We start from the raw sequence: 72,089 nt of genomic DNA on the forward strand, positions 1-72,089 counted from the left end.
GAGGGTACCAAGAACAGAGGAGGTCCCGTATAGGTCATTTAGTATTTCCCTATAGCTCCCCGGGTGCATAGGCTGTTTGCATCTGCAAAGTCAGCCAAGCTGTTGCATTGGCATGGCGAAGAGCGTAAGAAAGATACAATGATGAGGCACCCCACCGATGGGCATGACTGGAGGACTATCGATACTATGTTCTATAAGGACATCGGTGGAGATGTAAGGCACCTTTGGTTTGCTTTGAGCACAGATGAGATGAATCCTTTCGACTAGGTTAGAGGCAATCATAACACTTGGCCAGTGACGCTCTATATATACAACCTTCTAACTTGGGTCTGAATGAAGCAGTCGTACATCCAGATGCCAGTACTAATCCAAGGGCCAAGACAACCTGAGAATGACATCGATGTGTTTCTCGAACCAGTGATCGATGAACTAGTGGAGATGTTTGAAAAGGGTGTGCCGAATGTTTGGGACGAGTATAAAAGGAACATGTCACGATCAAGGGAGTACTTATCGCTACAATCACCGACCTGCCAGGTCGAGGTTCGTTATCTGGAGAGAAGATAAAAGGCTATACTAGATGTGTCGAGTGCTTGGACGACACCGATATGGTAAATCTGCCAAATAACTCAAAGATAGTTTATATGGGACACCGTAGGTTCGTACCTAAGGATCACCGTTACTACAGGAATAGAAAAGATTTCAATGGTACTATTGAGAAATGCTTAGCTCCAAAATATTGAGACGGGCCTACGATACTTCGAGAACTCAACAAACTGGAGGTTGTCCTTGGGAAGGGGGACAATGCAGTAGCAACGCCTGATGGGAGCGTTTGGAAGAAAAAATTGGTTTTCTGGAAACTACCTTACTGGCCATTTCTGAGTGTACGCCACTGTCTTGATCCCATGCACATCACTAAAAACGTGTGCGCTAACACTCTTAACACCTACAGGATGAAAATGGTATGGATATTTTCTGACCGTATTCAAAACTGAATCCGTTTAGAGGGGTTGAGATCTGTCCGTATCCGAGTCCGGATATCCAACATCCGATACCATATCCGTATCCAAATACTCAAATCGCATATTTATGATGTCGATATCCAATCGTATCCTATCCGACATAGTTGACCCTATCCATATTCAAATCTGAATCCGGACAAAAATATGAAAACAAATGTAATATCGGTGATATTCGTCCGTATCCGATCCGTTTCCATCCCTACCTTGAAGGACACCGGGGGGGACATTGAAGGATTCACTAGCCACACACCTGGACATGCAACACTTGGGAATCAGGAAGGAGCTGCATCCCGTGGAGTTAGAGAATGGACAGTTCGAACTTTCGGTTGTGTCATGGACATTGAAGAAGGAAGAAAAGCGTGTGCTTATTTTTTCTTCAATGAACTCAAAGTCCTGATGGGCTACTGTGCGAATCCGAAGAGGCTAGTGAACATGAGAGAACTCAAGTTCAACTATAGCCCTATGAAGGCCCAAGACTGTCATGTCATTATGACTCAGCTTCTCCCTGTTGCCCAGCGTGGTATCCTCCCCCCAAAGGTCCACGCCCCAATCATAAAGCTTTACTCGTTCTTCAATGCGATCTCAAAAAAGGTCATTGATGTGTCCATGCTAGAGCAGCTGCAGCGGGACATAGCCAAAACTCTCGTTAGGCTTGAGATGCATTTTCCGCCAACTTACTTTGATATCTCATTGCATCTGCTCATTCATCTTGTTGACCAAATTAGAGCCCTTAGCCCAATGTACCGGCATCAGATTTTCCCTTTTGAAAGATTGATGAAAGTTTTTAGGAGGTATGTTAGGAACAGATTCAAGCTAGAAGGGGGCATGGTTGAAGGATGGTCAATGGAGGAGGCCATTGAGTTCTGCACATATTATCTGGACATCAAAAGGGTCGAAGTTCTAGAATCTCATCACGGGGGAAGACTACCTGGCAAAGGAACGATCGGGGAGAAATCTGTTACAGTAGTCGACCCTGTTTCTTTCAGACATGCACAGTTCGCTATTCTCCAGCAAGCCGAGGGTATGATGCCATACATTGACGAGCATAGGCAATCGCTGCAAACTTTGTATCCGAGTAGGTCACAGGCTTGGTTGGATAAAAACATAAGGAGGAATTTGTCAGCTAGTTGCGATGTCGCTTGCTTGGAATAAAGTTGAATAATCAACTGGATGCCTTAGCCAAGGGACCTTCGAGTACATATCTTAAGTACCTAGGGTATGAGATCAATGGATTCTGATGTTCAAGGTCCCGCAAGTTCGACTCAGCAAGGTCCTGCTCGCGCTGGGCCCTCTGAATACTCTTCTCCGCAAGACTTAACGCCTCCCGAAGTATCTTATTTTCCTCGGCGAGGGGCTCCATCCTCTTTATCAGTTGATGCCGTTGATCGGCTGTCCGAGCTATCCCCTGAGGATTAACAACGAAAGAGATAAAGCTTGGTCTTCTGACAACATATATCGGTGTCATTGGCGCAGCACTCACCTCGATTTGAGTCATAACTCCGACGACGGTGGATCTCAACCTCTTTATCTCCCTGGTGGTGTTTTCTTCCTCAACGACCACCACCTCTTCCTCGTGTTTCCGGAGAATCCAGACGGACTGGGTTCAGGTGCGGCCCCCTCGATCTCCACAACCTCGTCCTCCTCCGCTGTCTCTTCAGGCACCACCGGGGAGCTCTGTGGTTGGACCGCCGCTCCGACCACTCCTGGCATCCCTGCGGGTGATGATGTTTGCTCCCCGGCCGTTGACGGGGTGGCGTCTGTAACCTCCGGTGCATCAATAATAGCTGCAGTTTCTGTTTCCAAGGTAACGACCTTTTTGGTCGTAGCCGCGGTTGCGGTCGCCGATGTGCCCATCGTGTGCGCCAACGATTCACCATCGCCAGGTCTGCTGGGAGCGGTGGCTGGCTCGTCCTCTGTTCGCCGAACACTCGGGGACTCCTAGACGGGGGCAGTCGTCATTCTTTCTTCTGAGGTCACGGGCCTTGGTGTCGCACTGCGTCATATCGGCTTCTCAGTAACAAGGTGAAATCAAAGAACAATATAATTACTCCAAGGCAAATTTACTCACGGTTTGGTCTTCCGATTGATTTTCTTGAATCGGCGATGCCTGCCTGACCCACCAGGCACGGCTGCTTGGTCGGCCTTGTGGGAGAACTCCTGCACCTCCGCAGCGGGCTGCTGCTCTTCTTGGTGCTCGGAGGCCCCACCTTCTTTGCGTTGTTCAGGGGCTTCAGTACTTTGCATCGCCGGGGCGTCCACCGTTGCCTGACCATAACTTTCCCCTGCTCGATGCTTGGGAGCGACATTATCCGCCGGTGCCTCCATCGTGCTTGGCGGAAGTGCTGACTGGTCCTCGTTATCGTCCGACCACTCTAGCACAGCAGTTCATTGTGGCCGAACTGCTCAGTCCTCTCCAAGAGAGATGCCTCCTGGTTTGTGTGCATGAGAGCCAGCGGTTTTTCTCCTTTTTTGGGCCGGCTCGTCTACTGTCGGTCTCTTCCTACAGACCTTCTCTGACACTGGGGATGGACTATCCGACGAGGAGCTTGGCTCACCTTCTTCATGCTACAGTGGCCGCCAAGGATCTACTCCTTTTGGCCAATCAGCTCTCGGCACGTTTGAAAAGTATATTGCCCTATCCTGCGAATGAATCTTTTCATAAATGAGTCAGTCCTATGCTTGGCAATTAATGCCTGATAGACGCGAAGTGAAATGGTTACCTAAGGAGGCGGGTTGGTGTAGTTGAAAGCCTTCATCCCTTTAGGCTAGCTGAATGAGACATTCGAAGAAAATAGATCCATAGCACGGTCTATCACTTCCTTCTTCGTCAGACGGTCTGTGTTTTCATGGGTACCGTCGTTGTCACCTTTAAAGTCAAATGTCGGGTGGGCCCTCTCTTTGCAGGGTGGATGCGCCGAACTATGAAACTAGCTGCAACCAGTTCACCCCTAAGCTCCAAGCCTTTACTCAATTCCAAAAGTTCCATTACTTGCTCCATGTCAGCGTTGTTAGGTCTCTCCGACCAGTTACTATGGTTAACCGTGATGTGGTGGACGTCGCAACGAATCAACAGGTGACTTTGTTTGATACAGAACCATCTAGAGTTCCAACCTTTCAGGGAGGTATTCAGTGGAACGTTGATATATTCGCTGGCCATCCCATCCCTGAGTTGTAGGTACACGCCGCCAACCACCTTGGAACCGCTACCCCCCCTTCTTCTTCAGACAGAACAAGTGTCTGAAGAGGTTGAAGTGCGGAAGAACACCGAGAAACGCCTCGTAGAAATGGATAAAGATAGAAACATGCAGAATGGTGTTGGGGTGCAGATTACAGAGGCTAATGGCCCAAAACTCCATAAGATCCCTCAGAAAGGGGTGGATAGGAAACCCTAACCCTCGCCAGAAATAATCCTCAAATACTACAGCCTCATCAGTATGTGGTGTCGGGAAGGGCTCACCACTAGCTGGCCGCCATCCAGCAGTAAGACGGTTGGGGAGAACGCCCGCCGCCACCATCTTATCGAGATCTGCCAATGACGTCTTCGACGGCACCCACTCCTCATCGCGGCTGGCTCCGGTGGCCACTTTCTTCGGCTTTGTGGCTCCTTTTTTTGGCACCATCTCCTATGGTTTGGTCCTAGGGTTGATGGCAAATGCTCACGATTGGTGTGGAAGGTGAAGCACAGAGATTGCGAAGGCAAGAAGCAGGGTGGCTTGATGAAGGTAGGAGGCGATGTGAGTGGCGGCGCGGTTATAAAGCACTTCCCCCACTCTGCCTTGACTCTGAGGGTTTTTGGGAAACCATTCCCGTGATCAGTGCTACATCGATTCCTCCAAAATGGTTTGATGGGCCGCAACTTGGGCTATCGCGTCATAGTAGCCCACACCGCTCATTTATCGCCGCCACATTCTTCGAATTCTCCGCATTTTAATGAGGCTTAGTAACCGATATTGTACGGCCATTACTCCGAATTTCTCGTCGCGATTTGATTTATCCGATATCTACGCCAGAAACACGGGGACTGGCTGCCTGCTCGGACAGTTCACTAATTTCTAAGCCCGGCACAACGTGACTACGTCACCTACTGTCAAGCTCGGGGACTAAGTGGGCACACTTCACCTTGCGGTGAATGTTCTTGTTTTTGTCTCGGGGCTACGCTCGGGGGCTGGTTACCTACTCGGATGGTTCACTAATTTCTGAGCCTGGCACCACGTGACTATGTCACCTACTGTCAGGCTCGGGGACTAAGTGGGCACACTTCACCTTGCGGTGAATGTGCTTGTTTTTCTGAAAGATTCCGAGCATCCAAAGGATAAACCAGGTATCTTTACCATTATTTTTGGATTCTAAGTGGGCACACTTCAATTAACCATGCAGGAATTTTTAATTTTGGATTTGAGCTCCTTACACCCTTATGACAAGCCGTGTTCAGAACATACATCGGCGATGTTATATGCTGCTCGGCAGTTTCTCACAACTGCTCGGCAACTCCTTATGGTGGTCGGATCATGATTTGGACAGCTCGGTTTTGGTTCGCACCTGCTCGGAAAGTCTCAAGACGGCGTTGCACAACAGGTACAAGGCGCTCGAGGACTAGCTGTGGGGGGTACGACCCCGGATACCCATGGCAGGTCACATGGGCTATGCTTCCAGGGGCGGCCCAGCCTACAAGAAGGAGACTTGCGGGGCATGATTCTGCTCGGTGGCCCCCGCAAGGCATGGAGAGGATATCCTAAGGATGTTACGAGATCTGATAGGATATGTACGATCCCATGTTTCTTGTAATCTATTTTTCCTTTCCGGTTATCTCTCAGATCTAACCGACTTGTAACCTTGCCCCCCAGACTATATAAGGCGGGCAGGGACCCCCTACGAATTCACGGCAAATCATACGATAGCTAATGCAAACCAATAGACCACAGGAGTAAGGTATTATGTCGTACCGACGGCCTGAACCTGTATAACTCGTGTGTCTCTGTTGCCTTCTTGTTCTCGATTACACGCTCCTCTACCGATCAATCTACCATCGTGGGGTGCCCCTCGGTGGACTACCGGCGATACTTCGTTGGCAGTTGGCGCGCCAGGTAGAGGTGTGCGTGCTGTTTCCTTGTCGAACAAGATGGTTTTTTTCCACAGGCTCTTCGTCCCTCCCACAGTCTGGCCAGATCTTCACGGTCAGATCCATCATGTGGGTCGTCAACGCCGATGGAGTTGGAGAGCTTCTCGAGCCGGTGCAGATCTACTCTGCACCGACCACCCTCACATCTGCAACTGCGGATCCAATCTTGGAACCACTTTTGAGGTCGGCTCCATCAGCCACCCACCGCTCGCTTCCTTGCTACCAGAGGAGGCATGTCAACAACAACGATCTGATCGAATCTATCGATCAGGTTGGCCTAAAACTCGCCGATTGCCTCTCCATTGCTGAGTCGGCTCTGGACACCCTTGTTTAGCACCGAGCACCCTCCGATCCCGATCTATCAACGTTCAATGCTCGGCAGACTCCAGGGCCCGCCGCCCTGCCTTTCGGGCTCGCCAACACTGCAACTACATATCAGGACGCCCTGAGGGGCAAATTCGTCGACCAGCTCACCGACCAATTTCCACCAACCGTCAACATGCTGCACACCGGCCGGGGTCTCGGAGCATCCCTCCAAACTATCCTCGAGGAAAATCCGGACTCCGAATCTCAAGGATCCACCGAGCCCCTCACCGAGACCTTCACCAAGCAACCTCCTCTCCTGCCTTTCCGGGGCGGCGCGATTTTCAACGTCAGTATCGACAGCCCCCCTGGAATGGCGAAACAGACGAGGAACGCACCGCCCGTGAAAACAGGAACGCCAACCATGCGCAACGGCGTGATAATGAATGCGCCATCATGATGGCCGAGGCCGCTTGTGATAACCAGTTCGATTCACAAGGAAGGCCCTTTCATCGCAACCTCAACGAAGAATTCCTCCGTGTTGACGGCCACGACGTTTTCAAGACTCCGAGCGCTAATTTGGCCGTAGCCGCCAATGAACTCACTCACCTCCCGTAGACGCCCGAGCTCGCCAAGGTCGCCGCTATGCTTAAAGCGGCACACTGTCAAGTTAACGAGATCTGAGAAGTTTAGAGACCTTCGTGCTCCACAAGCGTGATCCGCCGATCAGTTGATCCTAGATCCAATCGCCGCCCCAATCAAAGCCGCTTCGCCGACCAGTCACCACCTCCCCAGGGGGGAGTTGGAGGCCACCACGTCGAGCATCATCGCCAGCACGACTAAGAGGTCGAACAGGACGCCCGAGTGCACCTCAGCAATCTTCGGGACGCACGATGGTGTATCGACCAATGACGTTTCGGGCGCCATGAAGATGAAGTACGACGTCGCCAGGAGTACGAGCAGGAATACAGCAACCCAGACTCAGCTCTAGAGCCGATCATCGCCGGCAACACTGCCGATGTTGGTTCCGGTAGCCCGGAAGGGCCCCCTGCGTTCACCAGGGCACTCCGAACACTCCAGTGGCCCCGTGGTTTGAAAATCACCGGAGTTGAGCCCTATGAAGGAAGAATGAACCCAACTCAATGGCTGTAGGCTTACGCCACCGCCGTCCACGCCGCCGGAGGAGACACCAACGTCATGGCAAACTATCTCCCTGTTATGCTCACACCAGCCGCCATGAGCTGGTTCACAAGCCTCGCCCCGGACTCCATCGGCTCTTGGGAAGATCTAAAGAGAGTTTTCACTAACAACTACATGGCCACTTGTAGGCGGCCGAGCACCAAGCACGATCTCAACCGCATCAACCAAAAGCCGTCCGAACTACTCCGCAGCTACATCAGACGCTTTTCCAAGATGAGGAATTCTATTCCCAACATCACGGAAGCCAAAGTCATCACCGCATTCGTCCGAGGACTTCATCATCGAGAACTCTGTTCTAAGTTCAATAGAAAGCCACCTCCGGCATCGGCAAGATGATCACAACCGCAAACCAGTACGCCGATGCCGAGGAAGCGGAGGTGCGTTTCAACAAATATACGGGCACTAATCGCCCGCCTCGCCGCCACGACGACCGGAACGACAACCGATAGAACAACATTCGCCACCACAACGACCGCAACGACAACCGACAGTACAATGATCGCCGCTACGACGACCGTAGTTTCCACTGGGACAGCGGACATGATCGGCCAAACGGATTCAAACCTGGTCAAAATCACCGCCGCTGACCAGATCACTTTGTTGCCAACGTCAATGAGCCGTGCGCAAAGCGCAACTACGATGAGCAGTACAAGAAGATCCTCGACGGCCTGTGCCCCCTGCACAAAAACGCCAAACACAAGATGAAAGATTGCCTTGGTTTGGCTAAGGAGTTCCAGGAGAAAAAGTACAACGACGACAATGGTGGGAATGGAGGACGCCGACCACCAGGGGATATTAATAACGCCTTCTAGGACCACGACAAGGTGGTCGCCACCATCTTTGGGGGTTTTGCCTCCAACGAAAGCAGAAGGGAATGGAAGCTCACCGCCCGACGAGTGCTCGCCGTAGTCTCAGAAGAAACTACCGCCAACCCCAGCTATCGTCCATGGTCCAAAATCTCCATCACCTTCAGCAAAGCCGACCAGTGGGCGGACATACCCTACACGGGGCGTTTTCCCCTTGTCCTTGACGCGACTGTCCAGAAGGTGCTATTTAGAAAAGTCCTCGTCGACAGTGGGAGCGCTTTGAATCTACTCTTCGCCGGGGCTTTGAGGGAGCTCGGACTTAGGACAACAGACCTCACACCCTCAGACTCCTCCTTCTAGGGCGTGGTACCTGGTAGGGCATCTAGACCACTTGGGGAAATTACCCTACCAGTACAGTTTGGCACGGCAACCAACTACAGAGTGGAGCATATCAACTTTTATGTCGCCGACTTCGACACCGCCTACCACACCATACTAGGGCGTCCGGCTCTAACCAAGTTCATGGCCGTTCCGCACTATGCGTATCTAGTGTTGAAGATGCCTTCGCCTACAGGAGTCCTATCTCTGTGGGCCAACCTCTCCGTCGCCTATGCCTGCGAGACGGAAAGTCTCGCCCTCGCCGAAGCCACCGACCCCTCCATCTAGATGGCCAGCGTGGTCGCCGAAGCCAAGACCGCATCTGCTGATGACATGGAGATCCCAGAGCCTCCACGGGCCTCCGCCAAGTCCAAGGAAGTCAAGGAGATCGGCCTCGGCCTCGATGACCCTTCAAAGATGGTGAAAATTGGGGCTCACCTTGACCCCAAATAGGAAAGCGCGCTCATCTCCTTCCTACGTGCCAACGCCGATGTGTTTGCTTGGAAACCTACAGACATGCCGGGGGTACCACGAGAGAAGATCGAGCACTCCTTGAATGTCTCGCCGACCGCTAAGCCGATCAAGCAGAAACTTCGCCGATTCGCGCCGGACAAAAAGGAGGCTATTAGGGTAGAAATAAAACGGCTTTTAATTTAGCTGGCGGATTTATAAAAGAAGTGTATCATCTAGATTGGCTAGCTAATCCTGTTCTTGTTAAGAAAAAGAATAAAGAATGGAGAATGTGTGTTGATTATACTGATCTTAACAAACACTGCCCTAAAGACCCGTTCGGTTTGCCTCGGATAGATAGGTTGTAGACTCCACCTCCGGCTGCGAGTTGCTCTCCTTTCTCGACTGTTACTCAGGCTACCATCAGATCTCCCTCAAGGAGGAAGACCAGGTTAAAACATCGTTCATCACGCCTTTCGGTGCATACTGCTACACCACTATATCCTTCGGACTAAAGAATGCCGACGCGACCTACCAAAGGGCTATCCAGACGTGCCTCGACCAACAGATCGGCCACAACGTTGAAGCCTACATCGATGACGAGGTCGTCAAGACTAGAACCGCCGATAATCTTATCACCGACCTTGAAGAAACTTTCTCCAACCTAAGCAAATACCGATGGAAGCTGAACCCTTCAAAGTGCATCTTCGGAGTTCCATCCGGTATCCTGCTCGGCTACAACGTCAGCGCTCGGGGCATCGAACCAAACCCTGATAAAGTCTCCGCCATCACCAACATGAAACGGCCGACGTGTGTCAAGGATATACAGAAGCTTACAGGCTGCATGGCTGCGTTAAGCCAATTTATATCGCGCCTCGGTGAAAAAGGGCTGCCTTTCTTCAAGCTCCTCAAGGCCTTCGAGCTTTTTTCTTGGTCAGAGGAGGCAGACACAGCTTTCGAGCAGCACAAATTGTTTTTAACAAAACCTCCAATCATGACAGCGCCACGACCAGATGAAACTCTGCTAGTTTACATCGCCGCCACTTCTCGAGTTGTCAGTACGGCTATTGTCGTCGAACGCGAGGAAACTGGACACGCCTACAAGGTACAGCGACCGGTCTATTTCATCAGCGAGGTACTTAATGAGCCCAAAACTCGCTATCCTCAGGTGCAAAAGCTGTTATATGCAATCTTAATCACCTCACGCAAGCTCCGACATTACTTCGAATACTACAAGATCGCCGTGGTCACCGAGTTCCCTCTAGGAGACATTCTCCGAAATAAAGAGGCCAATGGTCATATCATCAAGTGGGCTATTGAGCTCAGCACCTACTCCATTGACTTTAGAAGCAGGCCGACCATAAAGTCACAGGCGCTCGCCGATTTCATCGCTGAGTGGACCAAAATCCAAGAACCCATCGCCACCACTTGCCCCGAGCACTGGGTGATGTACTTCAACGGCGCCCTTAATATTAATGGGGCCAGTGCGGGCATTCTGTTCATCACACCGACAAAGGATAAACTCTGATACGTTCTTCGCATACACTTCCCGGTCTCTAACAATGCCGCGGAATACGAAGCATGTCTCCACAGCCTCCGTATAGCCGTCGAGCTCGGCGTCAAACGCCTTATGGTATACGGGGATTCCGCGCTGGTTATCAATCAACTCAATAAAGATTGGTCCTGTTCTAGTGAGAAGATGGACGCTTACTGCGCCGAAATCAGGAAGCTGGAAGAAAAATTCTATGGCATCGAGTACCACCACGTGGTACGGGATCAAAACCAAATAGCTGACCAACTATCGAAGATAGGATCTTCGTTCAGGACCTCTTGACACCATCCATTAAGGAAGACAAGGAAGTTGTAGAAGTACCCCCTGCCGAGCAGTTGGTGCTCACGATACCTTCGCAGATCGCCGATTGGAGGGAACAATTCATCAAGTACCTCTCCAACGGCGAAGTACCCGCCGACAAAATCGAAACCGAACGACTCATTCGCCGAAGTAAGCACTACGTGTTGGTGGACGGTAGCCTGATGAGGAAAAGTGCCAAGGAGGGGATACTGTAGAAATGCATCATCCAAGACAACGGTGTGAAGCTATTATCTGAAATTCACTCTGGCTCCTGTGGCAATCATGCGGCTTCGAGAACACTGGTCGGCAAAGCTTTCCGAGCAGGTTTCTACTGGACCACGGCCATTACCAATGAAGAAGATCTCGTCCGACGATGTGAGGGATGTCAATTTTTTGCCAAGCAAATACATGTGCCGGCACAAGAATTACAAACCATTCCAGCTTCCTGGCCATTCGCATGCTGGGGACTGGATATGATCGGGCCATTCAAACCTACGCCAGGAGGTTTCCGGTACATGTATGTCGCCATCGATAAGTTCTCCAAGTGGATCGAGTACAAACCACTCGTCGCAGCTACTGCTAAGAAAGCAGTCGAGCTCTTTGAGGACATTGTACACAGATTCGGTCTCCCGAACAGCATCATCACCGACCTCGGGATAACTTTTACTGGCCATGATTTTTGGGACTTCTGCGAGGACAGGTGCATCTCTGTTAAATACGTTTCCGTTGCTCATCCTAGAGCTAACGGTCAGGTCGAGCGAGCTAACGGTATGATCCTCGACGCCCTCAAGAAAAGACTCTATCAGAAAGAAGAAAAGCACCCATGCAGATGGCTCAAAGAACTACCAGCTGTGGTCTGGGGACTGCGCACTCAAGCTAGTCGCAGTACCGATGTATCTCCATATTTTATGGTCTACGGCTCAGAGGCCATACTTCCAGCGGATATTGCATTTCGAGCACCCAGAGTAGAAAACTATGATGAAGACCAAGCCGCAGCTGTTCGGACAGAAGACATTGATCAGGCCAAGGAAGAACGTCTGATTAATTGCGTTCGCACAACAAAGTACCTCGAAGGTCTGCGGAGGTATTACAACCGTAATGTCAAAGGTCGTTCGTTCATGATCGGCGACCTCGTCTTACGTCAGAAACAAAAAACCGAAGGGCTTCACAAGCTGTCTTCACCATGGGAGGGCCCTTACATCGTAAAAGGTGTTACTCGACCAGGGTCTTATCACCTATGCGATTTAGATGGACTCGATGTTCCCAACTCCTGGCACATAGAGCACCTTATACGTTTCTACCCCTGAAATAACATAGATATGCATTCTTTACTTTAATATTAATAAAGTTCTAGTCTCCATAATTTCTCTACATTTTTTCCTTCATCATAAGCTCCAACTACCGATAGCAAGATGTAAGCCACTCCGCAATGGCCTACAATACGCTCGACTAGTACATCCAAATCGCCGAGCATGATCTCTCCAAATCACCGAACAATTTATCTCCAATTCGCCGAACACGCTAACTCCAAATCGCCGAACAATTTATCTCCAATTCACCTTGTATGATCACTCCAAAACGCCGAACACTTCTCCAATTCGCCGAACACGATTCCTCCAATTCGCCGAACACGCTAACTCCAAATCGCCGGACAATTTATCTCCAATTCGACGAGTACGATCACTCCAAAATGCCGAACACTCCTCCAATTCGCCGAGCACGTTACTCCCAATCATCGAACACGATTTTCTCCAAAAATTGCCTACTTTGCTTCCTCCGGGTCGCATAGGTTATCCTACCAAAAACGACGACGATTTCTCGCTCCAAACATTAAAACACAGCTCGCCAAACTCCGAGCAGCACGCATTTTTTCCTCTGTTTTCTACGGAAAAGACCCAGTCTCTGACTACATCCTACACGTGCTTATGGGCTCCGCCCTCTGCGTTATGGTTGGTCGGCTGCGGTTTCTTGCCCATGCCTGTTCGTCCTACACGTGTCAGGGCCTCGGAGCTCGACGTTATGGACCATGGGCTAGTCAAGGCCTAGCTTTCAAGAATGAACTAACTGCTCGGACGCCGCTTTAGCCATTTCTCTTGCCAAAGCTACTCAAGTTGGCTACTGGGCAACACGTTTTCCCACACTAGCAACTCCGAAGGACACCAAGGCTTTAACATCCCACCAAACGTACAATGAGCTCGGTGCTCGTCGTTAGGGGCGGTAGGCCACCGTCTTATAACAATGCTTGTTTCTCCAACACACGAATGGGCTCTGCGTTATGCGTTACGGGTCACGGCCTAACTAAGGCATCAAGTTTAGTGAAAACTAACTGATCGAATACAGCTTATACTACGCATAACTGCATCGGTTGATAATACGACGATTCTTCATAGCCAGATAAATCAATTATTACAGGCGGTAATGTTCGGGCAATTTTGTTAAGCTTCGCCAACAGTTTCTGTTTCACCAAACAGGTCTATATCGCCGACAAGCACTTTCGCCACATCCTCAACGTCATCCTCCAGCTGCTGGGTTTGCGCGTCGCTCAGCCCGTCGGCGAACCCACCACCTAGCGATTGGATATCGATGGACGGATAATGGGACCGAACCACCGCAAGGGCATGAGTAGCAGCGGTCCAAATGGCATCGCGGTTGAAGTTTTTGAAGTTCTCCCACGCTGCTTTGCATCTCTGAATGATGGTGTCTGGCCCTTGCTGCCTACTATTAGGACGGGGCGCCGGTTCCGCGTCGACGCAGTCGAGCACTGGTTTAATTGCGGCAGTTATAGTGTTGAAGTTGTCCTTCTAGGTTTTGGCTTCCTGCACCAGCACATCGAACTGTGCCTTGGTCTTATGTCGATAATCTGCAAGAATCACAATGGTTTGTCACGACAAAAGCGTACTACAACGTCACTTCCGATCAGGGGAAACCTACCTTTCAATTCTTCAGCCAGTTTATCTGCTCGCTCCGACTCCTTTGTTTTCTCTTGTCGGATTTGTTCGACGGTCTGGCAAAGCTGGTTGAGTTCTGCATCTTGCTCTGCAAGCACAAAAGATAAGAAAAGGAAAATATACGGCCAATTACTGCAAAGCACATTACACCAAAAAGAATACCGGATTTCAGCTTGGATACATCTTCCAATTGCTGGCACCTCCGGTCGAGCTGCTCAGTTTTACTATCGAGTTCTCTGTTTTTCTTGCTCAACTGCTCGGACATAGTCTTAAGTTCCTCGGACACAATCGCCAGCTCCTCGAAGGTCTTCTTCAGCTGCTCGGACGAAGCCGTTAGTCGCTCGGACAGAACCCCATTCTGATGTTCAAGGTCCTGCGAGTTCGACTCAGCAAGGTCCCACTTGCGCTGGGCCCTCTGAATACTCTTCTCTGCAAGACTTAATGCCTCCCGGAGTATCTTATTTTCCTTGGCGAGGGGCTCCATCCTCTTTATCAGTTGATGTCGTTGATCGGCTATCCGAGCTATCACCTGAGGATTAACAACGAAAGAGATAAAGCTTGGTCTTCCAACAACATATATCGGTGTCATTGGCGCGGCACTCACCTCGATTTGAGTCATAACTCCGGCGATGGCGGATCTCAACCTCTTTATCTCCCTGGTGGTGTTTTCTTCCTCAACGACCACCACCTCTTCCCCGCGTTTCCAGAGAATCTGGACGGACTGGGGTTCAGGTGCGGCACGCTCGATCTCCACAACCTCATCCTCCTCCGCCACCTCTTGAGGCACCACCGGGGAGCTCTGTGGTCGGACCGCCGCTCTGACCACTCCTGGCATCCCTGTGGGCGACGACGTTTGCTCCCCGACCGTTGATGGGGTGGCATCTGTAACCTCCGGCGCATCAACAACAGCCGCAGTTTTCGTTTCCAAGGTAACGACCTTTTCGGTCGTAGCCGCGGTTGCGGTCGCCGACGCGCCCATCGTGTGCGCCAACGATTCACCATCGCCAGGTCTGCTGGGAGCAGCGGCTGGCTTGTCCTCTGTTCACCGAACACTCAAGGACTCCTGGACGGGGGCAGTCATCATTCTTTCTTCTGAGGTCACAGGCCTCGGCGTCGCACTACGTCATATCGGCTTCTTAGTAACAAGGTGAAATCAAAGAACAATATAATTACTCCAAGGCAAATTTACTCACGGTTTGGTCTTTTGATTGATTTTCTTGAATCGGTGATGCCTGCCTGACCCCCCAGGCGCGGCTGCTTGGTCGGCCTTGTGGGAGAACTCCTGCGCCTCTGTAGCGGGCTGCCGCTCTTCTTGGTGCTTGGAGGCCCCACCTTCCGTGCGTTGTTCGGGGGCTTCAGTACTTTGCATCGCCGAGGCGTCCGCCATTGCCCGACCATAACTTTCCCCTGCTCGATGCTTGGGAGCGACATTATCCGCCGGTGCCTCCATCGTGCTTGGCGGAATTGCTGACTGGTCCTCGTTATTGTCCGACCACTCCAGCACAGCAGTTCATCGTGGCCGAACTGCTCGGTCCTCTCCAAGAGAGATGCCTCCTGGTTTGTGTGCATGAGAGCTAGCAGTTTTTCTCCTTTTTTGGGTCGGCTCGTCTACTGCCGGTCTCTTCCCGTGGACCTTCTTTGACACTGGGGATGGACTATCCGACGAGGAGCTCGGCTCACCTTCTTCATGCTACAGTGGCCGCCGAGGATCTACTCCTTTTGGCCAATCGGCTCTCGGCACGTTTGAAAAGTATATTGCCCTATCCTGCGAATGAATCTTTTCATAAGTGAGTCAGTCCTATGCTCGGCAATTAATGCCTGATAGACGTGAAGCGAAATGGTTACCTGAGGAGGCGGGTTGGTGCAGTTGAAAGCCTTCGTCCCTTTAGGCCAGCTGAACGAGACATTAGAAGAAAATAGATCCATAGCATGGTCTATCACTTCCTTCTTCATCAGACGGTCTGTGTTTTCACGGGTACCGTCGTTGTCACCTTTAAAGTCAAATGCCGGGTGGGCCCTCTCTTTGCAGGGTTGGATGCGCCGAACTATGAAACTAGCTGCAACTAGTTCACCCCTAAGCTCCAAGCCTTTACTCAATTCCAAAAGTTCCATTACTTGCTCCATGTCAGCGTTGTTAGGTCTCTCCGACCAGTTACTATGGTTAACCGGGATGTGGTGGATGTCGCAACGAATCAACGGGTGACTTTGTTTGATATAGAACCATCTAGAGTTCCAACCTTTCAGGGAGGTATTCAACGGAATGTTGATATATTTGCTGGCCATCCCATCCCTGAGCTGTAGGTACACGCCGCCGACCACCTTGGAACCGCTACCCCCTTCTTCTTCAGACAGAACAAGTGCCTGAAGAGGTTGAAGTGCGGAAGAACACCGAGAAACGCCTCGCAGAAATGGATAAAGATAAAAACATGCAGAATGGTGTTGGGGTGCAGATTACAGAGGCTAATCGCCCAAAACTCCATAAGATCCCTTAGAAAGGGGTGGATAGGAAACCCTAACCCTCGCCAGAAATAATCCTCAAATACTATAGCCTCATTAGTATGTGGTGTCGGGAAGGGCTCACCACTAGCTGGCCGCCATCCAACAGTAAGACGGTCGGGGAGAACGCCCGCCGCCACCATCTTATCGAGATCTGCCAATGACGTCTTCGACGGCACCCACTCCTCATCGCGGCTGGCTCTGGTGGCCACTTTCTTTGGCTTTGTGGCTCCTTTTTTCAGCACCATCTCCTATGGTTTGGTCCTAGGGTTGAAGGCAAATGCTCACGATTGGTACGGAAGGTGAAGCACAGAGATTGCGAAGGCAGGAAGCAGGGTGGCTTGACGAAGGTAGGAGGCGATGTGAGTGGCGGCGCGGTTATAAAGCACTTCCCCCACTCTGCCTTGACTCTGAGGGTTTTTGGGAAACCGTTCCCGCGATCAGCGCTACATCGATTCCTCCAAAATGGTTTGATGGGCCGCAACTTGGGCTATCGCGTCACAGTAGCCCACGCCGCTCATTTATTGCCGCCACATTCTCCGAATTCTCCGCATTTTAATGAGGCTTAGTAATCGATACTGTACGGCCATTACTCCGAATTTCTCGCCGCGATTTGATTTATCCGATATCTACGCTAGAAACACGGGGACTGGCTGCCTGCTCGAACGGTTCACTAATTTCTGAGCCCGGCACCACGTGACTACGTCACCTACTGTCAAGCTCGGGGACTAAGTGGGCACACTTCACCTTGCGATGAATGTGCTTGTTTTTGTCTCGGGGCTACGCTCGGGGGCTGGCTACCTGCTCGGGCGGTTCACTAATTTCTGAGCCCGGCACTACGTGACTACGTCACCTACTGTCAGGCTCGAGGACTAAGTGGGCACACTTCACCTTGCGGTGAATGTGCTTGTTTTTCTGAAAGATTCCGAGCATCCAAAGGATAAACCAGGTATCTTTACCATTATTTTTGGATTCTAAGTGGGCACACTTCACTTAACCATGCAGGAATTTTTAATTTTGGATTTGAGCTCCTTACACCCTTATGACAAGCCGTGTTTTAAGAACATACATCGGTGATGTTGTATGCTGCTCGGCAGTTTCTCACAACTGCTCGGCAACTCCTTATGGTGGTCGGATCATGATTTGGACAGCTCGGTTTTGGTTCGCACCTGCTCGGAAAGTCTCCAGACGGCGTTGCACAACGGGTATAAGGTGCTCGGGGACTAGCTGTGGGGGGTACGACCCCGGATACCCACGGCAGGTCACATGGGCTATGCTTCTAGGGGTGGCCCAGCCTGCAAGAAGGAGACTTGCGGGGCACGATTCTGCTCGGTGGCCCCCGCAAGGCACGGAGAGGATATCCTGAGGATGTTACGAGATCTGATAGGATATGTACGATCCCATGTTTCTTATAATCTGTTATTACTTTCCGGTTATCTCTCAGATCTAACCGACTTGTAACCTTGCCCCTCAGACTATATAAGGCGGGCAGGGACCCCCTACGAATTCACGGCAAATCATACGATAGCTAATGCAAATCAACAGACCACAGGAGTAAGGTATTACGTCGTACCGACGGCCTGAACCTGTATAACTCGTGTGTCTCTGTTGCCTTCTTGTTCTCGATTACACGCTCCTCTACCGATCAATCTACCATCACGGGGTGCCCCTCGGTGGACTGCCGATGATATTCTGTCGACAGGTGTCATGCCAGATTCTTTTCTTCCTTCCACTATAACCCACAATTGTTGCTTTGTCAAACCTATGGATGTAGCTGTATTCTCTATCTTTGAGGATGTAGTTTTTTTTTAATTACACAGTACAACGCAAACCCTTACAACGCACGCACACTCACCCTTATGAATGCACGTACGCAAACCCTACTCCTGTAAGCACCTTCGAAGAATGGGTCGGTAAATCCTTAAAATTGACGAAGTCACCATAGACGCCTCACTATCGACGGAAACGTTGCCGACAACTGAAAGCACAAAGCCGTTATATTCTCTATCTTGCTCCCGTGCCGGGCTGGATACTGGCCCTCCTTCAATTGCACCACTCCGGGCTGTCTGCTTCAGGTTGGTCTTCCTATCCCAAATGGGTCGCTAACCGGCTGGTGGCTACAGTACCATTTCACCAAAAAATTTGTAAACTAAACAAGGCCTATAACCCACAATTGTTGCTTTGTCAAACCTATGGATGTAGCTGTATTCTCTATCTTTGAGGATGTAGTTTTTTTAATTACACAGTACAACGCAAACCCTTACAACGCACGCACACTCACCCTTATGAATACACGTACGCAAACCATATCCCTGTAAGCACCTTCGAAGAATGGACCAGTAAATCCTCAAGATTGACGAAGTCACCATAGACGCCTCACTATCGACGGAAACGTTGCCGACAACTAAAAGCACAAAGCCGTTATATTCTCCATCTTGCTCCCATGCCGGGCTGGATACTGGCCCTCCTTCAATTGCACCACTCCGGGCTGTCTGCTTCAGGTTGGTCTTCCTATCCCAAATGGGTCGCGGGCTCGGTCTGATCCCTTCAGCGCGGAAGCGGGCCTCCTGCTAGGTCGAGTCATGACATACTACCAATAACTTGTCAGCATCCAGATGGGTTGAACCCCAATGATCATTGGGACCAGACAAACCGGGACTGCCGCCGAGTGCCATCCGTCCTCCCTGCGACGACTGCGGCGGGATGGCGAGTGGCAGAGTAGTGTGGGGAACGGAAAGGTGGAGCGGCGGTAGCGAACCGGGCGCGGTCAATTGCGTGGCTCGGTTGCACGACACCAGGCCGACCCGGAGAAAGGGTGCAATCAACATGTGCCAGCGGCGGGGCTGCTCTCATCCCCGACGTGCCGCCGTGGCTGCTACTTGACAGCTTGTAAGCATTAGCATCGCTGGTGCTCTCGTTTACACTACCGGAAACACCTAATTTGCCGAGTGTCCCCACGTTTGCCGTGGGCACAATTTCGGGCACTCGGCAAACATGGTGTTTGCCGAGTGTCCCAAATAGGAAACTCGGCAAAAATAACACTCACGGCATAACAGTTTATACCGAGTGCCTACACTCGGCACAGAATAGGCACACGGCAACATCATGTCCAGTAACACCGTCGATCTCCGTTATCCTATATGCCGAGTGCCAAAATACAACACTCGGCAAACACACATCGATACCGAGTATCACCTTTTGACACTCAACAAACGGTATTATATGCCGAGTGTCCGACTCTTACACTCGGCAAACATTTTTTTTTGATTTTGCCCCCCCAAACTTTTTGTACTGTTGTCTTACAATACCTGTTGCTCTCTGTTCAAGTAATGTACATTTCTGAGTTATTTTACTATATTTCATCAATTTATTTTAGTCAAATGAATTTTCGGTAATTTTTTGGATTTGAACTGCAAGTGCTTCGAATATCCGAAAAAAGTGAATAAAAAAATGATATTCTTTTCACTGAGTTTGTTTTGATACCGTATCCAAGGCCAGACCATAAATCTCGAACATTGTGTTCGCGAAACATGAGCAGAAACACGTGGCGGAAACGTCTGAAAATTCTATAAAAAACAAACAAAGTCTAAAAATCATGAAATTCATCGAGTTGTCATGATATCATACGTGGAGGCTATGGTAAAAAATTGAGAGTGTTTCGGCAAAGTTGACACGTACGTTGTTTACAAATCGGATCATCTCCGGAGAAGTTTCTGAGATGTGAGAAAGATCCGGTAAGATGAGGAGACAATTTGAATGTCGATTTGGAGTTTCACTTCAAATTTTTTTTGTATATATAATAGAGAACAAAGATCACTTCTTGTGAATTTTTGGCAATTTTTCGAAGCCATTTCGTAATTTTTATTCTTTCGTCGCAATTATTGAATTTTATATGCGTGATATACAAACACAGGAAATAATAATCCAATTTTTGTACAAGCTTGAAATATACATTTGTGAGTGCACTTAACAAAGTGTAATGCAAGTTCATTTCATGAAATTAGTGAAACATGAAATAGAGGAAAGTAATTAAGTAGAGGAAAGAAAAGGGTAGCATGAAATATAGAAATAAGTTTGCCGAGTGCTGCATAGATGGCACTCGGCAAACTGATGGATTTTTTAAGGGAGAACCGGGATTTTTAAGTAGTTTACCGAGTGCGCCATCAACCGACACTCGGCAAACTGATGGAATTTTTTTTTTAAAAACGTTGCCGAGTGTCGTATCGGGCCGACACTCGGCAAACAGGCCGCAAAATAGATAGGCCGCGGGCCGGCTCTGGCCATTTCTCCATTCCTCCCCACTCCACTCCCTCCCCACTCGCGCCGCCGTCGACCTCCCTCCCCTCGCGCCGCCGTCGAGCTCCCCCCCACGCGCCCTCTTCCCTCCCCACTCCGCGGCCCCCTCCCTCCCCACCCCGCCCGCCCGCCCAGCCGTCGACCTCCCCCCCGCCCGGCCAGTCTCCCTCCCCTCGCGCCGCCGTCAAGCTCCCCCCCACGCGCCCTCCTCCCTCCCCACTCCGCCGCCCCACTCCATCATGCTCCCCACGCCCGCCGCCGTCGAGCTCCCCCCCATGCGCCCCCCTCCCTCCCCACTCCGCGGCCCCCTCCCTCCCCACCCCGCCCGCCCGGCCGTCGACCTCCCCCCCCCCCCCCGCCCGGCCGGTCTGCCATAGCCACCGGCTGGCCCACGCCCCTGTCCCCGCCGTGAAACCGAGCGCGGGCGCGAGCACGCCCACGAAACCGCCCTAGGGTTGTGGAGAGAACCTTGAGACTTCGTCGTCGCCGCAGGAGCCCACCGCAGGATCCCACTGCTTCCCCCATTCTCCGGTAAGCCCCATTGTATTCTCACTGCTTCTCATATTGTCCTGCTTAGATAGTTTAAGCATTCATCAGAGTGATTTCAAAAATAGCTGTTCATTTGAGGATGGAGATAGTTTATAAATTAGAGTTGATGGCTGATGAATGCTTGAATTGGTGTTAGCAGGTTGTCATGATTTGTGATTATTAGTCTGATTATGTTCCTACTGTCCTTGATATCCTTTTTTGAGTCAGATTTGCCTTTTGAAGTCTGATTGCTTAAAGTTTAATCTACAGTTGATTTGTAAATATCGTTTTGAAACCCAGAAGGGAGGAATGGACTAGATATTCCTCTTTTGAGCATGTCTTTCATTGTGTATGCGTGATCATGGGTGCGAGTCTTACGGTTGGCCAACTAGTGAGGAGTGAGTTAGTTTTTTAGCGAATATTATTTGATCCTACAATTGCTCAGGTATCTCGTATTTCAGGATGAAAAGGAGTACTAGGTACTACGGTCTATTTGGATCTTGCTAACTTTAGCATCCTATAACATACATTAATACTCGATTCGTTTTAAATTATAAGTTATTTTAAATTTTATGAGCAAATAGATTCGCAGGTGTGAGCCACAGCTGTTAACTAGTGCCTGACACCCCCTATTTTGAAAATTTGTAGGCTGTTTTTTTCATTAGCAATCTTCCTAGTTGTAGCATGCCTATGAATATAGTCGTATGTCTGTCTTTACAAAGCTCACTTGGTGGACTAGCAGCTGTTCTCTTGGCCATTAAGTGTGTGTGTGTGTTGTTTATCTTAAAATAAAATCCTGTGGATTTTCCATTTGAGCTAGTTGTTGGTGACACACTACTGGTGCCATCCAATGAGGATAGATGCGCAAGGTCAATCCTGTTATAGATGTGGAGAAAAAGATGCTAACTAGATCATGTAAGAAAAAGGTGCTGAGCATGTAAGAATGAGGAGAAGTTTACAACCATCCTAAAAAAGACAATAGAAAGATAAACTTCACTTGTTGAAGCAACCGAGTCACCAAACAAATAAAGCAAACGTACATGATTTTTTTTTAAAGATCAATACATGGGTAATATTATTTTAATAAACTTCTACAAATGGGTAACGGGTGTCACCATCATATGTGGCATTTATAGTAAAAGATTTGTTCGATAAAATTAAATGTTACAAGCTAGGATCCAATGTCAGTGAGTTGAGATCCTATATCTTTGGATGCTTTTGGTAGGGACAATGATGTTGGAAGCCATGATCTAAACATATTTTTCTCCGAAAACAAATGAATCCCTACCAAACATACATGATTATAGGATTTTGAGTTAGAATCAGAAACGTTTCCTGGATCTACTAGAAACTAGAAACTAGAAGGACCAATTTCACCTGAGAATCTGAGATTAAGAATCAGTTTCTCCCTACAAACCTTTTTTTTGGGAGAAACAAAATCGCTGCCACTTTGTAGGATACAGATTTGAATTAAATTGCATTCAACATGAAGCCATATATCCGTAGAAGTTACATTTGTTCATATGGATCCCTCTTTAGTTCATTGAGATTATGAGGGATAGCCCAACACGTAATAGATTCGCAGGTGTGAGCCACAGCTGTTAACTAGTGCCTGACACCCCATATTTTGAAAATTTGTAGGCTGTTTTTTTCATTAGCAATCTTCCTAGTTGTAGCATGCCTATGAATATAGTCGTATGTCTGTCTTTACAAAGCTCACTTGGTGGACTAGCAGCTGTTCTCTTGGCCATTAAGATCTGCTTTACTGCTAGCTGTTACAGCCTCACTTTCTCTTCTTGTGTGGTAAGGGTAGAAGCCAAAGCATGCTGTCACTTGCAAGCTGTGCGTGATGCCCAGCACCAGCAGTAGCATTAGTGGATTGAATAAGGGCAAAGGAAGAGAAGGGCTAGAGTCATGAATATACGGGAGAGACATTCCTGTAACTAACCACTTTGTTGTTACCAGGACCAAGATCTTTTCACTGAAAACTGAATTTTTCCTTTTCACTGATGACTGAATCTTGATCATCTAGTTCCAAGTGTATATGCAACTATGCATGTATTATGCCTGCTAACTTTGATTGTTTTGCAAAAATTATGGGGGTGTACATATGCAAATGGACACAGCTCTGCCTTTCTAGAGTTCAATTCTCCTGATGCAAATTCGACATAGATAGTACTGGTGGCCGGTCTTATTCTAGTATTTTATTTTGGAGTGAGTGAGGATGCCAGTATATTAATTATATTCTAGCTACTACTTTGACCAATTGCTCTACTCACGCATTTCCTTGTTGTGCAGGCTGCAGCAGGTCCTCCCTTCTTCCGACCAGCAGCAACAATTTTTAGTTTGACTGATAGAAGGTATATATATTACAAGATTGCCATGTCCGGCTGCTGACTGGGCTCAATTGGAAGCTGACAAGTGATGTGGTGGTCCATGATTGGATGAACATGCTGACTGGATAGGAGTTTTGGCTTACAGTGACTTAGGTCAAAGGCAAAGTCTAGCTTGCTGTCGGTGGTTAAATTCATACATGTTGATACTATTTCTTATAAATTCGGTTAAATATAAGAAATTTTAAATTTGAACAGACTTATTCTTTTAGGGAGGACTGAAGCTTCTGGCTGTTTGTTGGTGTTCCGTGGACCTTGTAGCGGTTGAGGCTTCTCCTGTTTGCGGGATAGCGAGGTGAGGCATAAAACACCCCTCTTTTCTGTATCATGCATGTTTGTAGAGCACGTAACCCGGTTAGGCGTCTCCCGTTCAAAAGAGATACGGTTAGAAATATGCAGCTCTTTGCATGTCGATAACCGTATCTGTTTCGAATTGTCCACATTTTTTGGACAGCCCTAGGATGCGTAGATGGGGTTAGTCTCCGTGGTCTACTCCGTTCCGAGGCAGAGTTTCGGCAGCATCTCCCTGTTGTTCTCTGGATACACAATCTCCCTACCGGGACGTGTATTTGGAGAACAACGGGGAGGTGCTGCCGAAATTGTCTCGGATCGGAGTAGACCATGGAGACTAACCCCAGCTACGCATCCTCGGGTGGGATTAGGACCTATCCTGACCTATTAGATGGTAGGAACATCATGTACATGCAATTAATTCTTAATGTCTCGCTGGTATATATATATATATATATATATATATATATATATATATATATATATATATATATATATATATATATGTCAGAGGATGGATGACCGTGAGTGGATGTACATGGGCCGCCCAAGTCAGAGTGCTTTGACTGATGAATGGATTGAGAAGACGGAGGCTTTCATAGATAGAGCATTTGCCCTAGTTCCAGGAGCGTCAGCCATTTGGTGTCCGTGCAGTAGATGTGCAAACAGGCGTCGGCAACCAAAGGATGTCATGTCTACTCATCTTTGCTTGAATGGATTCACGGCAGATTATACTCGGTGGATCTACCACGGTGAAGCCGATCGGATGAGAGAGGAGGTCGTGAGAGCACGCGTCGAAGATTTCGATGCTGATGCCGGGGTAGGTGACTGGCTAAATGACTTTCACGAAGCACACGTAGGTGAAGAAGGTGGGGAGGAGGAGCCAGAGGCAACCGCAAAGGCGTATTATGACATGTTGTCTTCGGCACAGAAACCCCTTCACGGCCACACAAAGGTTTCTCAACTAGATGCCATTGGACGGGTAATGGCCTTAAAGGCTCAGTTTAGCATGAGTCGAGATTGTTACGATGCTACGTTGGCAGTTATTGGCAGCTTGCTTCCAGAAGCTCACATTATGCCAAAGAGCATGTACGAGTCGCAGAAACTCCTTCGTGCACTCAAGATGCCATATGAGCAGATACATGCTTGTCCGAAGGGGTGCGTCCTATTTAGGAAAGGACACGAGAAAGCAAAGTACTGTCCAAAGTGTCAATCCTCTAGGTACCTGGAGGTAGAGTCTGGTGATGGTCAGAAGAGGCAGCTTGAGATCCCCGTGAAGATCCTACGGTACCTTCCATTCTTACCGAGGATCCAACGGCTATACATGACCGAGGAAACCGTGAAACAGATGACGTGGCACAAAAATGGCACTCGATACAGTCCTGAGAAGATGGTACATCCATCCGATGGTGAAGCATGGACCCACTTTGATGGGATTCATCGTGAGAAAGCTCTTGAGGCTCGTAATGTACGTGTTGCGCTAGCAACAGATGGGTTCAATCCTTATGGACTGATGGCTGCCCCATACACTTGCTGGCCAATCTTCGTTATCCCCCTCAATCTCCCCCCCCCCCCCCGGTGTCGTGTTTCGACGACAGAATATATTCTTGTCGTTGATAATTCCTGGGCACCCAGGGAGTAAGATGGGTGTGTTCATGGAGCCTCTGATTGATGAGCTGGTCCGTGCTTGGGAGGAAGGGGTGTTGACATATGACCGAGCTACGAAGAGGAACTTCAGAATGCATGTCTGGTACCACTACTCCCTGCACGACTTCTTGGCGTATGGGATATTCTGCGCCTGGTGTGTTCACGGGAGGTTCCCATGCCCATTATGCAAGACAGCTGTGGAGTTCATTTGGTTGAAGAAGGGTGGCAAGTATTCTTCGTTCGACAAGCATCGATAGTTCCTCCCTGTTGAGCATGCATTCAGACGAGACATGAAGAACTTTACAAAAGGTGTGGTAGTGACAGACCCCGCACCGCAGATCATGACAGGTGCCGAGGTTCGTGCTCAGATAGATGCTCTCATCGTCAACCCACAAGGCGATGGTTTTGTGGGATATGGTCGTCAACATATGTGGACTCATAAGTCAGGCTTGGAGAGACTCCCCTATTATGATGACCTCCTTCTTCCACATAACATTGATGTGATGCACACTGAAAAGAATGTGGCCGAGGCACTTTGGGGAACACTCATGGACACTGAAAAGTCAAAGGACAACGTTAAGGCTAGAGTGGACCTAGCAACGTTATGCGATAGACCAAAGCAAGAAATGAAGCCTCCTAGAGGCGGCAAGACATGGAGCAAGCCTAAGGCCGATTTCATCTTGACCAGGCCCCAAAGGAGGCAAGTTCTTGAATGGATGCAAACGTTGATGTTCCCTGATGGGTATGCAGCGAATCTGAGGAGGGGAGTGAACGTATCTACTCTGCGAGTCAAAGGGATGAAGAGCCATGATTTCCACATATGGATTGAGCGGCTTCTTCCGGCGATGGTTCGTGGCTATGTCCCTGAGCATGTCTGGCTAGTGTTGGCAGAGTTGAGCTATTTCTTCCACCAGCTTTGTGCCAAGGAGTTGTCTCGAAAAGTGGTTGAGGACTTGGAAAGACTGGCGCCGGTGCTTCTCTGTAAGTTGGAGAAGATATTTCCACCCGGCTTCTTTGTTCCGATGCAGCATTTGATCTTGCACCTCCCGTATGAGGCACGAATGGGGGGGCCCGTGCAGGGCCGTTGGTGCTATCCAATCGAGAGATGTCTAAAGGTTGTTCGAAGTAAATGTAAGAATAAAGGCAAAATTGAGGCTTCCGTTGCAGAGGCATACATTCTGGAGGAGGTGTCAAACTTCACAACAAGTTACTATAGTGACAACCTTCCCAGCGTGCATAATCCACCCCCTCGCTACAATGCGGGCGAAAATGAATCGAACCTCAGCCTTTTTCGAGGGCAGCTTGGAAGTGCAAGTGATTGGAAACCCAAGACATTGAGACATGAAGAGTGGCGCACTATCATGCACTATGTGTTGACCAACCTTCTCGAAGTGGAGCCGTACATGCAGTAAGTTCACAATGAACTTGTTAAATATGCTGTCACTATTCGGTATCCAACTCTCTTGTTTCTCTTTGTTATAGGGAATTTCTTGATCACTACTGGCATCTATCAAGGGAACCTACCCCGCAGGAATGTGATACCCTTCTTAAACAGGGTGCGGGAAATGGAATGCCCGATTTCATTTCTTGGTTCGCACAGAAGGTATTGTCCAACTTTGCTCGTACTTAGTTTGACATTACAAGTTGCTCGTACTTGGTTCGCACAGAAGGTATTGTCCAACTTCTGCCCCTTTTGCTTACCTTGGTTTGGGTGTTGTTCCGTGTTCGCTGCAGCAGCTCTTGCTGCTTTACCTCTTAACATGTACAACTGTAGATAAAACTTGAAAAGTCACACTAATTAAGGATTGGAGTTGAAACGCTCGTTGATCCAGCCTCCACATGTACAACTGTAGAACAATTACTGGCTGGCTGGCTGGCTGCCGCCTGAGACTGACTGACAGCAACGTGTGCCGACCCATATACTGGTATGCGACATCGAACCAGCCTGCTGCATATGCTGCCTTCTAGAAGCTAGCTAAGCCTGCATCAGGATGTGAAATTAGCCCTGTAGTGTGTACCTGGTCAAAGGGGTACATACCAGTACTTGTACACGTACGAGTGGTGTCGGAGTATACAGGATTGAGACCGGCCGAGTACGTACTTGTCTAGAAGAAGAAGAATTTTGGGCGTAGTACGTCTGGCAGTGCAGCCAGCCACCGATCGATGCTGTGCTGTGACACTGACACCATGAGTGATGCCAATCGAGTGCGTGTGACTGACAGACAGGTGTAGTAGAGTCTCCGAGCGCGGGAAGAAACTGTCATCGAGAGAGAGAGAGGTCAGTGTACGCACGTGTGGCATAGGAGTGTGTCTACTGGTACACTGTTTTGGCTGCGCTCTGTTGGACCGGATATGCTTTCCTGGCCTCGGGAACCACACAGCTGAAACAATCAGAACCTCCTTGCCATGGAATAGGTTTTCAAGGCATTGTTTTATCACCTGCTGTATTCCCATATTCTGTTGACCTCCTTGGCTTGGTAGTTGAGAAATTATAGAACTTCCTATTTTGTTCAAATTGAAATCATGGGACACATAAACCCATATACGATGATCATACATTTTGAACTGGGCATCATTGTAAACTAGTTGTGCCAAAGTACTCTTACCCATGCCTGCAAGGCCATAGATAGGAACAATCACTATCTCATCATTGTTGGTATTTGCAGATAACAGCTTTATGATTTCCTGCTTTTCTCCATCCCTTCCTATTAGTGGTTCTTCAGGCAAATCTGACGTTGTTTCACGTTCATCATAAGGCAGCTCTGTAGTAGTGCTACTGCCCTTTATAAAGTTAAAGCTACCAATTTCGTTTCTGAGTTTTGTCAGTTTTTCTCTCAAACTCTTCATCCTATTAGCCACGGCAATATTCTTGTATGCCACCGGGAGACATGAGAGAACTCCTGCCATCTGCAAGAATTTTATTTCTTTCTCAGTTGGAACCTGGACTGAGCAAAGAGGCCTAACAAACTATATCGAACTAGAAACTAAAATAGGAACATGCTAGATGCTTCAAATCTCCTATAAAGAAGAATCAGCCATAATATCCCTACATACTATCATATACACAATAAGAATTACTGTTTTGGCATGACAGACGTCTCTAAGGAGACTAAAAGTTTCTTCTGACAGATCAATGGAAGTTTAACCAATCGATTAGCTTCTCCAGAGAATTAATCTTATCTATTCTTTGTGCAGGGTCAATCGGCGGCATCAAACGATGTACCTCAAGACCCACCGCAGCAGTCGCCGTGGTCTCATTGGTGATTTGCTTCTTTTCATGTGTTGAACTTATTCCTTGTGTTGCACTTATGCTTGTAATGCACTTGTGGTGGATACTTTAAACTCGAACCTTATGTTGGTATTGTGGTATGACATTTATGTACCATTGTGGATTATTGTGACATATGTGATGTGGTGTGTGGAGATGATATATATATGTGATATATGTGCTGTGAAACATATCTGTGCTGTGATATATATATATGTGCTGTGAAATGTAATGCAAAAAAAAAATTCAGATTTCTGAGGCTTTGCCGAGTGTTATGACCAAGACACTCGGCAAAGAAACACAATTTGCCGAGTGTTATTACCAAGAAACTCGGCGAAAAGCTATTTTTAAAAAAAACCAAATACTGTTTGAAAAATATTTACCGAGTGTCTTACAGTGCCACACTCGGCATATGTTTATTAGTTGCCGAGAGCAACACTCGGCGAAAAGGATTTTTAAAAAACCCAAATACTGTTTGAAAAATATTTGCCGAGTATCTTACAGTGCGACACTCGGCATATGTTTATCATTTGCCGAGCGCAGCACTCGGCGTAAAGGAATTCTAAAAACCAAAAAATATTTTTATAAAACTATTTGCCGAGTGCCTTGCCGTTTGACACTCGGCGAAGTAACTGTTAACGGCGGGTCCGGCGTACGACCGTTTACTTTCGCCGAGAGCTAAACTGCACACGGCAAAATGTTTGCCGAGTGCCCGATAAATGGCACTCGGCAAAGTTGGCTTTGCCGGTACTATTTATGGCGAGTGCTATTCGCCGAGTGTGGCACTCGGCGAACAATTTGCCGAGTGTTTTACGTAGTTTGCCGAGTGTTTCGGGCACTCGACAAACGCACGGAGTCCGGTAGTGTTACCTGTCCGCGAAGCAGAACTGCACCCATTGAATCTATTTTTTTTTATTTTTTATTGTACTGTAGTTGTAGATTGAATTGGCGGAGGGAACTGAGGGCTGAGGGGCCTGGCACCCCCAACATTACTATACCTCCTACAATATGTCTCCTTAATTAGCTACATATAATACTCTAATTAACTAGTTAAAATGCTATTTGTTTTTTTTTGTTTTTATCCTCTTTCTATATTAATTTTTAATATCATCTTGTAAAATTAAGAATTAGTCTCCCTATTATTTCCTCCATTTCTTTTGTTCTTTCTATTAGTGCTTACCATTTGTCTAGTTCAACCCTACAGTACACCCTCTGATCATCTTATACAACTAAGAATTAGTCTTCTTATTATTTTCTCCATCCCTGTGATTCTTTCTATTATACCTAGCAAACGTCTAGTTCATCCGCACAGTACACCCTCTAATTAGCTAGTTAAATGTATTTATTGTTTTCTTGTTTGCTCTCCCTTTGAATAATTGATCTCTGATAGCATCTATATTATTTGGAATTAGTCTTTCTTATCTCTAATAATTGATCTCTAATAGCATCTAGTTCATCCCTTTTATCCTCGGTCATGGGAGAACAGAGAGATGGAACGGTAGGTGCAAAAGAGGATGATGGGAGCACCTTGGAAAAGTTCCCTGGGGAAAGAGGCTCTGATTACCAAGTGAAATTTGGTGAATGAGTTAACTCTATTGGAGGGCTCAATGCAAGTTGCGTGTTAATATAGCCGGGATGAGCCCCTAGCATGGCTTGTACAACAAGATGATATAGGATATACATGGAATATATCTGAATTAATCATTCTGAGGTTACAAATAAGGCAACCGATCCCTATCCAACTATAGCATATCTTAACAGGGCGTGCACGCACAAACACAAAGAGAAAGGAAATAAAACAAGTACCAAGTTGGATAGTTGGAGCAACAATAGTAGCTGTTGTACCGAGGAACAATGCAATACACTTTGTGATGAGCTCGACCCTTAGCTCAAACAGCGGTTTCAGTGAAGTCGCGTCGTTTAAGAATGCCCGCGTGCATGAGCAGTGCCCAAAGGTGCGTCATGAACTCCCCCCCTTCTGCGAGATGCTCGGCATGGACGTCCGTGTTGTCCGACGGTGCGAGGAAGAGCAACAGCTCAGCCCAGAACTCCGCGAGGAGCTCCCACCGCCGCGGCATGGTGATCGCCATGAGGCATCTATGCAGCCTGGCTCCGAGGATTAGGATCGGCGTTTCTTCGTCTCTGCTGCCGCCAACTATGCCACCAAGTTCTGTCATCTTGTCGAATATTTTCGACATGTCCTTTGTGATACCGAGATACTCCCGAGCTTTGCGCACAGTGGCCTCCAGAATCTGCTTGGTCTTTGGCTTGTCCTCGGTGTTGACGAGATTCTGTCGAGCCTCGCGCACAACGGCGTCCAGGATTTGCTTGGTCGTGTAGCTGTGGTCCGGTAGCATCTCCGGGACAAAAGCAAGCAGATAGGCACAGTAGCCAGAAAGACATGTTGCAATGAGGCGGTGGCGATGCAACTGTGGGAGCAGCTCGTGAGAAATATCCTTGTCCTTAGTAAAGTCGCACAATGTGGTGGCAATGTGCCACACGAGGACCATGTGCGTGGTTGTGGGTTGCGTGCATGCCCAGAGCAATTCGCCTTCCCCATCCTTTATGGATTTCGTGCCATTGGTGAGACAGCCATTGCCTTCCTCGAGGGAACGGCGGAGAGCAGTCGCGACCGCATGCATGACAGCAGGTGGGAGCTCGACATCCGGCTTGCGCTTCCGACCAATGCCTTTGGGATCCATTAGGCGTAAGGTGAGCAAAGAGAGTGTGTTGGTCAAGAACGAGTCGTACTCTAGGGACTTGAGGAGCGAGTACTGGCCGAGCTTGTGATCCCAGTGCCTCACCTTATGATAGCGGCAATTCGCCACCCACTTGATGAGTTCTTGGCGGATCCGGCTCCAGCAATGCCAACGTGACTTCTTCTTGGTCCTCACGTAGTCACACACAAAGTGAACAACCGCCCAGTTGGAGTAACTCGTGGCTAGCTGCTGCAACACGTCTATGGCAAAGATCATGGCTACAAAGAGAAAGTCATTGAAGATGGTAAAGGCGTAGTAGGGGGCTACGAATCGAGGATGCCTAGCCACCCAGATGGCGTCGGTGGTGAAATACAGGAGCACCACGAGGAACACAAGGAGGAAGAAGAAACGGATGACACCGACAACTCTTTTGGTGGGGAAGAGCACTGGGTACTTCGTGTAGAAGAAGTCGTACAGGAAGGACAGCTCGACCTCAATGATATGGAAGGCGCGCTCTGCGCCTCGTCGGAGTTGATCCTCCGGGTTGTCATCGCATTGATGTTGACGACGGCTTGGAGGTGCATTGTTGTCGGCGAGGAGCCCATGTAGAACGAAGTCCCTTGTCTTTGGGTGGCCTGCCTCGGCGATCTCGAGGCTGCAAAAGCGCCGCTTGAGCAGCTTGAACAATGCGAACGAGAGACACGTGTCCTTAAGTGCACGTGCCCGTTCATCCATAGAACTCAAAAGCTTGCCATCGTGCTTCCAGATCATGTCAATCGTGATGACATCGCCGTCGTCGGCCACCGGAACATGTGTTAGGTAGGGTGGTGCGGAAGGCGGTATGGAATACTCGTCCTCACCGAGGACGAGATATTTGTACCTAGTCATGTCTGAGGGGTCATGGCCGGCGTCATGGCTCTGAACGACATCGGTATGCATGTAGTCAGCCACCACCTTGGCGCTGCGCACGAGGCCATAGTGCGTCATGCTTGCCATGCGTAGTGCCTTGGTCCTCTGGGCCATCTTGAAGATGCTATACACCCAACAGAGGAGCAAGAAGGGCGCGATGATCCACCCTCCTCCGGCCAAGCTTCTCTGGCTGAGGAGCAACCAGAGAACAAGCAACGACTGGAGGACATGCTTCGCCTGCATGCCCTTGCTCTGCTCGACGTCGTGCCGGCTGAAGGCCGAGATGGTATCGGCGCTGCCGAGGAGGAGAAGTAGCACGACGGCCCAAAGCAACTGGCTCTGGGCAGGGTTGGGACTGTCGAATGTCTGGATGAGGCCGATGGTGTATGACACGAGCACGTAGGAGACGGTGTAGGCGGCCTCCAGGATGAGGAGGAAGACCTTGCTGCGACAGTGCCGGCGCCGGGAGCCCAGCAGCGCCTGGAAGGCGAGCAGCACCGCGCCGGCCGTGGCGAGGATGTCGATGTGCGTCCCTTGTCCGAGCGGATCAGAGTCAGTAGGTACCCGGTGGTCATGTAGGGGTCTCCTTCCTCAGGAGTGGGGCCTAGCGACAGACCTCCGTTCGGGTCCATGTGTTAAAGCTCTCAGCTACAGAGATCCTCCTAGCTAGCTACTCTCTCTTGGTCTTGGGTGATTCATATTCTGAGCATGCTTGTACGGTATCTGTGGCGCATTATATAGCTTGTTGCCATGCTCTTATTGTTGAATAGCTTGTTACTTACTCAATATGACGAGCGAGAGGCGGGTTATGATAATTAACTACAATTAGGTACTGGCAACCAATTATCTCCTCGTCGTTGGGCGACTCCGACGTCCCGTCAAAAACAAATATATTGACCGTATGTACTCAGAGTCTAGCGATAATGAATATGTTTATTCCTTTTATTAGATCGACAATTTAACTCACCATTTATAATAGAAGGGTGGCCGGCGAGTTCAGCCATACTACTCGTTGCAAAATCTTTACATAAACCATGTGTTTTATACAATTCCAACACATGATTTTTTTTGCACCATAAGATTAAGATCCAACAATCTCCATCCTTCTTCTACCTTTATCATTTTTCTACCTTTAGACAATCACAAGATCATAGATCCACAGATAATAGATCACATATCACAGAAAACATTTTTTTTCTATGGAAAAACAAATTACAGAGCGGTTGGTCATGGCTGGCAGTCGTGGTCCTTTGGGCGCGATTCTCCATGTGCTGAAGGAGGCAGTCGAGGCGCCCCTGGGCGCGATTCTCCGTGCGCTGAAGCAGGCAGTCGAAGCGCAAATTCCCCTGGCGGGCGCGATTCCCCTGGCCAGCCTGCTCATTCGTCATGGCTGGCAGTGTGTTTTTTGTGCTAAAAAAATTCATGTGTTTTTTTATACTAAAACACATATGTGTTGTATAGATGTAAGTGTCTCTGTCTCTTACACGTAAAGTTTGCACCCTTGATTTATTAATCACCGGTAAATCAAATCACACTACTTGGGAAGAAGGGGCAGTACAACCCGCCCTTTACAACTCAAGAGCGCACAGGCAGTGATTGCAGCAATATAATACTACCGGTTCAACGACCAGTGCAACGCAAATGGCCTGGTTCTTGGTCAAGAACCGGTGATGATGTCACCAATTGTAACATGAACCGGTTGTGGTTCATGTTATCGTGTATTAAATTTGAAAGCAGATCTTTTGCTCGAGAACTCGAGACTATAATAGGAAACGTAAGTTGACCTGTGCTTACACTGCAGCCATACTTATTCGTTTTCAGTAACCTGTTACTTACTCCATCCAATCCCAAATACTAGTTCACTGGAACATTGATACGGACACATACATGATTAATTGGGCACATGTCTACATCTGGTCCCTGGCAGCAAACACGTCTTGGAGAATTAGAGTCATAGAGAATAATTGGGAACAAGACCAGTCATGGACCAAAACAACATTTCAATATGAGGAGACAAGGGATGACAGTGACTAATGTGAGGAATATGGGCATGATGCCGTGTTCTATTGTAGTTTAGGTGATTATAATGATAATCCAATTAATAGGACTAACATTGTCCTCAAGTGTGCTAGATAGGTTTATATAGGTCATATAGATGCCAAATACTAGCTACTCTCTCTTGGTCTTGGGTGATTTATATTCTGAGCATGCTTGTACGATATCTGTGGCGCATGATATAGCTTGTTGCCACGCTCTTATTGTTGAATAGCTTGTTACTTACTCAATATGACGAGCGAGAGGCGGGTTATGATAATTAACTACAATTAGGTACTGGCAACCAATTAGCTCCTCGTCGTTGGGCGACTCCGACGTCCCGTCAAAAACAAATAGAACGACCGTACGTACTCAGAGTCTAGCGACAATGAATATGTTTATTCCTTTTATTAGATCGACAATTTAACTCACCATTTATAATAGAAGGTTGGCCGGCGAGTTTCAGCCATACTACTCGTTGCAAAACTTTATATAGTTTATTTAATCAAAATGTAAGTGTCTCGATCTGCCTCTTACACGTAAAGTTTGCACACTTGATTTATTAATCACTGGTAAATCAAATCACACTACTTGGAGAAGGGGCAGTACAACCCGCCCTTTACAACTCAAGAGCGCACAGGCAGTGATAGCAGCAATATAATACTACCGGTTCAACGACCAGTGCAACGCAAATGGCCTTGTTCTTGGTCAAGAACCGGTGATGATGTCCCCAATTGTTACATGAACCGGTTGTGGTTCATGTTATCGGTATTAAATTTGAAAGCAGATCTTTTGCTCGAGAACTCAAGACTATAATAGGAAACGTAAGTTGACCTGTGCTTACACTGCAGCCATACTTATTCGTTTTCTGTAACCTGTTACTTACTCCATCTAATCCCAAATACTAGTTCACTGGAACATTGATACGGACACATACATGATTGGGCACATGTCTACATCTGGTCCCTGGCAGCAAACACGTCTTGGAGAATTAGAGTCATAGAGAATAATTGGGAACAAGACCAGTCATGGACCAAAACAACATTTCAATATGAGGAGACAAGGGATGACAGTGACTTGTGTGAGGAATATGGGCATGATGCCGTGTTCTATTGTAGTTTAGGTGATTATAATGATAATCCAATTAATAGGACTAACATTGTCCTCAAGTGTGCTAGATAGGTTTATATAGGTCACATAGATGCTAATAAGGAAAAAATGGAACAAGAACAAACCAGATTTGTGGTAAAACGGCCGAGAAACATGAACCCTATCAAGTCGTCAGTGAACAATGGATCATAAGATGATGTGCATAGAAGAAGCAACATGAACGCCAATGAACACCGGATCACCTGAAGGGAAGTCAAGCTTAGAACCATATGGTACGGTGGTACTTGCAGGGAATATATAGGCATAGGTCTTGATTTTTGAAAGAATTTTGGTGAAGGTTTCATGTCGGAATCAGATTTGAAATGGAGAAGTTACAAATATATGAAGTTTAGATTAGGTTTCTAGAATTATTTGATTTTATTTCTGATTTTATAGAATTTTGGTAGTGAAAAAGGTGCGCAAAAGGTCTAGGTGGCACTAGGGTGGTCCTAGTAATTTTTTTTTTACAAAATTTATAGGATTTTTTTCTCCATTAGCAAAGCCGAAAAGTTACCTTTTTGTGCTCCAACCACTTAGCAATTTGAATGAGCTAGTGCCTGAAATGTAGGGTTATTTGTCGATGTCCATCGATGAATAATAACTAGCTTTAATCAGATTTCGTAGTTTTGTTGAAGGCCCTCAAATTGGTTGAGTATGATCATTCACCTAGAAGCCTTCTATTCACAATGTCTAAATTCCTTTTATCCATACAAGTTTAATTCGTTGATGTGTCCTACGTTCCTCGTTCTTGTAACAGATATGCACATGAGTTAGTTCGCATGGGTATGTCTTGGGACCCGAATCAATCCTATTTAAGGATAGATTACCTTCCAGATTTTGTAAATATTTGGCTGTTGGTGATATCCGTGAACTCTCTGTGACATTAATGTTTAAGAGTCTTTGTTTTTTTTAAAAAAAAAATCGACCGGCCTACTCAGGCACTGTGCTCAGGTGAAATTGGAGTGCCCGTGCATGATAGGTGGGACCAAGTGTGTGACGGCTCTATAAGGCGTCGGATGATGGGATCCACCCATTTATGTTGAATAGCTAGTTACACGAACCAAAATGATGACTGCGAAAGAGATTTCAACAATCCCTCTCTAGTCCATTTTTGGAAAACAATGCAATTTAGTGGACTAAAGGAGCCGTGGATACGCTTAGAGCGAAAAGAGTTTTGCCCCCGGCCGCGTTATTAAAGAAACCAGCCATGCAAGATTTTATATATAGTTATTGCTTTATTTTATTCAAAATGTAAGTGTCTTGTCTCTTGCACGTAAAGTGTTCACCCTTAATTTCATCACTGATGAAAGCTGTTGAGGCATGTATAATCACATACCATCAAAAGTTAGAACGCTCGGATCGAGAACGAATCGAGGCGACACGTTTCTACCAAAACTGGTCTAGCTGGTTTTAGGAATCTGCCTGTGGTTACCGACAAATAACAAGAATAAACAACACACTTACATGGTGAAAAACAGCAAGGTTTACAAGCAATCTAGCAAAGGATAACTATCACACTTATGTGACAAAAAATGGCTAGTTTTTAGGCAAACTAGCAAAGAAACTATGGGTGATATGTACCCAGGTTATCTCACCGCATGGAAAACAACCCAAATCAGACGGGATACGGTACACCAAACAGACTACACGAGAAGCCTGAACCAGACGGAGTACCTCATCAACCTAGTGGACAATGCATAGCAAGATGTAATTAGAAACCAACTCTATCTCGTAGATTTCGTTGTAAGAAAGTACAAAACCCATGTGTAAATTGATCGGGACTCTATCTATAACCCCACCCCCGGACTATATAAGGAGGGGTGGGGAGCCCCTGATCGATATCCCAAGACATCTGGTCATATCTAGGCAACAAGACATCACTCCCCTATAAACCTGAGCATGCGAGACAAAAGATCTACTCTTCACTATAATTAGGGTACCGCTTACCTAAACCAGTATAAATCTGTGTCTGTTGTGCTACCCACCTGATTCCCTGTGCATGATTTGTTGATCTATATTGTGGGAGCCAATACCTACAACAGTTGGTGCGCCAGGCAGGGGGCTTCTCACCATAGGTTTGGAGTATGAAACGGTGGTGGACAATCAAACGGTCTTTACTGTCGGATCATATGCCGAATCGGTGGTGAAAACATTTAGCACCGCCAATTTGTCACCCAACTGCGCCCCACCTGCCTTTGACCCAGCGGTGAAAATTATCACCGCCAGCTCTCACAAAATTGACGGTGAAGGTCCCGACAGTGATAACATAATTTGTAGGAGTGTCTTCCCGGTGGCCACCCATGGAACTGCACTGCAAATGTCTTCCTATGCCTATGATCCAATACTTGGCATCACCTATGCTCCCGGCACCAGTGCCGCCCATGGGTATACTTCTAATCCTATTAGATTTGGATTTATCATATTCAGTAGTATATTTACTAAGTTCAATATGTCCATCATATTTATATCAATGAATAGATCACACGGGCACATATCTATTGCCACAAATGTTTTGTTATTTTTCTGGATTAAATCATGCCTGAATTTGCCTAAATATCTAACAAATGCTCTAAGTTCTAGACTTAAAAAATTTGTAGGGGTTCTTGGATGGGATCGCTCAACATTTTATTCAGTTATTTGGTCCCTTCTGCTGCATCTATCACTGTGATATACATTTTGTTTTGCTATTATGCCATTTTACATTCCCTAAAGGTACTTCTTGACGGTGAAAGGAAGTCTTGGAATGGAGATGAAGGATTACTATGTGTGGTCAATTAGAGAGTTGGTATGGCAAATTTCTAGTCAGTTCCTCGCAGTTTGGTCTCATTTTTTTTTTTGCGAATTACATAGTACACGCAGACACTCACCCCTCGAAGACTGGGCCAGTAAATCCTCAAGATTGACGAAGTCACCATAGGCGCCTCGCCGTTGACGGAAACGTCGTCTACCACTGAAAGCACAACGCATTTAAATCCTAAAATTCGCTATCACGAAGAGTCGAAAGACCTGAGATGCTACTGAGGCTCTTGTAACCACTACGCTATAGGCCCTTTCGCTGGTCTCATGTTATTTAACAATACAGAGGGCATAAGGGCAATATCTAAAATTAGTAGTTCATATGCTTTTTTAAGGAGTGATTGTCATTATTCTATTGTGTATGATACCATTTTCACAAACACGTGCATGTCGTATATGCATGGCTTCTAGTTTTTTTAAAAGGTCCTAGGATTTTTTGTAACTTTTTGTGTGCTTCAACCAGGTCTAATTAGCAATTTCAATGTGCCGGTGCCTGACATGTGTGGTCATTTATCAATGGCTAACAATCATCATTGACCGGTCAACCTAGGCCACCGTACTTTGGTTGTGGGCCTGGTTCACGTTGACCGGGTGCTCGGAGTGCTCGGATGGAATTGGAGTGCCATGTCATGTTTACAAATGTCTAGGTGGACGAGAGAGAAAGGAGGAAAGAGAACATGCTTGTCGCAACATGCAGCATCGGGCGCTAGTACATTTCCCTGTGCTTTGTGGGGCCGTCACTACCTGAGCTCTCGTCACGCGGTGTCAGACCAGGCGTCCATGCAACTGAGGAGGGAGAGAAGGATGAGAGGAAGTAAAAGAATACTACCTCAGTTTTCGTTTACTCGTCACCGAATTTTTACTGTAGTAATTTTAACCATACGTTTTTTTTTCTGCAAAAGATTTTCGATACATCAAGTTTTCACATATATGATTCTTTATTGAACATACTTCGTTAGTGTTATATACATTGAAGTATCTAAGATTTTTTTAGAAGAAAAAACACATGGTCAAATTTGCTACAATAAAAAGTTGCTGACAAGTAAACATAAATGGAGGAAAGTATGTTTTAAAATATGAGGAGACAAATATTGTATAAGTAGTATCTAAGCTTGTCTGTACATGACATGGCTTGGCTACAAGACAAGTTTATTAAACTTGCTCTTATTGGTTGAGCAGCCAGCACCAAGAGAACCAACCCAGCAGCCATGCCTATGCATCGCCGGTGCTCTCGTTTACTTGTACGCGAAGCAAACTCCACCGATTACCTCCATCTAGCGATGAAAAACGGATCGGATACGGACGGATATCACCGATATTGCATTTGTTTTCATATTTCTGTCCCGAATTCGGATTCGAATACGGATAGTGTCAACTATGTCGGATAGGATACGATTGGATATCGATATCATAAATATGCGATTTGAGTATTCGGATACGGATACGGTATCGATGTTGGATATCCGGACTCAGATACGGGACAGATCCCAACCCCTCTAAACGAATTCGGTTTTGAATACGGTCGGAAAATATATGTACCGTTTTCAGCCATACCTCCATCTTTCGTGCTGTAGTAGGATTATATATGTAGATCTTTTGCCGATTTTGTCGCAGTGCACAGGTGTGTCAGCGCAGTTTTCCCCCAGTCATTCTCTCTTTCCATTTCTTTGCATCACACATCATGGCACACAGAGACATATTCCATCACTGTAACGAGGCGTTTCGCAGGAAGTTTGTGTGAAATTATGGGGAACAAGTGGTGCCGTTGAGGTGCTATGTTATAGAGACAATTATTCAAAAAGCCTGTAAACAACAGAGGGAAACACTTGTACTATGTAGTAGCTCACAAGCTCAGCAACACTTAACAATCAAACAAGTCCAATACACACAGAACATTTCCGTGATGATTGCACACCAATTAAATTTCCAGCACAATACACTATATATACTAGTCCACCAACCCATGCTCCCGCACGGCTCTCTCTAGATACTATCATGCTCCGGCCTGCATCTGTCTTCAGGCAACAATGTATACCACAAAATCTCATGTTCCTTGATGATAGCATTTGTTGTTATTAAATATCCAAAATACGATGCTACCTGTACTTAAAGGAGATCTATCTGTGTGAAATTAGTATGAAGATTATAAGGCAAACTATAATAATATGTAGAATATTTCTAACAGTCTATGTTGTATTAGAAATTACAAATTGTCCTATGATGAAATAGTGCATCACTTCAGGAACACACAGATAATAATGCTGAAATTGGTTCGATGTTCAAATATTTCCTATATTTCCGCCAGGCATCTTGCATCAACTTTTATGACTGCAGAACAAATTTTAGTAATATGTATGTGGTTAGATAATCGTCTAACCTAAAAGATTGAATGTATTATCCTTATATTATTCAGAAGCATTCATGTACCAACTACGTGTATTTTGCAGCATTTCTTCTTTGCATTGTTGACCTGTATAAAGCTGAATGCTAGCTCATTGTCCTCCTTGTTCTGCATTTTTTGTAATTAATAATGGTAAAGATGATCAAGAACAACCAAAAGATGTTAACTGAAATACCTTTTTAGAATATATTCCTATCTTGTCTTTTTGTTTCACTTCCTTGATCTTTGTTTGTTCTGCACCTCAGCCCTCTCTTTCTTAGTTTCCGTGTTTGTTTTTGTCTTACTTTTTCCATCAAACTTATCATTGGTTTCTTCTCCTGGATCTGTGCTTTCATATTCCTTGTAGAAATTCATATTATATCATGTAAAATATATAAAGTATGATCTGTTTTCTTGTCAAAGAATGTTAGAATGGCAAAAAAATATCTCCTGCTTAGTTTTTGTAACAATCTTTGTTTCCTCACTCCTCTTCATCTAATTCGGCTTCTTCTACTTTACATATTCATTTTCCACGCACTCTTTTCTCCTGTATGTTCTTCATCTGATTCAAGTATTGTAATTACATTTTATTCTTGTCTTTTTTTTTTCTTTGGTTGGTTCTCCTGCAATAGTGAAAAGCTTATCTAGTATTGAAGACATTTTAAATAAAAAGAAAAGATGAAATTTTGTTAGTTAGATTACATTTGTAGCTAGAATTTTGTCTTGGCAACTTTTTTCTTGTTCATTCTTGATTGGACTTTTTCCTTTTAATTTTTCTTCGCCACTTTGCTTAAGTTCATTCTTGATGCATGTCCACTTCTGAAGTGTTGCCACATTTTATCTACAGTGATTAAAACATTTTTAAGTGGTAAGGTTAGGTACAATACAATTTTTTTTGCCTATGTAGATGAATTATTTATCTACTTCACAGCTTCTATGTAGTTTTCTTTTTTGTCTGAGAAGGGTCTACCACATGTTAATATATTGCTGACTTGCTCTTCTTAAAATAGTAAACTTGCTAAGTGTTTATGACCTATATTGTTGGAATTCAAGTCAATAGTTATGTTTATAGAGTGTGGCAGAACCGTCCGAAATAGCAACACTTACGGAGGCGCTCGTCTTCCACCAGACACTAAGCACCCCGGAAGCAGGGCTACAGCGGGCGGTATCCGTCGGGCACACCACGAGGGAGAACCCGAAAGATCCACATTTTTCCCAAGGATCCAATAATGAGACGAGTTACAACACAAGTCCATTTCATACATTATAGTTTCTTAAAAAGTACATTATTACAATACCAAATACCAGAGTGTGGAATGATAATAGTGGAATTTAAAAATAACATCTAGCGGTAAGGGGCGATGATTCCATCTGAGCCCACTAGAAGGATCCTCCACACAAATGTACTCTTCAAGCATCACCTGCAACAGGGATAAATAAACCCTGAGTACACAATATACTCGCAAGACTTATCCGACTAGTGGGAATAATTTCCCGACTCCAAGGAATATGATAAGCTATATGGCTTGCTGGTTTTCTTTAGCAGAAAACAATACTAATAGTGAGTCCTTATTTATGTATTATTATCAGTCGTATAAGTTATCATCTAGCCAGTCTATATAAGCACCTATTCTACTTTCAAGCAAGAGTTGAGCAAACAGTTCTGTTTCTTCTCCTTTTCCACTTCTAGTTCTTACTACGGTGCTAAACCGCAGATAAGCCGTACCGGATTTCCCGGCGATTCGCGAATCAATGTGCCCAGCTAGGTGCCCCGGAAGACTGTCCGACGAAATATGATCGGCAGTCCACCGAGGGGGGGTGCCCGTGGTGGTAGATTATCGGTAGACGGTACGTGTAATCATGAACCAGATGGTTAAGGAGGCACAAGACACAAGATTTATAAAGGTTCAGCCGCCGTGTTGGCGTAATACCTACGTCTGTGTCTCATTATTCTGTATTGATTGAGGTGATCCATTGTAGATGTTTTTGAGGGGGACCCCTGCCTCTCCTATATAGTCTATAGGAGGAGGGTTACAAGTAAGTATCCTATTTGGTACTATTACAATATCTAGTACAACTTGTAATCTTGTCGTGCACGCCTCAATCTTACGGGCCGGGCCACCCTCGGATGGTGCGGCCCATGTACCATCTTGTGGTACCTGGGGATATACCCCCACAGCTAGTCCCACGAGCGCCATGTATTCTGATGCGACACGCCATTTCAACCTTCTCCGAACAGTGAGGCTTGAGTTCTTGACATCTCCGACCACCGTTGTCGCCGGAGAAGTAGGTTGTCCGAAGAATGTATGATGCTCTTAAGAAGAAAGAAAAAGATTTCCGGTCCTGGGAAGTGTGCCCACCTGGGTTTCTGTGAAGAAACGTAAGGATGTCTGAAGCGTAGCATCTTTGATCATCAGAGGCATAGTGGTCGAAAAACAAACACATTCACCGTAAGGTGAAGTGTGCCCACTTAGTCCCTGAGCCTGGTAGTAAGGTGACGTAGGCATGTGGTGGCCAGGGTCTAAAAAGAATTCTCAGTTAAGTTGAGAATCCAATCGTCGTACAAGCGATACGAGATGCACCGGTAGGTGCATCGTACCGATGTAGTCCCGAGCTTGCTGGAAGGCAAGGTATGAGCCTTGTAAGCAAGATCTAAATGAGAAAAAATATCCTAGCTGTATGCGAGTCGCCAGTCGACTATAGTCGAGACGCAAAGTCCCCGAGCCGTGGTCGAAGAGTGGTCGAGGCAGTCCCCGAGCACAGGTCGAGGAGCGAGCGACGAAGTCCCCGAGCTATGGTCAGAGAGTGATCGAGGTAGTCCCCGAGCGTAGGTCAAGAAGCGAGCGACGAAGTCCCCGAGCTATGGTCGGAGAGTGATCGAGGCCAGTCCCTGGGCATAGGTCGAGAAGCGAGCGACGAAGACCCCGAGCCATATCTCGAAATTCCTGTAGGTATAAATATGTAGAATGGTAGTACATGATGTACAAAATAATAATATGAAGAAAAAATCAGTGGTGAAGAAATAACGCTCAGTAGTCACTTGTAAATGAGCATGATGTGATAAAGCAGTTGGTGCTTTGTAAACATCAGTGTTAATGTGAAGTTTGTGTTTATTACTTAGATATAAACTGCTCGACCAGTTAGTATGTAGCTGAGTCTCCAGCCCTAGCTAGCCCGTTACCATAACGCGGGCGCGGAGCCCGTGCACGGGTAGGGAAGAACAAAGCGTCCTAGAGCCGCTGCCGACCACCCATAACGTAGAGGGCAGACGCTCGTGCATGTATAGGGAGGAGCCGGAGACAGGGCCTTTTCTGGAGACATTGAGCGTCAACATGACTGGTTGAGGATTTGCATTAAGTATAGCTGTATGTTATATTTAAGATTGTATACATGGACAAACGTTATTTGAAGGAATAACCATGACGAGGACGTTTGTGGGAGAAACGTCGTAATGAAAAATTATATTAAATATAAATATTAGAAGTGTACTTATCTTTGGATAGAAATCCGGTCGGCGGTGATAAGTTGTCCGGTCCTCGAGCTTTTCGGCCTGTTGTGACGTTGGTCGCGGTTGTCATAGCGCCGCTCTTCGTGGCGATCATCATTGCGACGTGGTCGAGGTGGTCGGAGCTCAGCAGAGCCGCTCGGGACGTGGTCTGGTGGTCGCGGTGGTCGGAGGCTCGGCGGAGCCGCTCGGGACGTGGTCGACGTGGTCTGGTGGTCGAGGTGGTCGGAGCTCGGCGGAGCCGCTCGAGGCGTGGTCTGTGGTCGAGGTGGTCGGAGCTCGGCGGAGCCGCTCGGGACGTGGTCTGGTGGTCGAGGTGGTCGGCAGCTCCACGGAGCCGCTCGGGACGTGGTCTGGTGGTCGAGGTGGTCGGAGCTCGGTAGAGCCGCTCGAGACGTGGTCGACGTGGTCCGTGGTCGATGTGGTCGGAGCTCAGCGAAGCTGCTCGAGACATGGTCGACATTGGACCGTGGTCGACGGGTCGGAACTCAGCGGCTCGACACGGCTCAACGCGGCTCACTAGACAGTTCGCTTGATGACCCGGAGTGGCTCGGCTCGATGGCTCGGACGGTTCGCTTAGCGGCTGCAAAGTAACTGCTCTCGGCTCACTCGGCGGCTGTACCACGGGCACGGTACTCGGCCTTATGCTCCTGTGTCCATGCACTACTTCCTTAAAGCTCCGGCGGCGGGCGCATGTCTAGGGGTGCATGCAATCTTCCCTCTGTCCATTACGCCAATTAGCTTGCTGATGATGTAGCACAACAAAGATCCTTATCGTGATCTTGCCATCTTGCATGTTGCTGTACGTAGATCTTCCTATTTGCCAAAATTCCAAACCGTCCTTGTTTTTATACGTCGAGATGAGTGCTTGATTTTTGGTAGTTGTACGTTGCTGCCGGATTTGGTTTCATCGTAGTCGTGATAGCAGCCCTGTCTCCCGGGTTGATTCATGTGCACAGCAAATCGATCGATTCTGCTCAGCACCTGCAACATGTGGCTTCGTGTGGGCTTAACGCCGAGTAGCCAATCCGATCCGATCTGATCGGAACTTGACTCTTGCTTTCGACTTAACGCCAAGTAGCCGATTATTCACCATGGAACAGAAAACACACGGGAGAGAAGACTCCGTGCCGTAGATTGATCCTAGCAGGAATACAATGTTGATTTTGACGAAGGGTGCTGCCGCGGTCAGCCGATAGCAGGTCGAGTTGACGAAGGGTGCTGCCGCGGTCGTCAGCGAACGCTGTCATAGATGGATTCCGCCGCGAGCAGGTTTCTCAGGACGAGGTCACGATAAACACGTCGGCCCTCGACGGAGGTTGCCTAGTTGCTGCCGTAGCAGATTGATTTCATCGTCCAGAAGAATCTCGGTAAAATAAATTCCATCGGGAGAGTACACACCATCTGGCTCGCTAGAGGATCAGCACGCACAACCCCTAAAAGGGGACCCCTACCTGGCGCGCCACTGTCGACAAAATATGGTCGGCAGTCCACCGAGGGGGTGCCCGTGGTGATAGATTATCGGTAGACGGTGCGTGTAATCAGGAACCAGATGGTTACAGAGGCACAAGACACAAGATTTATACAGGTTCGGCCGCCGTGTTGGCGTAATACCTATGTCCTGGGCCGCGGGCCGGCTCTGGCCATTTCTCCATTCCTCCCCACTCCACTCCCTCCCCACTCGCGCCGCCGTCGACCTCCCTCCCCTCGCGCCGCCGTCGAGCTCCCCCCCACGCGCCCTCTTCCCTCCCCACTCCGCGGCCCCCTCCCTCCCCACCCCGCCCGCCCGCCCAGCCGTCGACCTCCCCCCCGCCCGGCCAGTCTCCCTCCCCTCGCGCCGCCGTCAAGCTCCCCCCCACGCGCCCTCCTCCCTCCCCACTCCGCCGCCCCACTCCATCATGCTCCCCACGCCCGCCGCCGTCGAGCTCCCCCCCATGCGCCCCCCTCCCTCCCCACTCCGCGGCCCCCTCCCTCCCCACCCCGCCCGCCCGGCCGTCGACCTCCCCCCCCCCCCCCGCCCGGCCGGTCTGCCATAGCCACCGGCTGGCCCACGCCCCTGTCCCCGCCGTGAAACCGAGCGCGGGCGCGAGCACGCCCACGAAACCGCCCTAGGGTTGTGGAGAGAACCTTGAGACTTCGTCGTCGCCGCAGGAGCCCACCGCAGGATCCCACTGCTTCCCCCATTCTCCGGTAAGCCCCATTGTATTCTCACTGCTTCTCATATTGTCCTGCTTAGATAGTTTAAGCATTCATCAGAGTGATTTCAAAAATAGCTGTTCATTTGAGGATGGAGATAGTTTATAAATTAGAGTTGATGGCTGATGAATGCTTGAATTGGTGTTAGCAGGTTGTCATGATTTGTGATTATTAGTCTGATTATGTTCCTACTGTCCTTGATATCCTTTTTTGAGTCAGATTTGCCTTTTGAAGTCTGATTGCTTAAAGTTTAATCTACAGTTGATTTGTAAATATCGTTTTGAAACCCAGAAGGGAGGAATGGACTAGATATTCCTCTTTTGAGCATGTCTTTCATTGTGTATGCGTGATCATGGGTGCGAGTCTTACGGTTGGCCAACTAGTGAGGAGTGAGTTAGTTTTTTAGCGAATATTATTTGATCCTACAATTGCTCAGGTATCTCGTATTTCAGGATGAAAAGGAGTACTAGGTACTACGGTCTATTTGGATCTTGCTAACTTTAGCATCCTATAACATACATTAATACTCGATTCGTTTTAAATTATAAGTTATTTTAAATTTTATGAGCAAATAGATTCGCAGGTGTGAGCCACAGCTGTTAACTAGTGCCTGACACCCCCTATTTTGAAAATTTGTAGGCTGTTTTTTTCATTAGCAATCTTCCTAGTTGTAGCATGCCTATGAATATAGTCGTATGTCTGTCTTTACAAAGCTCACTTGGTGGACTAGCAGCTGTTCTCTTGGCCATTAAGTGTGTGTGTGTGTTGTTTATCTTAAAATAAAATCCTGTGGATTTTCCATTTGAGCTAGTTGTTGGTGACACACTACTGGTGCCATCCAATGAGGATAGATGCGCAAGGTCAATCCTGTTATAGATGTGGAGAAAAAGATGCTAACTAGATCATGTAAGAAAAAGGTGCTGAGCATGTAAGAATGAGGAGAAGTTTACAACCATCCTAAAAAAGACAATAGAAAGATAAACTTCACTTGTTGAAGCAACCGAGTCACCAAACAAATAAAGCAAACGTACATGATTTTTTTTTAAAGATCAATACATGGGTAATATTATTTTAATAAACTTCTACAAATGGGTAACGGGTGTCACCATCATATGTGGCATTTATAGTAAAAGATTTGTTCGATAAAATTAAATGTTACAAGCTAGGATCCAATGTCAGTGAGTTGAGATCCTATATCTTTGGATGCTTTTGGTAGGGACAATGATGTTGGAAGCCATGATCTAAACATATTTTTCTCCGAAAACAAATGAATCCCTACCAAACATACATGATTATAGGATTTTGAGTTAGAATCAGAAACGTTTCCTGGATCTACTAGAAACTAGAAACTAGAAGGACCAATTTCACCTGAGAATCTGAGATTAAGAATCAGTTTCTCCCTACAAACCTTTTTTTTGGGAGAAACAAAATCGCTGCCACTTTGTAGGATACAGATTTGAATTAAATTGCATTCAACATGAAGCCATATATCCGTAGAAGTTACATTTGTTCATATGGATCCCTCTTTAGTTCATTGAGATTATGAGGGATAGCCCAACACGTAATAGATTCGCAGGTGTGAGCCACAGCTGTTAACTAGTGCCTGACACCCCATATTTTGAAAATTTGTAGGCTGTTTTTTTCATTAGCAATCTTCCTAGTTGTAGCATGCCTATGAATATAGTCGTATGTCTGTCTTTACAAAGCTCACTTGGTGGACTAGCAGCTGTTCTCTTGGCCATTAAGATCTGCTTTACTGCTAGCTGTTACAGCCTCACTTTCTCTTCTTGTGTGGTAAGGGTAGAAGCCAAAGCATGCTGTCACTTGCAAGCTGTGCGTGATGCCCAGCACCAGCAGTAGCATTAGTGGATTGAATAAGGGCAAAGGAAGAGAAGGGCTAGAGTCATGAATATACGGGAGAGACATTCCTGTAACTAACCACTTTGTTGTTACCAGGACCAAGATCTTTTCACTGAAAACTGAATTTTTCCTTTTCACTGATGACTGAATCTTGATCATCTAGTTCCAAGTGTATATGCAACTATGCATGTATTATGCCTGCTAACTTTGATTGTTTTGCAAAAATTATGGGGGTGTACATATGCAAATGGACACAGCTCTGCCTTTCTAGAGTTCAATTCTCCTGATGCAAATTCGACATAGATAGTACTGGTGGCCGGTCTTATTCTAGTATTTTATTTTGGAGTGAGTGAGGATGCCAGTATATTAATTATATTCTAGCTACTACTTTGACCAATTGCTCTACTCACGCATTTCCTTGTTGTGCAGGCTGCAGCAGGTCCTCCCTTCTTCCGACCAGCAGCAACAATTTTTAGTTTGACTGATAGAAGGTATATATATTACAAGATTGCCATGTCCGGCTGCTGACTGGGCTCAATTGGAAGCTGACAAGTGATGTGGTGGTCCATGATTGGATGAACATGCTGACTGGATAGGAGTTTTGGCTTACAGTGACTTAGGTCAAAGGCAAAGTCTAGCTTGCTGTCGGTGGTTAAATTCATACATGTTGATACTATTTCTTATAAATTCGGTTAAATATAAGAAATTTTAAATTTGAACAGACTTATTCTTTTAGGGAGGACTGAAGCTTCTGGCTGTTTGTTGGTGTTCCGTGGACCTTGTAGCGGTTGAGGCTTCTCCTGTTTGCGGGATAGCGAGGTGAGGCATAAAACACCCCTCTTTTCTGTATCATGCATGTTTGTAGAGCACGTAACCCGGTTAGGCGTCTCCCGTTCAAAAGAGATACGGTTAGAAATATGCAGCTCTTTGCATGTCGATAACCGTATCTGTTTCGAATTGTCCACATTTTTTGGACAGCCCTAGGATGCGTAGATGGGGTTAGTCTCCGTGGTCTACTCCGTTCCGAGGCAGAGTTTCGGCAGCATCTCCCTGTTGTTCTCTGGATACACAATCTCCCTACCGGGACGTGTATTTGGAGAACAACGGGGAGGTGCTGCCGAAATTGTCTCGGATCGGAGTAGACCATGGAGACTAACCCCAGCTACGCATCCTCGGGTGGGATTAGGACCTATCCTGACCTATTAGATGGTAGGAACATCATGTACATGCAATTAATTCTTAATGTCTCGCTGGTATATATATATATATATATATATATATATATATATATATATATATATATATATATATATATATATATGTCAGAGGATGGATGACCGTGAGTGGATGTACATGGGCCGCCCAAGTCAGAGTGCTTTGACTGATGAATGGATTGAGAAGACGGAGGCTTTCATAGATAGAGCATTTGCCCTAGTTCCAGGAGCGTCAGCCATTTGGTGTCCGTGCAGTAGATGTGCAAACAGGCGTCGGCAACCAAAGGATGTCATGTCTACTCATCTTTGCTTGAATGGATTCACGGCAGATTATACTCGGTGGATCTACCACGGTGAAGCCGATCGGATGAGAGAGGAGGTCGTGAGAGCACGCGTCGAAGATTTCGATGCTGATGCCGGGGTAGGTGACTGGCTAAATGACTTTCACGAAGCACACGTAGGTGAAGAAGGTGGGGAGGAGGAGCCAGAGGCAACCGCAAAGGCGTATTATGACATGTTGTCTTCGGCACAGAAACCCCTTCACGGCCACACAAAGGTTTCTCAACTAGATGCCATTGGACGGGTAATGGCCTTAAAGGCTCAGTTTAGCATGAGTCGAGATTGTTACGATGCTACGTTGGCAGTTATTGGCAGCTTGCTTCCAGAAGCTCACATTATGCCAAAGAGCATGTACGAGTCGCAGAAACTCCTTCGTGCACTCAAGATGCCATATGAGCAGATACATGCTTGTCCGAAGGGGTGCGTCCTATTTAGGAAAGGACACGAGAAAGCAAAGTACTGTCCAAAGTGTCAATCCTCTAGGTACCTGGAGGTAGAGTCTGGTGATGGTCAGAAGAGGCAGCTTGAGATCCCCGTGAAGATCCTACGGTACCTTCCATTCTTACCGAGGATCCAACGGCTATACATGACCGAGGAAACCGTGAAACAGATGACGTGGCACAAAAATGGCACTCGATACAGTCCTGAGAAGATGGTACATCCATCCGATGGTGAAGCATGGACCCACTTTGATGGGATTCATCGTGAGAAAGCTCTTGAGGCTCGTAATGTACGTGTTGCGCTAGCAACAGATGGGTTCAATCCTTATGGACTGATGGCTGCCCCATACACTTGCTGGCCAATCTTCGTTATCCCCCTCAATCTCCCCCCCCCCCCCCGGTGTCGTGTTTCGACGACAGAATATATTCTTGTCGTTGATAATTCCTGGGCACCCAGGGAGTAAGATGGGTGTGTTCATGGAGCCTCTGATTGATGAGCTGGTCCGTGCTTGGGAGGAAGGGGTGTTGACATATGACCGAGCTACGAAGAGGAACTTCAGAATGCATGTCTGGTACCACTACTCCCTGCACGACTTCTTGGCGTATGGGATATTCTGCGCCTGGTGTGTTCACGGGAGGTTCCCATGCCCATTATGCAAGACAGCTGTGGAGTTCATTTGGTTGAAGAAGGGTGGCAAGTATTCTTCGTTCGACAAGCATCGATAGTTCCTCCCTGTTGAGCATGCATTCAGACGAGACATGAAGAACTTTACAAAAGGTGTGGTAGTGACAGACCCCGCACCGCAGATCATGACAGGTGCCGAGGTTCGTGCTCAGATAGATGCTCTCATCGTCAACCCACAAGGCGATGGTTTTGTGGGATATGGTCGTCAACATATGTGGACTCATAAGTCAGGCTTGGAGAGACTCCCCTATTATGATGACCTCCTTCTTCCACATAACATTGATGTGATGCACACTGAAAAGAATGTGGCCGAGGCACTTTGGGGAACACTCATGGACACTGAAAAGTCAAAGGACAACGTTAAGGCTAGAGTGGACCTAGCAACGTTATGCGATAGACCAAAGCAAGAAATGAAGCCTCCTAGAGGCGGCAAGACATGGAGCAAGCCTAAGGCCGATTTCATCTTGACCAGGCCCCAAAGGAGGCAAGTTCTTGAATGGATGCAAACGTTGATGTTCCCTGATGGGTATGCAGCGAATCTGAGGAGGGGAGTGAACGTATCTACTCTGCGAGTCAAAGGGATGAAGAGCCATGATTTCCACATATGGATTGAGCGGCTTCTTCCGGCGATGGTTCGTGGCTATGTCCCTGAGCATGTCTGGCTAGTGTTGGCAGAGTTGAGCTATTTCTTCCACCAGCTTTGTGCCAAGGAGTTGTCTCGAAAAGTGGTTGAGGACTTGGAAAGACTGGCGCCGGTGCTTCTCTGTAAGTTGGAGAAGATATTTCCACCCGGCTTCTTTGTTCCGATGCAGCATTTGATCTTGCACCTCCCGTATGAGGCACGAATGGGGGGGCCCGTGCAGGGCCGTTGGTGCTATCCAATCGAGAGATGTCTAAAGGTTGTTCGAAGTAAATGTAAGAATAAAGGCAAAATTGAGGCTTCCGTTGCAGAGGCATACATTCTGGAGGAGGTGTCAAACTTCACAACAAGTTACTATAGTGACAACCTTCCCAGCGTGCATAATCCACCCCCTCGCTACAATGCGGGCGAAAATGAATCGAACCTCAGCCTTTTTCGAGGGCAGCTTGGAAGTGCAAGTGATTGGAAACCCAAGACATTGAGACATGAAGAGTGGCGCACTATCATGCACTATGTGTTGACCAACCTTCTCGAAGTGGAGCCGTACATGCAGTAAGTTCACAATGAACTTGTTAAATATGCTGTCACTATTCGGTATCCAACTCTCTTGTTTCTCTTTGTTATAGGGAATTTCTTGATCACTACTGGCATCTATCAAGGGAACCTACCCCGCAGGAATGTGATACCCTTCTTAAACAGGGTGCGGGAAATGGAATGCCCGATTTCATTTCTTGGTTCGCACAGAAGGTATTGTCCAACTTTGCTCGTACTTAGTTTGACATTACAAGTTGCTCGTACTTGGTTCGCACAGAAGGTATTGTCCAACTTCTGCCCCTTTTGCTTACCTTGGTTTGGGTGTTGTTCCGTGTTCGCTGCAGCAGCTCTTGCTGCTTTACCTCTTAACATGTACAACTGTAGATAAAACTTGAAAAGTCACACTAATTAAGGATTGGAGTTGAAACGCTCGTTGATCCAGCCTCCACATGTACAACTGTAGAACAATTACTGGCTGGCTGGCTGGCTGCCGCCTGAGACTGACTGACAGCAACGTGTGCCGACCCATATACTGGTATGCGACATCGAACCAGCCTGCTGCATATGCTGCCTTCTAGAAGCTAGCTAAGCCTGCATCAGGATGTGAAATTAGCCCTGTAGTGTGTACCTGGTCAAAGGGGTACATACCAGTACTTGTACACGTACGAGTGGTGTCGGAGTATACAGGATTGAGACCGGCCGAGTACGTACTTGTCTAGAAGAAGAAGAATTTTGGGCGTAGTACGTCTGGCAGTGCAGCCAGCCACCGATCGATGCTGTGCTGTGACACTGACACCATGAGTGATGCCAATCGAGTGCGTGTGACTGACAGACAGGTGTAGTAGAGTCTCCGAGCGCGGGAAGAAACTGTCATCGAGAGAGAGAGAGGTCAGTGTACGCACGTGTGGCATAGGAGTGTGTCTACTGGTACACTGTTTTGGCTGCGCTCTGTTGGACCGGATATGCTTTCCTGGCCTCGGGAACCACACAGCTGAAACAATCAGAACCTCCTTGCCATGGAATAGGTTTTCAAGGCATTGTTTTATCACCTGCTGTATTCCCATATTCTGTTGACCTCCTTGGCTTGGTAGTTGAGAAATTATAGAACTTCCTATTTTGTTCAAATTGAAATCATGGGACACATAAACCCATATACGATGATCATACATTTTGAACTGGGCATCATTGTAAACTAGTTGTGCCAAAGTACTCTTACCCATGCCTGCAAGGCCATAGATAGGAACAATCACTATCTCATCATTGTTGGTATTTGCAGATAACAGCTTTATGATTTCCTGCTTTTCTCCATCCCTTCCTATTAGTGGTTCTTCAGGCAAATCTGACGTTGTTTCACGTTCATCATAAGGCAGCTCTGTAGTAGTGCTACTGCCCTTTATAAAGTTAAAGCTACCAATTTCGTTTCTGAGTTTTGTCAGTTTTTCTCTCAAACTCTTCATCCTATTAGCCACGGCAATATTCTTGTATGCCACCGGGAGACATGAGAGAACTCCTGCCATCTGCAAGAATTTTATTTCTTTCTCAGTTGGAACCTGGACTGAGCAAAGAGGCCTAACAAACTATATCGAACTAGAAACTAAAATAGGAACATGCTAGATGCTTCAAATCTCCTATAAAGAAGAATCAGCCATAATATCCCTACATACTATCATATACACAATAAGAATTACTGTTTTGGCATGACAGACGTCTCTAAGGAGACTAAAAGTTTCTTCTGACAGATCAATGGAAGTTTAACCAATCGATTAGCTTCTCCAGAGAATTAATCTTATCTATTCTTTGTGCAGGGTCAATCGGCGGCATCAAACGATGTACCTCAAGACCCACCGCAGCAGTCGCCGTGGTCTCATTGGTGATTTGCTTCTTTTCATGTGTTGAACTTATTCCTTGTGTTGCACTTATGCTTGTAATGCACTTGTGGTGGATACTTTAAACTCGAACCTTATGTTGGTATTGTGGTATGACATTTATGTACCATTGTGGATTATTGTGACATATGTGATGTGGTGTGTGGAGATGATATATATATGTGATATATGTGCTGTGAAACATATCTGTGCTGTGATATATATATATGTGCTGTGAAATGTAATGCAAAAAAAAAATTCAGATTTCTGAGGCTTTGCCGAGTGTTATGACCAAGACACTCGGCAAAGAAACACAATTTGCCGAGTGTTATTACCAAGAAACTCGGCGAAAAGCTATTTTTAAAAAAAACCAAATACTGTTTGAAAAATATTTACCGAGTGTCTTACAGTGCCACACTCGGCATATGTTTATTAGTTGCCGAGAGCAACACTCGGCGAAAAGGATTTTTAAAAAACCCAAATACTGTTTGAAAAATATTTGCCGAGTATCTTACAGTGCGACACTCGGCATATGTTTATCATTTGCCGAGCGCAGCACTCGGCGTAAAGGAATTCTAAAAACCAAAAAATATTTTTATAAAACTATTTGCCGAGTGCCTTGCCGTTTGACACTCGGCGAAGTAACTGTTAACGGCGGGTCCGGCGTTACGACCGTTTACTTTCGCCGAGAGCTAAACTGCACACGGCAAAATGTTTGCCGAGTGCCCGATAAATGGCACTCGGCAAAGTTGGCTTTGCCGGTACTATTTATGGCGAGTGCTATTCGCCGAGTGTGGCACTCGGCGAACAATTTGCCGAGTGTTTTACGTAGTTTGCCGAGTGTTTCGGGCACTCGACAAACGCACGGAGTCCGGTAGTGTTACCTGTCCGCGAAGCAGAACTGCACCCATTGAATCTATTTTTTTTTATTTTTTATTGTACTGTAGTTGTAGATTGAATTGGCGGAGGGAACTGAGGGCTGAGGGGCCTGGCACCCCCAACATTACTATACCTCCTACAATATGTCTCCTTAATTAGCTACATATAATACTCTAATTAACTAGTTAAAATGCTATTTGTTTTTTTTTGTTTTTATCCTCTTTCTATATTAATTTTTAATATCATCTTGTAAAATTAAGAATTAGTCTCCCTATTATTTCCTCCATTTCTTTTGTTCTTTCTATTAGTGCTTACCATTTGTCTAGTTCAACCCTACAGTACACCCTCTGATCATCTTATACAACTAAGAATTAGTCTTCTTATTATTTTCTCCATCCCTGTGATTCTTTCTATTATACCTAGCAAACGTCTAGTTCATCCGCACAGTACACCCTCTAATTAGCTAGTTAAATGTATTTATTGTTTTCTTGTTTGCTCTCCCTTTGAATAATTGATCTCTGATAGCATCTATATTATTTGGAATTAGTCTTTCTTATCTCTAATAATTGATCTCTAATAGCATCTAGTTCATCCCTTTTATCCTCGGTCATGGGAGAACAGAGAGATGGAACGGTAGGTGCAAAAGAGGATGATGGGAGCACCTTGGAAAAGTTCCCTGGGGAAAGAGGCTCTGATTACCAAGTGAAATTTGGTGAATGAGTTAACTCTATTGGAGGGCTCAATGCAAGTTGCGTGTTAATATAGCCGGGATGAGCCCCTAGCATGGCTTGTACAACAAGATGATATAGGATATACATGGAATATATCTGAATTAATCATTCTGAGGTTACAAAATAAGGCAACCGATCCCTATCCAACTATAGCATATCTTAACAGGGCGTGCACGCACAAACACAAAAGAGAAAGGAAATAAAACAAGTACCAAGTTGGATAGTTGGAGCAACAATAGTAGCTGTTGTACCGAGGAACAATGCAATACACTTTGTGATGAGCTCGACCCTTAGCTCAAACAGCGGTTTCAGTGAAGTCGCGTCGTTTAAGAATGCCCGCGTGCATGAGCAGTGCCCAAAGGTGCGTCATGAACTCCCCCCCTTCTGCGAGATGCTCGGCATGGACGTCCGTGTTGTCCGACGGTGCGAGGAAGAGCAACAGCTCAGCCCAGAACTCCGCGAGGAGCTCCCACCGCCGCGGCATGGTGATCGCCATGAGGCATCTATGCAGCCTGGCTCCGAGGATTAGGATCGGCGTTTCTTCGTCTCTGCTGCCGCCAACTATGCCACCAAGTTCTGTCATCTTGTCGAATATTTTCGACATGTCCTTTGTGATACCGAGATACTCCCGAGCTTTGCGCACAGTGGCCTCCAGAATCTGCTTGGTCTTTGGCTTGTCCTCGGTGTTGACGAGATTCTGTCGAGCCTCGCGCACAACGGCGTCCAGGATTTGCTTGGTCGTGTAGCTGTGGTCCGGTAGCATCTCCGGGACAAAAGCAAGCAGATAGGCACAGTAGCCAGAAAGACATGTTGCAATGAGGCGGTGGCGATGCAACTGTGGGAGCAGCTCGTGAGAAATATCCTTGTCCTTAGTAAAGTCGCACAATGTGGTGGCAATGTGCCACACGAGGACCATGTGCGTGGTTGTGGGTTGCGTGCATGCCCAGAGCAATTCGCCTTCCCCATCCTTTATGGATTTCGTGCCATTGGTGAGACAGCCATTGCCTTCCTCGAGGGAACGGCGGAGAGCAGTCGCGACCGCATGCATGACAGCAGGTGGGAGCTCGACATCCGGCTTGCGCTTCCGACCAATGCCTTTGGGATCCATTAGGCGTAAGGTGAGCAAAGAGAGTGTGTTGGTCAAGAACGAGTCGTACTCTAGGGACTTGAGGAGCGAGTACTGGCCGAGCTTGTGATCCCAGTGCCTCACCTTATGATAGCGGCAATTCGCCACCCACTTGATGAGTTCTTGGCGGATCCGGCTCCAGCAATGCCAACGTGACTTCTTCTTGGTCCTCACGTAGTCACACACAAAGTGAACAACCGCCCAGTTGGAGTAACTCGTGGCTAGCTGCTGCAACACGTCTATGGCAAAGATCATGGCTACAAAGAGAAAGTCATTGAAGATGGTAAAGGCGTAGTAGGGGGCTACGAATCGAGGATGCCTAGCCACCCAGATGGCGTCGGTGGTGAAATACAGGAGCACCACGAGGAACACAAGGAGGAAGAAGAAACGGATGACACCGACAACTCTTTTGGTGGGGAAGAGCACTGGGTACTTCGTGTAGAAGAAGTCGTACAGGAAGGACAGCTCGACCTCAATGATATGGAAGGCGCGCTCTGCGCCTCGTCGGAGTTGATCCTCCGGGTTGTCATCGCATTGATGTTGACGACGGCTTGGAGGTGCATTGTTGTCGGCGAGGAGCCCATGTAGAACGAAGTCCCTTGTCTTTGGGTGGCCTGCCTCGGCGATCTCGAGGCTGCAAAAGCGCCGCTTGAGCAGCTTGAACAATGCGAACGAGAGACACGTGTCCTTAAGTGCACGTGCCCGTTCATCCATAGAACTCAAAAGCTTGCCATCGTGCTTCCAGATCATGTCAATCGTGATGACATCGCCGTCGTCGGCCACCGGAACATGTGTTAGGTAGGGTGGTGCGGAAGGCGGTATGGAATACTCGTCCTCACCGAGGACGAGATATTTGTACCTAGTCATGTCTGAGGGGTCATGGCCGGCGTCATGGCTCTGAACGACATCGGTATGCATGTAGTCAGCCACCACCTTGGCGCTGCGCACGAGGCCATAGTGCGTCATGCTTGCCATGCGTAGTGCCTTGGTCCTCTGGGCCATCTTGAAGATGCTATACACCCAACAGAGGAGCAAGAAGGGCGCGATGATCCACCCTCCTCCGGCCAAGCTTCTCTGGCTGAGGAGCAACCAGAGAACAAGCAACGACTGGAGGACATGCTTCGCCTGCATGCCCTTGCTCTGCTCGACGTCGTGCCGGCTGAAGGCCGAGATGGTATCGGCGCTGCCGAGGAGGAGAAGTAGCACGACGGCCCAAAGCAACTGGCTCTGGGCAGGGTTGGGACTGTCGAATGTCTGGATGAGGCCGATGGTGTATGACACGAGCACGTAGGAGACGGTGTAGGCGGCCTCCAGGATGAGGAGGAAGACCTTGCTGCGACAGTGCCGGCGCCGGGAGCCCAGCAGCGCCTGGAAGGCGAGCAGCACCGCGCCGGCCGTGGCGAGGATGTCGATGTGCGTCCCTTTGTCCGAGCGGATCAGAGTCAGTAGGTACCCGGTGGTCATGTAGGGGTCTCCTTCCTCAGGAGTGGGGCCTAGCGACAGACCTCCGTTCGGGTCCATGTGTTAAAAGCTCTCAGCTACAGAGATCCTCCTAGCTAGCTACTCTCTCTTGGTCTTGGGTGATTCATATTCTGAGCATGCTTGTACGGTATCTGTGGCGCATTATATAGCTTGTTGCCATGCTCTTATTGTTGAATAGCTTGTTACTTACTCAATATGACGAGCGAGAGGCGGGTTATGATAATTAACTACAATTAGGTACTGGCAACCAATTATCTCCTCGTCGTTGGGCGACTCCGACGTCCCGTCAAAAACAAATATATTGACCGTATGTACTCAGAGTCTAGCGATAATGAATATGTTTATTCCTTTTATTAGATCGACAATTTAACTCACCATTTATAATAGAAGGGTGGCCGGCGAGTTCAGCCATACTACTCGTTGCAAAATCTTTACATAAACCATGTGTTTTATACAATTCCAACACATGATTTTTTTTGCACCATAAGATTAAGATCCAACAATCTCCATCCTTCTTCTACCTTTATCATTTTTCTACCTTTAGACAATCACAAGATCATAGATCCACAGATAATAGATCACATATCACAGAAAACATTTTTTTTCTATGGAAAAACAAATTACAGAGCGGTTGGTCATGGCTGGCAGTCGTGGTCCTTTGGGCGCGATTCTCCATGTGCTGAAGGAGGCAGTCGAGGCGCCCCTGGGCGCGATTCTCCGTGCGCTGAAGCAGGCAGTCGAAGCGCAAATTCCCCTGGCGGGCGCGATTCCCCTGGCCAGCCTGCTCATTCGTCATGGCTGGCAGTGTGTTTTTTGTGCTAAAAAAATTCATGTGTTTTTTTATACTAAAACACATATGTGTTGTATAGATGTAAGTGTCTCTGTCTCTTACACGTAAAGTTTGCACCCTTGATTTATTAATCACCGGTAAATCAAATCACACTACTTGGGAGAAGGGGCAGTACAACCCGCCCTTTACAACTCAAGAGCGCACAGGCAGTGATTGCAGCAATATAATACTACCGGTTCAACGACCAGTGCAACGCAAATGGCCTGGTTCTTGGTCAAGAACCGGTGATGATGTCACCAATTGTAACATGAACCGGTTGTGGTTCATGTTATCGTGTATTAAATTTGAAAGCAGATCTTTTGCTCGAGAACTCGAGACTATAATAGGAAACGTAAGTTGACCTGTGCTTACACTGCAGCCATACTTATTCGTTTTCAGTAACCTGTTACTTACTCCATCCAATCCCAAATACTAGTTCACTGGAACATTGATACGGACACATACATGATTAATTGGGCACATGTCTACATCTGGTCCCTGGCAGCAAACACGTCTTGGAGAATTAGAGTCATAGAGAATAATTGGGAACAAGACCAGTCATGGACCAAAACAACATTTCAATATGAGGAGACAAGGGATGACAGTGACTAATGTGAGGAATATGGGCATGATGCCGTGTTCTATTGTAGTTTAGGTGATTATAATGATAATCCAATTAATAGGACTAACATTGTCCTCAAGTGTGCTAGATAGGTTTATATAGGTCATATAGATGCCAAATACTAGCTACTCTCTCTTGGTCTTGGGTGATTTATATTCTGAGCATGCTTGTACGATATCTGTGGCGCATGATATAGCTTGTTGCCACGCTCTTATTGTTGAATAGCTTGTTACTTACTCAATATGACGAGCGAGAGGCGGGTTATGATAATTAACTACAATTAGGTACTGGCAACCAATTAGCTCCTCGTCGTTGGGCGACTCCGACGTCCCGTCAAAAACAAATAGAACGACCGTACGTACTCAGAGTCTAGCGACAATGAATATGTTTATTCCTTTTATTAGATCGACAATTTAACTCACCATTTATAATAGAAGGTTGGCCGGCGAGTTCAGCCATACTACTCGTTGCAAAACTTTATATAGTTTATTTTAATCAAAATGTAAGTGTCTCGATCTGCCTCTTACACGTAAAGTTTGCACACTTGATTTATTAATCACTGGTAAATCAAATCACACTACTTGGGAGAAGGGGCAGTACAACCCGCCCTTTACAACTCAAGAGCGCACAGGCAGTGATAGCAGCAATATAATACTACCGGTTCAACGACCAGTGCAACGCAAATGGCCTTGTTCTTGGTCAAGAACCGGTGATGATGTCCCCAATTGTTACATGAACCGGTTGTGGTTCATGTTATCGTGTATTAAATTTGAAAGCAGATCTTTTGCTCGAGAACTCAAGACTATAATAGGAAACGTAAGTTGACCTGTGCTTACACTGCAGCCATACTTATTCGTTTTCTGTAACCTGTTACTTACTCCATCTAATCCCAAATACTAGTTCACTGGAACATTGATACGGACACATACATGATTGGGCACATGTCTACATCTGGTCCCTGGCAGCAAACACGTCTTGGAGAATTAGAGTCATAGAGAATAATTGGGAACAAGACCAGTCATGGACCAAAACAACATTTCAATATGAGGAGACAAGGGATGACAGTGACTTGTGTGAGGAATATGGGCATGATGCCGTGTTCTATTGTAGTTTAGGTGATTATAATGATAATCCAATTAATAGGACTAACATTGTCCTCAAGTGTGCTAGATAGGTTTATATAGGTCACATAGATGCTAATAAGGAAAAAATGGAACAAGAACAAACCAGATTTGTGGTAAAACGGCCGAGAAACATGAACCCTATCAAGTCGTCAGTGAACAATGGATCATAAGATGATGTGCATAGAAGAAGCAACATGAACGCCAATGAACACCGGATCACCTGAAGGGAAGTCAAGCTTAGAACCATATGGTACGGTGGTACTTGCAGGAATATATAGGCATAGGTCTTGATTTTTGAAAGAATTTTGGTGAAGGTTTCATGTCGGAATCAGATTTGAAATGGAGAAGTTACAAATATATGAAGTTTAGATTAGGTTTCTAGAATTATTTGATTTTATTTCTGATTTTATAGAATTTTGGTAGTGAAAAAGGTGCGCAAAAGGTCTAGGTGGCACTAGGGTGGTCCTAGTAATTTTTTTTTTACAAAATTTATAGGATTTTTTTCTCCATTAGCAAAGCCGAAAAGTTACCTTTTTGTGCTCCAACCACTTAGCAATTTGAATGAGCTAGTGCCTGAAATGTAGGGTTATTTGTCGATGTCCATCGATGAATAATAACTAGCTTTAATCAGATTTCGTAGTTTTGTTGAAGGCCCTCAAATTGGTTGAGTATGATCATTCACCTAGAAGCCTTCTATTCACAATGTCTAAATTCCTTTTATCCATACAAGTTTAATTCGTTTGATGTGTCCTACGTTCCTCGTTCTTGTAACAGATATGCACATGAGTTAGTTCGCATGGGTATGTCTTGGGACCCGAATCAATCCTATTTAAGGATAGATTACCTTCCAGATTTTGTAAATATTTTGGCTGTTGGTGATATCCGTGAACTCTCTGTGACATTAATGTTTAAGAGTCTTTGTTTTTTTTAAAAAAAAAATCGACCGGCCTACTCAGGCACTGTGCTCAGGTGAAATTGGAGTGCCCGTGCATGATAGGTGGGACCAAGTGTGTGACGGCTCTATAAGGCGTCGGATGATGGGATCCACCCATTTATGTTGAATAGCTAGTTACACGAACCAAAATGATGACTGCGAAAGAGATTTCAACAATCCCTCTCTAGTCCATTTTTGGAAAACAATGCAATTTAGTGGACTAAAGGAGCCGTGGATACGCTTAGAGCGAAAAGAGTTTTGCCCCCGGCCGCGTTATTAAAGAAACCAGCCATGCAAGATTTTATATATAGTTATTGCTTTATTTTATTCAAAATGTAAGTGTCTTTGTCTCTTGCACGTAAAGTGTTCACCCTTAATTTCATCACTGATGAAAGCTGTTGAGGCATGTATAATCACATACCATCAAAAGTTAGAACGCTCGGATCGAGAACGAATCGAGGCGACACGTTTCTACCAAAACTGGTCTAGCTGGTTTTAGGAATCTGCCTGTGGTTACCGACAAATAACAAGAATAAACAACACACTTACATGGTGAAAAACAGCAAGGTTTACAAGCAATCTAGCAAAGGATAACTATCACACTTATGTGACAAAAAATGGCTAGTTTTTAGGCAAACTAGCAAAGAAACTATGGGTGATATGTACCCAGGTTATCTCACCGCATGGAAAACAACCCAAATCAGACGGGATACGGTACACCAAACAGACTACACGAGAAGCCTGAACCAGACGGAGTACCTCATCAACCTAGTGGACAATGCATAGCAAGATGTAATTAGAAACCAACTCTATCTCGTAGATTTCGTTGTAAGAAAGTACAAAACCCATGTGTAAATTGATCGGGACTCTATCTATAACCCCACCCCCGGACTATATAAGGAGGGGTGGGGAGCCCCTGATCGATATCCCAAGACATCTGGTCATATCTAGGCAACAAGACATCACTCCCCTATAAACCTGAGCATGCGAGACAAAAGATCTACTCTTCACTATAATTAGGGTACCGCTTACCTAAACCAGTATAAATCTGTGTCTGTTGTGCTACCCACCTGATTCCCTGTGCATGATTTGTTGATCTATATTGTGGGAGCCAATACCTACAACAGTTGGTGCGCCAGGCAGGGGGCTTCTCACCATAGGTTTGGAGTATGAAACGGTGGTGGACAATCAAACGGTCTTTACTGTCGGATCATATGCCGAATCGGTGGTGAAAACATTTAGCACCGCCAATTTGTCACCCAACTGCGCCCCACCTGCCTTTGACCCAGCGGTGAAAATTATCACCGCCAGCTCTCACAAAATTGACGGTGAAGGTCCCGACAGTGATAACATAATTTGTAGGAGTGTCTTCCCGGTGGCCACCCATGGAACTGCACTGCAAATGTCTTCCTATGCCTATGATCCAATACTTGGCATCACCTATGCTCCCGGCACCAGTGCCGCCCATGGGTATACTTCTAATCCTATTAGATTTGGATTTATCATATTCAGTAGTATATTTACTAAGTTCAATATGTCCATCATATTTATATCAATGAATAGATCACACGGGCACATATCTATTGCCACAAATGTTTTGTTATTTTTCTGGATTAAATCATGCCTGAATTTGCCTAAATATCTAACAAATGCTCTAAGTTCTAGACTTAAAAAATTTGTAGGGGTTCTTGGATGGGATCGCTCAACATTTTATTCAGTTATTTGGTCCCTTCTGCTGCATCTATCACTGTGATATACATTTTGTTTTGCTATTATGCCATTTTACATTCCCTAAAGGTACTTCTTGACGGTGAAAGGAAGTCTTGGAATGGAGATGAAGGATTACTATGTGTGGTCAATTAGAGAGTTGGTATGGCAAATTTCTAGTCAGTTCCTCGCAGTTTGGTCTCATTTTTTTTTTTGCGAATTACATAGTACAACGCAGACACTCACCCCTCGAAGACTGGGCCAGTAAATCCTCAAGATTGACGAAGTCACCATAGGCGCCTCGCCGTTGACGGAAACGTCGTCTACCACTGAAAGCACAACGCATTTAAATCCTAAAAATTCGCTATCACGAAGAGTCGAAAGACCTGAGATGCTACTGAGGCTCTTGTAACCACTACGCTATAGGCCCTTTCGCTGGTCTCATGTTATTTAACAATACAGAGGGCATAAGGGCAATATCTAAAATTAGTAGTTCATATGCTTTTTTAAGGAGTGATTGTCATTATTCTATTGTGTATGATACCATTTTCACAAACACGTGCATGTCGTATATGCATGGCTTCTAGTTTTTTTTAAAAGGTCCTAGGATTTTTTGTAACTTTTTGTGTGCTTCAACCAGGTCTAATTAGCAATTTCAATGTGCCGGTGCCTGACATGTGTGGTCATTTATCAATGGCTAACAATCATCATTGACCGGTCAACCTAGGCCACCGTACTTTGGTTGTGGGCCTGGTTCACGTTGACCGGGTGCTCGGAGTGCTCGGATGGAATTGGAGTGCCATGTCATGTTTACAAATGTCTAGGTGGACGAGAGAGAAAGGAGGAAAGAGAACATGCTTGTCGCAACATGCAGCATCGGGCGCTAGTACATTTCCCTGTGCTTTGTGGGGGCCGTCACTACCTGAGCTCTCGTCACGCGGTGTCAGACCAGGCGTCCATGCAACTGAGGAGGGAGAGAAGGATGAGAGGAAGTAAAAGAATACTACCTCAGTTTTCGTTTACTCGTCACCGAATTTTTACTGTAGTAATTTTAACCATACGTTTTTTTTTCTGCAAAAGATTTTTCGATACATCAAGTTTTCACATATATGATTCTTTATTGAACATACTTCGTTAGTGTTATATACATTGAAGTATCTAAGATTTTTTTAGAAGAAAAAACACATGGTCAAATTTGCTACAATAAAAAGTTGCTGACAAGTAAACATAAATGGAGGAAAGTATGTTTTAAAATATGAGGAGACAAATATTGTATAAGTAGTATCTAAGCTTGTCTGTACATGACATGGCTTGGCTACAAGACAAGTTTATTAAACTTGCTCTTATTGGTTGAGCAGCCAGCACCAAGAGAACCAACCCAGCAGCCATGCCTATGCATCGCCGGTGCTCTCGTTTACTTGTACGCGAAGCAAACTCCACCGATTACCTCCATCTAGCGATGAAAACGGATCGGATACGGACGGATATCACCGATATTGCATTTGTTTTCATATTTCTGTCCGAATTCGGATTCGAATACGGATAGTGTCAACTATGTCGGATAGGATACGATTGGATATCGATATCATAAATATGCGATTTGAGTATTCGGATACGGATACGGTATCGGATGTTGGATATCCGGACTCAGATACGGGACAGATCCCAACCCCTCTAAACGAATTCGGTTTTGAATACGGTCGGAAAATATATGTACCGTTTTCAGCCATACCTCCATCTTTCGTGCTGTAGTAGGATTATATATGTAGATCTTTTGCCGATTTTGTCGCAGTGCACAGGTGTGTCAGCGCAGTTTTCCCCCAGTCATTCTCTCTTTCCATTTCTTTGCATCACACATCATGGCACACAGAGACATATTCCATCACTGTAACGAGGCGTTTCGCAGGAAGTTTGTGTGAAATTATGGGGAACAAGTGGTGCCGTTGAGGTGCTATGTTATAGAGACAATTATTCAAAAAGCCTGTAAACAACAGAGGGAAACACTTGTACTATGTAGTAGCTCACAAGCTCAGCAACACTTAACAATCAAACAAGTCCAATACACACAGAACATTTCCGTGATGATTGCACACCAATTAAATTTCCAGCACAAATACACTATATATACTAGTCCACCAACCCATGCTCCCGCACGGCTCTCTCTAGATACTATCATGCTCCGGCCTGCATCTGTCTTCAGGCAACAATGTATACCACAAAATCTCATGTTCCTTGATGATAGCATTTGTTGTTTATTAAATATCCAAAATACGATGCTACCTGTACTTAAAGGAGATCTATCTGTGTGAAATTAGTATGAAGATTATAAGGCAAACTATAATAATATGTAGAATATTTCTAACAGTCTATGTTGTATTAGAAATTACAAATTGTCCTATGATGAAATAGTGCATCACTTCAGGAACACACAGATAATAATGCTGAAATTGGTTCGATGTTCAAATATTTCCTATATTTCCGCCAGGCATCTTGCATCAACTTTTATGACTGCAGAACAAATTTTAGTAATATGTATGTGGTTAGATAATCGTCTAACCTAAAAGATTGAATGTATTATCCTTATATTATTCAGAAGCATTCATGTACCAACTACGTGTATTTTGCAGCATTTCTTCTTTGCATTGTTGACCTGTATAAAGCTGAATGCTAGCTCATTGTCCTCCTTGTTCTGCATTTTTTGTAATTAATAATGGTAAAGATGATCAAGAACAACCAAAAGATGTTAACTGAAATACCTTTTTAGAATATATTCCTATCTTGTCTTTTTGTTTCACTTCCTTGATCTTTGTTTGTTCTGCACCTCAGCCCTCTCTTTCTTAGTTTCCGTGTTGTTTTTGTCTTACTTTTTCCATCAAACTTATCATTGGTTTCTTCTCCTGGATCTGTGCTTTCATATTCCTTGTAGAAATTCATATTATATCATGTAAAATATATAAAGTATGATCTGTTTTCTTGTCAAAGAATGTTAGAATGGCAAAAAAATATCTCCTGCTTAGTTTTTGTAACAATCTTTGTTTCCTCACTCTCTTCATCTAATTCGGCTTCTACTTTACATATTCATTTTCCACGCACTCTTTTCTCCTGTATGTTCTTCATCTGATTCAAGTATTGTAATTACATTTATTCTTGTCTTTTTTTTTCTTTGGTTGGTTCTCCTGCAATAGTGAAAAGCTTATCTAGTATTGAAGACATTTTAAATAAAAAGAAAAGATGAAATTTTGTTAGTTAGATTACATTTGTAGCTAGAATTTTTGTCTTGGCAACTTTTTTCTTGTTCATTCTTGATTGGACTTTTTCCTTTTAATTTTTCTTCGCCACTTTGCTTAAAGTTCATTCTTGATGCATGTCCACTTCTGAAGTGTTGCCACATTTTATCTACAGTGATTAAAACATTTTTAGTGGTAAGGTTAGGTACAATACAATTTTTTTGCCTATGTAGATGAATTATTTATCTACTTCACAGCTTCTATGTAGTTTTCTTTTTTGTCTGAGAAGGGTCTACCACATGTTAATATATTGCTGACTTGCTCTTCTTAAAATAGTAAACTTGCTAAGTGTTTATGACCTATATTGTTGGAATTCAAGTCAATAGTTATGTTTATAGAGTGTGGCAGAACCGTCCGAAATAGCACACTTACGGAGGCGCTCGTCTTCCACCAGACACTAAGCACCCCGGAAGCAGGCTACAGCGGGCGGTATCCGTCGGGCACACCACGAGGGAGAACCCGAAAGATCCACATTTTTCCCAAGGATCCAATAATGAGAACGAGTTACAACACAAGTCCATTTCATACATTATAGTTTCTTAAAAAGTACATTATTACAATACCAAATACCAGAGTGTGGAATGATAATAGTGGAATTTAAAAATAACATCTAGCGGTAAGGGGCGATGATTCCATCTGAGCCCACTAGAAGGATCCTCCACACAAATGTACTCTTCAAGCATCACCTGCAACAGGGATAAATAAACCCTGAGTACACAATATACTCGCAAGACTTATCCGACTAGTGGGAATAATTTCCCGACTCCAAGGAATATGATAAGCTATATGGCTTGCTGGTTTTCTTTAGCAGAAAACAATACTAATAGTGAGTCCTTATTTATGTATTATTATCAGTCGTATTAAGTTATCATCTAGCCAGTCTATATAAGCACCTATTCTACTTTCAAGCAAGAGTTGAGCAAACAGTTCTGTTTCTTCTCCTTTTCCACTTCTAGTTCTTACTACGGTGCTAAACCGCAGATAAGCCGTACCGGATTTCCCGGCGATTCGCGAATCAATGTGCCCAGCTAGGTGCCCCGAAGACTGTCGACGAAATATGATCGGCAGTCCACCGAGGGGGGTGCCCGTGGTGGTAGATTATCGGTAGACGGTACGTGTAATCATGAACCAGATGGTTACAGAGGCACAAGACACAAGATTTATAAAGGTTCAGCCGCCGTGTTGGCGTAATACCTACGTCTTGTGTCTCATTATTCTGTATTGATTGAGGTGATCCATTGTAGATGTTTTTGAGGGGGACCCCTGCCTCTCCTTATATAGTCTATAGGAGGAGGGTTACAAGTAAGTATCCTATTTGGTACTATTACAATATCTAGTACAACTTGTAATCTTGTCGTGCACGCCTCAATCTTACGGGCCGGGCCACCTCGGATGGTGCGGCCCATGTACCATCTTGTGGTACCTGGGGATATATCCCCCACAGCTAGTCCCCGAGCGCCATGTATTCTGATGCGACACGCCATTTCAACCTTCTCCGAACAGTGAGGCTTGAGTTCTTGACATCTCCGACCACCGTTGTCGCCGGAGAAGTAGGTTGTCCGAAGAATGTATGATGCTCTTAAGAAGAAAGAAAAAGATTTCCGTCCTGGGAAGTGTGCCCACTTGGGTTTCTGTGAAGAAACGTAAGGATGTCTTGAAGCGTAGCATCTTTGATCATCAGAGGCATAGTGGTCGAAAAACAAACACATTCACCGTAAGGTGAAGTGTGCCCACTTAGTCCCTGAGCCTGGTAGTAGGTGACGTAGGCATGTGGTGCCAGGGTCTAAAAAGAATTCTCAGTTAAGTTGAGAATCCAATCGTCGTACAAGCGATACGAGATGCACCGGTAGGTGCATCGTACCGATGTAGTCCCCGAGCTTGCTGGAAGGCAAGGTATGAGCCTTGTAGCAAGATCTAAATGAGAAAAAATATCCTAGCTGTATGCGAGTCGCCAGTCGCATATAGTCGAGACGCAAAGTCCCCGAGCCGTGGTCGAAGAGTGGTCGAGGCAGTCCCCGAGCACAGGTCGAGGAGCGAGCGACGAAGTCCCCGAGCTATGGTCAGAGAGTGATCGAGGTAGTCCCCGAGCGTAGGTCAAGAAGCGAGCGACGAAGTCCCCGAGCTATGGTCGGAGAGTGATCGAGGCAGTCCCTGGGCATAGGTCGAGAAGCGAGCGACGAAGACCCCGAGCATATCTCGAAATTCCTGTAGTATAAATATGTAGAATGGTAGTACATGATGTACAAAATAATAAATTATGAAGAAAAAATCAGTGGTGAAGAAATAACGCTCAGTAGTCACTTGTAAATGAGCATGATGTGATAAAGCAGTTGGTGCTTTGTAAACATCAGTGTTAATGTGAAGTTTGTGTTTATACTTAATATAAACTGCTCGACCAGTTAGTATGTAGCTGAGTCTCCAGCCCTAGCTAGCCCGTTAACCATAACGCGGGGCGCGGAGCCCGTGCACGTGTAGGAAGAACAAAGCGTCCCTAAGGAGCCGCTGCCGACCACCCATAACGTAGAGGGCAGACGCTCGTGCATGTATAGGGAGGAGCCGGAGACAGGGCCTTTTCTGGAGACATTGAGCGTCAACATGACTGGTTGAGGATTTGCATTAAGTATAGCTGTATGTTATATTTAAGATTGTATACATGGACAAACGTTATTTGAAGAATAACCATGACGAGGACGTTTGTGGAGAAACGTCGTAATGAAAAATTATATTAAATATAAATATTAGAAGTGTACTTATCTTTGGATAGAAATCCGGTCGGCGGTGATGAAGTTGTCCGGTCCTCGAGCTTTTCGGCCTGTTGTGACGTTGGTCGCGGTTGTCATAGCGCCGCTCTTCGTGGCGATCATCATTGCGACGTGGTCGAGGTGGTCGGAGCTCAGCAGAGCCGCTCGGGACGTGGTCTGGTGGTCGAGGTGGTCGGAGCTCGGCGGAGCCGCTCGGGACGTGGTCGACGTGGTCTGGTGGTCGAGGTGGTCGGAGCTCGGCGGAGCCGCTCGAGGCGTGGTCTGGTGGTCGAGGTGGTCGGAGCTCGGCGGAGCCGCTCGGGACGTGGTCTGGTGGTCGAGGTGGTCGGAGCTCCACGGAGCCGCTCGGGACGTGGTCTGGTGGTCGAGGTGGTCGGAGCTCGGTAGAGCCGCTCGAGACGTGGTCGACGTGGTCCGTGGTCGATGTGGTCGGAGCTCAGCGAAGCTGCTCGAGACATGGTCGACATGGACCGTGGTCGACGTGGTCGGAACTCAGCGGCTCGACACGGCTCAACGCGGCTCACTAGACAGTTCGCTTGATGACCCGGAGTGGCTCGCTCGATGGCTCGGACGGTTCGCTTAGCGGCTGCAAAGTACTGCTCGGCTCACTCGGCGGCTGTACCACGGGCACGGTACTCGGCCTTATGCTCCTGTGTCCATGCACTACTTCCTTAAAGCTCCGGCGGCGGGCGCATGTCTAGGGTGCATGCATCTTCCTGTCCATGTACGCAATTAGCTTGCTGATGATGTAGCACAACAAAAGATCCTTATCGTGATCTTGCATCTTGCATGTTGCTGTACGTAGATCTTCCTATTTGCCAAAATTCCAAACCGTCCTTGTTTTTTATACGTCGAGATGAGTGCTTGATTTTGGTAGTTGTACGTTGCTGCCGGATTTGGTTTCATCGTAGTCGTGATAGCAGCCCTGTCTCCCGGGTTGATTCATGTGCACAGCAAATCGATCGATTCTGCTCAGCACTGCAACATGTGGCTTCGTGTGGGCTTAACGCCGAGTAGCCAATCCGATCCGATCTGATCGGAACTTGACTCTGCTTTCGACTTAACGCCAAGTAGCCGATTATTCACCATGGAACAGAAAACACACGGGAGAGAAGACTCCGTGCCGTAGATTGATCCTAGCAGGAATACAATGTTGATTTTGACGAAGGGTGCTGCCGCGGTCAGCCGATAGCAGGTCGAGTTGACGAAGGGTGCTGCCGCGGTCGTCAGCGAACGCTGTCATAGATGGATTCCGCCGCGAGCAGGTTTCTCAGGACGAGGTCACGATAAACACGTCGGCCCTCGACGGAGGTTGCCTAGTTGCTGCCGTAGCAGATTGATTTCATCGTCCAGAAGAATCTCGGTAAAATAAATTCCATCGGGAGAGTACACACCATCTGGCTCGCTAGAGGATCAGCACGCACAACCCCTAAAAGGGGACCCCTACCTGGCGCGCCACTGTCGACAAAATATGGTCGGCAGTCCACCGAGGGGGTGCCCGTGGTGATAGATTATCGGTAGACGGTGCGTGTAATCAGGAACCAGATGGTTACAGAGGCACAAGACACAAGATTTATACAGGTTCGGCCGCCGTGTTGGCGTAATACCTATGTCCTGTGTCTCATTATTCTGTATTGATTAAGGTGATCCATTGTAGATATTTTTTAGGGGGACCCCGCCTCTCCTTATATAGTCTGGAGGAGGAGGGTTATAAGTAAAGTATCCTATTTAGTACTATTACAATATCTAGTACAACTTATAATCTTGCCGTGCACGCCTCGATCTTACGGGCCGGGCCACCTCGGATGGTGCGGCCCATGTACCATCTTGTGGTACCTGGGGGTATATCCCCCACAAAGACACACGCCCCGCTTGCACCACAGGCACAAGCAGGACCAACCCATCACTCTCCTGTCCTAGGTGTCCAGGTCCCCGTCCAAACTTAGACTCCAGGCCCCCACTCCTGAGTCCCGGAGCCAGTTTGGTGCAAGGACCTCCACCATCTCCGCCTCCAATCAGTCGGTCCGGAAAGAGCCAGATCCGCGACAAGAGAGCAACAAGTCTTCCCTGCGCCCATACCCAAGTATGTGCTCGGGACAATAAATCTGTGACTTGCCTAGAGTCATATGCAACGACCGGTCCTTAAACGACACAGACAGGGAAAAAATGTAACCGAGCTATGCCCTATTGGCTGCAGGACATAACCCCTCACACCACCAGTACCCAAACCATATCCCTGCCTGGTCACCACTTTCCTTTCCACCATTTTATCATGAGTGATCATGTTTATCACCTATTTGTGAGTACCGACAGGTTACCCACACTACCGACATCCTGAGCATAGCAGATACTCGACCTATACTAGTA

The 72,089-nt window shown here is 46.5% G+C and overlaps 3 protein-coding genes across 3 annotated transcripts; all 3 read right to left on the bottom strand.

Annotated features, from left to right (window-relative positions):
* Positions 1 to 13,562: 13,562 nt before the first annotated feature.
* LOC136480664 (uncharacterized) lies at positions 13,563 to 15,054 on the bottom strand. The gene is made up of 4 exons (XM_066478142.1): positions 14,680 to 15,054; positions 14,238 to 14,604; positions 14,059 to 14,163; positions 13,563 to 13,888 (listed from the first exon to the last, which is right to left on the bottom strand). Exons 1-4 carry the CDS (start codon positions 15,052 to 15,054, stop codon positions 13,563 to 13,565), a joined length of 1,173 nt encoding a protein of 390 aa, XP_066334239.1.
* Positions 15,055 to 30,883: 15,829 nt separating this feature from the next.
* Positions 30,884 to 33,990, bottom strand: LOC136480665 (uncharacterized). The gene is made up of 2 exons (XM_066478143.1): positions 33,819 to 33,990; positions 30,884 to 33,135 (listed from the first exon to the last, which is right to left on the bottom strand). The coding sequence occupies exons 1-2, from the start codon at positions 33,988 to 33,990 to the stop codon at positions 30,884 to 30,886; spliced, it is 2,424 nt and encodes an 807-aa protein (XP_066334240.1).
* A 22,154-nt stretch (positions 33,991 to 56,144) lies between these two features.
* LOC136480667 (uncharacterized) lies at positions 56,145 to 58,496 on the bottom strand. Its single transcript, XM_066478144.1, has one exon. The coding sequence runs from the start codon at positions 58,494 to 58,496 to the stop codon at positions 56,145 to 56,147; it is 2,352 nt and encodes a 783-aa protein (XP_066334241.1).
* Between the last annotated feature and the right edge of the window lie 13,593 nt (positions 58,497 to 72,089).

This window comes from Miscanthus floridulus, chromosome 9 (assembly GCF_019320115.1).
Source record: "Miscanthus floridulus cultivar M001 chromosome 9, ASM1932011v1, whole genome shotgun sequence".
Classification (NCBI taxonomy): domain Eukaryota; kingdom Viridiplantae; phylum Streptophyta; class Magnoliopsida; order Poales; family Poaceae; genus Miscanthus; species Miscanthus floridulus.

Coding starts and splice junctions, on each gene's coding strand:
- LOC136480664 (XM_066478142.1), bottom strand. CDS start 15,054: ATGGGCGCGTCGGCGACCGCAACCGCGGCTACGACCGAAAAGGTCGTT. Junction 14,605..14,679: donor GAGTTATGACTCAAATCGAG/GTGAGTGCCGCG, acceptor GTTAATCCTCAG/GTGATAGCTCGGATAGCCGA. Junction 14,164..14,237: donor TGTATCCAAGCTGAAATCCG/GTATTCTTTTTG, acceptor TTGTGCTTGCAG/AGCAAGATGCAGAACTCAAC.
- LOC136480665 (XM_066478143.1), bottom strand. CDS start 33,990: ATGACGAATGAGCAGGCTGGCCAGGGGAATCGCGCCCGCCAGGGGAAT. Junction 33,136..33,818: donor CAGCCATGACCAACCGCTCT/GTAATTTGTTTT, acceptor CGCTCGGACAAG/GGACGCACATCGACATCCTC.
- LOC136480667 (XM_066478144.1), bottom strand. CDS start 58,496: ATGGACCCGAACGGAGGTCTGTCGCTAGGCCCCACTCCTGAGGAAGGA.